The following is a 56607-nucleotide window of genomic DNA, read 5'->3' as shown; positions in this document are numbered from 1 at the left end:
TGGGCCGGCACCAGCACTGGGTGTGAATGGCGGCTGCTGTGCCAATCGGCCCTCAGGAGCAGGGGGAGGTGGAGAAGCCCTCAGGGGCAATCAGACTGGTAGCTGCTGCTTGCACCTGCTGATGGCACTGAGCGATCAGGACTGGCACCAGGCACCAGCAGCGGGTGTGAGCAGCAGTTCTGGTGCTAGCAGCAGGTGTGAATGCTGGGTGGGACCGCGGCACACAGGAGCAAAGAATTTTCAGTAACCACCAGAGGCTCACCCTGATAACAGCAACCACTGCCCCAGCCTTGGTCTGGCACATCTGCTTACCTGCTCCACCATCCCGCTATGCCATGTTCTGTGCGTGCCCCCTAGTGGTCATAGCGACCGGTTGTTCAGTTGTTCCACCATTTGGTCTATTTGCACATTAGCCATTTATTATATAGGATGCTCAAGCCTGGCCAGTGTGGCTCAGCAGCTGAGTGTCAATCCACGCACCAAGAGGTCACAGGTTGATTCCCAGTCAGGGCACATGCCCAGGTTGCTGGCTCAATCCCCAGTGGGGGGCATGCAGGAGGCATCTGATTGATGATTCTCTCTCATCATTGATGTTTCTATCTCTCTCCCTCTCCCTTCCTCTCTCTGAAATCAATAAAAAAATATATATTTTTTTAAAAGACAAGAACCAAGGTCTAAGAATTCAGAGCCAAAGAACTCAAATTATAAGGGAAAATTTACTTAGAAAGTCACAGAAGAAGTGAGCCTAGAAGAAATGGGCTCTGGAAACAAGTTACAGAAGCAAAAGAAGGGTCCTTGGAGCTTAGAAGAAAGAGAAAGGCAAGGAAAACGCACCCAGGGGGAGGGAGCGGGGAAAAGGGGGGAACTGCTCCACAGACTGAGCTGAGCTGGGTCCTTCATCCCCAGGGCTTTTATCTGAGGTCTCAGGGGAGGATCTAAATAGAATATTCATCAGCTTTCCCAGGGTTCTCCAGTCATTGAGGCGGGTCCTGATGTCAGCCATGGCATAGTTCTGCCTGGTTTTGCTGCTTTTCTGGGCCTGGAGCTGAAATACAGTTGAGGCCTACACATATCTCCAGTGATTAACACTTAAGGGAGTGGCTGCTCAAGGGCTTTGTAGTTTTACCAATTGCTAGGCAGCTGGGCTCTTTGCCCAGATGACCCTCAGCACCTGGCCCACCCTCCTGATCTGCTCAGGCCTATCCCCTCAATCAACACTCATTTTATTCTTTACTGTTTCTAAGAATTAGTCCATGGTTGCACATCTCAGTTAAACATTTGTTGAATATGAGAAAGAAAGAAAATAATTTCCAAATTTTTACTTTGATTTTTCAAAAGAAAATCCCATTTAAGTTTGTTTGTTTTTCTCTCAAACTGCCTACTACAGAACCACAGCTGGCAGAACATGTTTTAGAAGATGCTTTAGCAAAGAAACTTCAAAAAGAAAACAGAAAAAGAAAGTGGGAGAGAAACCAAGATAGCGGCATAGGTAAACACCTAAACCACTGCCTCGCACAACAATTTCAAAACTACAACTAAAAGACAAAACAGACATCATCCAGAACCACAGGAAGGCTGGCTGAGTGGAAATTCTACAACTAGAAGGAAAGAGAAAAGCACACTGAGACTTACAGGAGTTGTGGAAGGCAGAGGTACGAAGGCGCTCGCAGAGAGGGCGGGCAACTGAGTACACAGCTGGCTTTTTCAAGCTAGAGGGAGACAAAAGTTCCCGACTGCTCTGAACTCCAGTTCTATGCGAAACTCTGGGTACCCAGACTCATACGGGGAGAAACTGGACTGTCTGGCAGCTGGTGAAACTCGAGGGCGGCTTTCTCTCAGAGGTGCTTGCAGCGATTACCGCGGGACACTGAGAACCAGGGGCCTCTTAGAGCAGGGCTGATGGGAAGCCATTGCTATTTGCCCCGCCCTGTGATCCTGCCCCATGAAGCCATAGCTGTTTGCTCTGCCATGAGACTCCACCCCATCCAAGCTGAGCACAGAGGCTTTTGCATATGAATGGCCTGGTCCTTTGAATTTTAAACTTACCTATAGATGAGTCAGTGAGACCCAGAACATCCAAAAGAAGGCCCAAGGCCCCACAGCAGCTTGCATTGCTTCACAGCTGGGCTTCATCTGGGCACTTCCAAAACCCAAACAAAGAAGAGGAATCTGCAGATCTCTCCATAGCTCCTGCTGGGTGGCCTCAGGCAGAGGCTAAATTAGCACCTCCTTGGAAATCCAAGAGCCAGTGTTCCCAGGGGTCAGAGTGGGACCATCCAGATTACAACTTCTCAGATCCATAAGGGACACACTCAGGGGGCAGACTCAGTGTGCACCAAACAAAGCCCCACTGAAGCAAGTCTTGTCTCATAAGGGTATCTCCAGCACAGAAGTTCTCCCAGCATAGACACAGTTGATCCTTACAGCCAATTAGCCTGGAGATCAATTCCCCTCAGTGATACCAACAACAATCAAGGCTTAACTACAACAAGACTGTGCACACAGCCCAAGAGTGTCCACCTCAGGTAACTGGGGAAGCTGAGCCACTGGGCCCTATAGGACACCTAGCACACAAAGCCACTCTATCAACTCAGGGAAGCAGCCAAAATTCGGAGACAAAGAAACAGGTCACAAATGAAAGAAATGGAGGAAAACAAACGACTGGATATAGAGTTCAAAACCACGGTTATAAAGCTTTTCAAGAATTTTCTAAAAAAGGCCAATAAATTTAGTGAGACCCTCAAGGATATGAAAAAGGACCAACTAGAAATTAAGCATACACTGACTGAAATAAAAAATATTATACAGAGATCTAACAGCAGACTAGAGGATCGCAAGAATCAAGTCAAAGATTTGAAATACAAAGAACCAAAAAACACTCAACCAGAAAAGAAAAAAGAATCCAAAAATATGAAGATAGTGTAAAGAGCCTCTGGGACAACTTCAAGTGTACCAACATCAGAATTATGGGGGTGCCAGAAGAAGAGAGAGAGCAAGATACTGAAAACCTATTGGAAGAAATAATGACCAAAAACTTCCCCCACCTGGTGAATGAAATAGACTTGCAAGTCCAGGAAGCACAGAGAACCCCAAACAAAAGATATCCAAAGAGGACCACACCAAGACACATCATAATTAAAATGCCAAGAGCAAAAGACAAAGAGAGACTATTAAAAGCATCAAGAGAAAAACAGTTACCTACAGGGGAGTACCCATACGACTGTCAGCTGATTTCTCAACAGAAACTATGCAGGCCAGACAGGAGTGGCAAGAAATATTCAAAGTAATGAATAGCAAGAACCTACAACCAAGATTACTCTACCCAGCAAAGCTATCATTCAGAATTCAATGTCAGATAAAGAGCTTCACAGATAAGAAAAAGCTAAAGGAGTTCATCACTGCCAAACCAGTATTATATGAAATGCTGAAAGGTATCCTTTAAGAAGAGGAAGAATGCCCTGGCTGGTTTGGCTCAGTGGATAGAGCTTCGATCTGTGGACTGAAGGGTCCCGGGTTCCATTCCAGTCAAGGGCACATGCCCAGGTTGCAAGCTCAATCCCCAGTAGGGGGTGTGCAGGAGGCAGCCAATCAATGATTCTCTCATCATTAATGTATCTCTCTCTCTTCCTCTCCTTTCCTCTCTGAAATCAATAAAAATATATTTTTAAAAAAAAGAAGAGGAAGAAGAAAAAGGTAAAGATAAAAATTATGAACAATAAATACATATCTGTCAACAAGTGAATCTAAAAGTCTAGTGAATAAAATATCTGATGAACAGAATAAACTGGTGAATATAATAGAATCAGGGGCATAGAAAGGGAGTGGACTGACAATACTCAGGGGGAAAGGAATGTGGGGGGTGCGGGAAGAGACTGGACAAAACTTGTACACCTATGGATGAGGACAGTGGGGCGGGGGTAAGGGCTGAGGGTGGGGTGGGAACCGGATGAAGGGGAGCTATAGGGGGGGCGGGGGGAAGAACAATTGTAATAATCTGAACAATAAAGATTTTTTTTGAAAAAGAAAGTGGGGAACTAAAATGTCCAAAGGAAACAGCAAAATTGCAGTTGAAACCACAATTTCCTTTGGGTTGAGCAAGTGGAAAAGAATTTTCTTCTTCAAGACCCAAACTGTAAGACATTAACTATGCTAAAAATGTGTAGCCAATTGAACAGTGTAAACACTGATTGGGTAAGTCTCAATGCTGTAAGATTATATTGGTTACATCATTTCTTTGCCCATTTAAATCTTGTGTTTCTACCTATAAACATTTGAGTTATGTTCAGATGCCTAACAAGTTTTACTTATGAATGATTAACTAGCAGCATTATTCAATATGATGTAAACACTTCATAAACATAAGCACTAACCTATTAATATTTATTCATTTTTGAATATTTATTTACTTAGAAAGTACATTTATCGTGTTTAAATATATAATGATGTTTAAAATTTATCTATCACAATTATCTTAGGATAATTGGTATCAGAAGAGGACTGTTTCAAGAAAATATATTTTAAATGAGGACCAAAAATTAAAATTAAATGTAAAGAAAAAAAAAAAAAACTCAATAGAAAAAATATCTTCCGGTGAGGATTAACCTAAAAAAATTTTTAATCAATTTAATTCTAGTCAACATTTTACTTGTCAACAGCTTTTTTGCTTTTTAAAATCCTCACCCAATATTTTTTCCACTGACTTTTAGAGAGAGTGGAAAGGAGGGAGGGAATGGCAGGGGAAGAGAAAAACATTGATGTGAGAGTGACACATCTGATTGGTTACCTCCTGCATGTGCCGGTGCTCTAACCACTGAAAACACCAGCCAGGGATGTCAACAGATTTTTAATAAATTTCTAAAATCTTAAATCTTTTATAAGAATTGCAATTTCAGCCGAAACCGGTTTGGCTCAGTGGATAGAGCGTCGGCCTGCGGACTAAAGGGTCCCGGGTTCGATTCCGGTCAAGGGCATGTACCTTGGTTGCGGGCACATCCCCAGTGGGAGGTGTGCAGGAGGCAGCTGATCGATGTTTCTCTCTCATCGATGTTTCTAGCTCTCTATCTCTCTTCCTTCCTCTCTGTGAAATATCAATAAAATATATTAAAAAAAAAAAAGAATTGCAATTTCACTCATGTTGCAATTGATTTATTCTATTGCATTTACCTTGTATTGTAAGATGACAGTATGTGAAATTAACAAGAAAGCTACAAAGATGTTGAGTCTTCCTGTTAGGATTAAGTGTTAGTGATATGGGAATAGGAATGTTTGAATTGGAAATTACTCCATATACATTTATTAGCAAATGTTTCTGTGTTTGTGTTATGACTGCTTTAGCTGCCCTATGCCAGCTTATAATGTGGTGAATTGGATATGAATACTTGGATAATGAAGAGGCCTATATTTTAATTGTTACACAAGAATATGTTAGGCCTGGCCAGTGTGAGCCAGTGGTTGAGCATCGACCTATGAACTAGGAGATCATGGTTCAATTCCTGGTCAGAGCACATGCCCGGTTTGCTGACTGGATCCATAGTGAGGGGCATGCAGGAGGCAGCCCATCAGTGATTCTCTCTCATCGTTGATGTTACTATCTCTCTCTCCCTTTCCCTTCCTCTCTGAAATCAATAAAATTATATTAAATAAAATGTTAGTACAGAATCTATAGAATCTTCTAATAATGGGGATAGCATTGTCAATAAGTTCTTTCTAATTCTAATCTTATGTAAATGAGAAACTTAAATTTACTATAGTTTGGAGAATTACAAAAAACAAAATATTATTTTAAGTATATGTCTACACACAAAGTTCCTAGTTGAAAATATTCCTAAATTCTATCAGTCCATAATTTTGTTAGTCACTATATTCATACTAACATTAATTATTTATTTAAAACAACCCTGTCTAATAGAAATATATGAAAACCACACAGGTTATTTTAAATGTTGTTGTAGCTACATTACAAAAGTAAAAAGAAGCAGGTGAAGTGAATTTTTATAATAGATCTTATTTAATCCAACAGATCACAAATATTATCATTTCAACATGTAATCAATATTAAAAGTATTGAGGAGGTATTTTGCATCCTTTGTTTCATATCAAGTCTAAAATCCAGTGTATGTTTTACACTTAGAACACATTCCCATTTAGACCAGCTACATTTCAAGTGCTCAGTAGCCCTGTTGTAGGCTGCGGGAACAGCACCAGGTGAGAGGCTTGTGAGTCACCAGGAATAAGGAGAGCAGATGTGGAAGCAGCGGCAGGGCCAGTGCTTGAGAGATGGAATGGAGAACACTGTAGCCAGAGTAAGAATTTGGAAGTAGAGCACTTCCAGGTGGAGTTTGGAAGTAGCCAGACTCTGTTGTGGGCTTTAGGAACAGCACCAGGTGTCTGACCAAGCGGGTCAGACCAAACCTGGGTTCAGCAACCTCAGTTCTTGGGTTCTGGCCAGGAAAGAATTCAGAGCAAGACCCAAACTGTAAGAGAACATTTATTGGGTGAATTATGCAGGTAGAGAAAGTAATTGCTGGAAGAAATGGGCTTAGGACACAGGTTACAGAGGTAAAGGAAGGGCCCTTGCAGCTTGGGGGCGAGGAAGCTGATGATAATGTGACTAGAAGGGAGCGGGGGAGGGAGAAGAGGAAGGGACAGGCAAGAGTGTGCTCCAAGGAGGGAGAGCAAGCTGGGTCCTAGGTCCTAAGGGTTTTAAGGGCAGAGACTTTATGGGAGGTCCCAGTAGATCTCAGTAGAGCATTCAGCAGTTTTCCAGGTGTGTCCTTTCAGGGTTGTGGTCTCCACTGATTGGTTCACACTAAGAGGGGGTCTTTATTCAATGCAGTTGGTCCTGAGGCTGGTTTTGTTGCTTATTTGGGCCTGGAGCTGAAATACAATTGAGGCTTACATGTCATCTCTAGGGAGAAAAGTCAGGGGGTCCAAACCTCATTACCAGTGATATGCTAGGGGAAGAAAAGTCACTCTGGAGGCGGGAAGGGGGAGAGGTCCCACCCTACAATTGTCCTTTGCTAGGCACCGGGGCTTTCCATCCTGATGACCTTCTGTACCTGGCCCACCTTCCTTGCTCTACTCATGTCTGTCTAACTGCCTACAACTCCAGCTGGTAAGGCCCAGGATATGTCTATGTGAATTATTTATTCAAATCAATGAAGTCGAGTTGTGGGCAGAGTGTTAGATAATTCAAATGGTGACAAAGACGGTTGCAGGGGAGTTCTGAGGATGATGATGGCAAAAGTAGAATTCAGTATAAATGAATATCATACCCCTCAAAGAAACACAGAGGAAAGGCTGTGTAGCAATGGCCTGGAAGCAGCAGTACAAAGCTGGGAGGATTTGGGTCCCAACATCCTAAGACACAGTGAATGAGAGTGATTGATTGCCTTCAGCCTAAGCAGTTAGCCACGGAGCAGATGTCATCTGGGCAAAGACAATCATCATGATGTAAAATCGGTCCTCCAACTTTGGCCATATCTGAGAAACACTGTGGAGGGCTGCTTAAAGGCACTGATGGGTTGATACAGGATGGATATTCTAATGCACAAGATGTGTGAGTCATTGGTATAAAGAAGAAAGATAACCCTGAGTTTAATTCACTTCTTTACTAACTGTGTGAACTTGAACAAATTAGTTAATGCTGGCCCTCAATTTCCTCATCAAAAATGCAGCATTATAATACAGACTCTCTATGATTACAATGAAGTAAATAGTAACTGAGAACATGCTGGGCCATGCTATACCATGAGATGAAAAGTGTAAGGCCATGGATCGCTGTCATAGGAATTGGCAGAAAATAGCTGCCCTCAGTAGGTGGAATAGTCCAACATACCACTATTAGACTTCCTCAGTCTTGAACAGAGTAGAAGCTAACCAGCAGAAGGTGAAGGCATGTTGCTATTGGTAACGGCACACCAGCTCTCTCTGTCTACAAAAGAGCTGATTTTCCGGCACACAATTTGTGGTTTGTACAAAGATCTTTGTACAGCTTATGAGTAGCTGCCAGTGTGACTGCTGAAGCCTGTGAGTCACCCTCTGAATCACCCCAGCAGAGAGGCCCTGCAGGAACTGAGAGAGTGCATAGCAAGAACTTATCAAATCAGAACAGCATGACTCCATGGAGAAACAGAAAAGGGAACACCAGGCAGATTTTATGCTGAATTGAGCTAACTCACATTTGGACCATTACAAATTAAGAAATTCAGCAAAGAGCATGTGAACCTTCAGTAGATATTTCTCTCTGAGACATGTCTATGCTAAAGAAAGTTTTGAGAATTATTTGTAGAAGTATAGCAATGTTTAAGAGTTTAGAAATGTCTGGTACTCAGTTCTCATGGTAACATTACCTTTGAATTCATATTTTAATAAGTGACTACTCTGTTTAAGAATAAAGCTGAATTGATCCCAGTGTTTGTAAATTTGGTTTGGATGCTCTCTCTCCTGTTAAACCACACAGCAAATCAAGGACAACATTTAGGAATTCCACTGTGACTGCTTCTTTGTTCCAACAATTTATTTTGTTCTCTAGATTCCACAGATGAGTGAGATCATGTGATACTTGTCTTTCTATGATTGGCTTATTTCACATACATAATACTCTCCAGGTCCCTCCATGCTGTCCCAAAGGGTAAGAGGTCCTTCTTTTTTATAGCTGCATAGTATTCCATGGTGTAAATGTACCACAGCTTTTTTATCCACTCATCTACTGATGGGCACTTGGGCTATTTCCAGATCTTAACTATTGTAAATTGCACTGCTATGAACATAGAGGTGTTTCGGGTTTCTTATAATATATTCCTAGAAGTGGGATCACTGGGTCCAATGGCAGTTCCATATTTAATTTTTTTAGGAAAATCCATACTGTTTTCCATAAGGGCTGCAACAGTCTGCATTCCCACCAGCAGTGACTGCTTCTTTGGAGAAACTATGCCTTGAGGTCAGCTAAAGTTAAGATGCTATAAGCTAATCCTAGAATGCAAAGAGAGAAAAAGGAGGAAGTACTTAATTATGTATATGGACAAAACACTCTCTTTAACCAAACTTTAGTCAGATTTCTCTTAGCCCTGTTCTGGAGGAGGCCTCAGTCTTGCTCCCTCCCCCATCCTTGCCAGACCTGCATAGACCAGTGTCAGCAAGAATCCTGCCATGTCAGCTTAGAGAAAATATCTCTCATCCTTGATATCTGATCACTCTCAATATGTAATCAAATTCTCAGTCCCCACCCTTGATATCTGATCACTCTGGACTGCTCTTAGTAATTTTCCATCCACTCATTTTTCCCCCAACTCCAACTCTACCCTTTGGCTGTAAATCTCCAGCTGTCTTTATTGTATTAGGGATTGAGTAAAATTTATGCTGAGATCTCTTTTTCCTATTGCAGTAGTTTTTGAATAAAATCTATCTTTGTTGCTTTAACTAGTATCTGGCTCTGGTTCTCTGATAATATGCACAACCTGATACATATATACACAGAGTTCTGATGTTTAAAATAATATATAGTCTTAATGCCCATATGATGATGATAGCAATAGAAATTAGTTCAAGTTCTAAGAGGGTAATTGGGTACTCTATATTTGAAATATTTAAAACACAGCTTATTATCTAGTAATTCTCTTTCTAGGAGTCAATCCTACTAAGTATGGAATATCCCTTATGTATAAAGATATCCACAATAGCATTATTTATAATAAAGAAAAATGGAAAGAAATCGGAATATCCAACACTAACTTGTTATGTAAATTATAATGTATGCCTTTGAGTAAGCATGGTGCAACCCTCAAAATGTTTATTAAGTGTCATAGTAACCAAAAACATACTTACGAAATGATGGTAAGTAGAAAAAAGCAGGATTATATAAAATTGTGGCCTGTTTAGCAAATGAATCTTTGCATGTGTGATATAATTTGCATCAAAGTCCATTGTGAATCTAGAGTAATAATTTTTATGGTGTCAAGATCTATTTTTCTAACAATGAGCTTATGTTCCATGTTAAACATACTCTCAGTATACCTATGAACTGTGCCTACTTATAACTGGGATAATTAAAGGGAAGCAATGATAATAATAGTTCATCTGTACAATACTTACTGTGTGTCAGGGCACTTTCTAAGATTTTTTTTACAAATAATTTCTTATCTGTCCAATAAGAAGGTACTTTTATTATCCCAATTTTACAGTAAGGAAGCTGAGGCCCAGAGAAGTAAGAAGCCCAGAGTCATACTGCCAGTACACAGGACTTGATTTGAACGCAGACAACTTAAAGAACTTGCGCTCTTACCAACGAGAAACGGGATTTGCAATGAGACAGACCCTGTGTCAGCCTCTTACTAGTGTCATGCTGTTGGTCCAATTATTTAACCTCCCTTTGTCTCAGTATTGCCATCTGTGGAAATAATAATGTATATCTCACATAGTTACTGTGAGAGATAGTGAGATAATGAATATGACAACAAAAAACCCCAACTCGATGCTTGTCATCGCTGTTGCCAACTGACCTGAGCTGACACGGCCTCCAGAATCAGGCTCCTTTCATGAAAGGGGGAGCATCATGCAGTGGAGCTGGTCTATCAAAGGCTGTTTCCCCTCCCCCAGAACCTCAATATTTGGTGGTATACTAGCATGAAAGCAAGTCTTGGACAAGTGCTGCTAAATATATAAACATTTGTTAGCAAACAGAACACAGTGCTGCTCTGTCCTTGGACACTCCAATCATACAGTTCTATGAGAGGCTCACTTGAAATCCATTCCGAAGCCAGGACTGGCCAGGTCTGAAGTCAGGTCTGAGTCAAGGCCGGAGACAGGGGCCTCTGAGACAGGTCTCTGGAGTGCTATGCTTGGCTTTTTCTTTACCTCCTTTACGCAATGGCAGGAGGGCATTTTCCATCTTCCTACAAACCATCATTGAGTACTACTCATTTCGCCAAAGGAAATCACTCTTGAACATTCCCTAATCTACCGAACAAACTCTGGTGTCTATTTCTATAACCTTCCTGCCTTTGGAGCATGGGTTTCTGATTGTTCAGAGGATGTGAATTAGATAGAGTTAACACTGGTATGTGTATATATATATATATATATATATATATATATATATATATATATATGCAACACTGGCATATATAAAACTGGCTTATCTCAAGTCATTATGGTATGAAGTATTATCACACAGACACAACGGCAGTCATGTGTTTGTACTTGATTGGTAAATATCATAGTCTTTCTCCCTTTCTGGATTCTTTGTCTTTGTCCATTCCCACCCAGGCATCCTCATCCTCAATGTAATGGGTGACTAGAGCCTTTTGGAACCTAAATATTTTACTAGTAAAATATAATCAGAGAGAGATATATAGGGGTATAAAGAATTATACATCATTTCTCCCCAAGAAATAAGAGAGCTCATCATGTATTTAAAAGGACAAATCTAGGTCAAGTTATGATGTTAACCAGATACTCTAAAAAAAGTTGTTTTTTTGCCAGAGCCGGTTTGGCTCAGTGGATGGAGCGTCGGCCTGCGGACTGAAGGGTCCCGGGTTCGATTCCGGTCAGGGGCATGTACCTTGGTTGCGGGCACATCCCCAGTGGGAGGTGTGCAGGAGGCAGCTGATCGATGTTTCTCTCTCATCGATGTTTCTGGCTCTCTATCCCTCTCCCTTCCTCTCTGTGAGATGTCAATAAAATATATTTTTTTTAAAAAGTTGTTTTTTAAAAAATATGTTTTTAGAGAGAGAGGAAGGGAGAGGGAGAAACATCCACCAGCCACCTCCTGCACGCCCCCTACTGGGGATCGAACCTGAAACCTTGGCATGTGCTCCCACGGGGAATTGAACTGGGGACCTCTTTCTGGGTGCAAGGGATGATGTTCAACCTACTAAGCCACACTGGCCAGGGCCCCCCAGAAAAGTTTTTAAAAAGCATTCCTACAAGTAAGAGATATGTTTTTATTTAACCAGCAGAACCTCTGTAAAAACTGAAACTGTTATTTCTGGAGATTCCAGAGTTTCCTTTGGAAATATCCCCCAACTCAGACAAAAGTCTGACTCAGCCTCATAAAAATCTGTGTTGTAATAGGTGCACTGAGAACCACTGAAAACAGGGTTAAAAGCAGCAAACCATATATGGAGAAACCCATATCTTCAAACTTGTCACTCGTGTTCTACTTTCCTATTTCTCAAAGCCGAAGTGGGCTGTGCTTTGCAAAACCGAGACGCGCACAGACAGAACCTGCGGTGGCTCCGCGCCAGATGCCCGAGCATGCGAGTCACCCTTGCTCTGACAGCCTGGACGGTTTCTGTGGTCTCCAGATACTCATATGCAGCAAGTGGTTTACCAGATATCGACAATGAAACGTTTATCAAAGACTGTGTTCACTTTCATAACAAGCTGCGATCAGAGGTGAAGCCGGCAGCCAGTGATATGCTGTACATGGTAAGGAAAATGTCAGTGTTTGTGGCATAGGTCAGTCAAAAACAACTAATGTGTGCTGATTTTTGGAGGTGAATCCTTGGTAACCCTGGATGTTGTTGTTTGTGTTGTGTGTGTTTTTGTGATTAATGTGCTCAGTAAATTTACAATCTGTGATCAAAACAAACCCGGTGCAGCTGTCTGTCAACAACTGGGCAGATACATTTTACTTCTCTTTGTGGTCACTTCCTTTCCTCTGGGCTTAGACCGATTGCACTTCTCTTTTTGTCTTTTGTTCCCTTTTCATTTTTGTGCGGGTTTTGTGTTTGTTTGGTCTCTAAGTGTAATTGTTTGTGGCCAGCAGAGTACCGACTTTCTCAAGAAGACAGCAAATGGAGATGGGGACACATCAGATTTTGATTCACTCGGGTTTGGGTTTGAATCCCAGTTCTGTGGCTTTGAGCTGTTTTTAGCCTTCCTGAGCTCCTTAAGGTGTCAAGTATTGTGGTTATTAAATTTTCTAACAGATGTAAAACAGCACACAATATTTTGCACATACAGATAGCTCTTGCTTTTAGAAAGTTCTCTTTATGCCACTTTGCTGTACAAAAAGGCCTACATCCCTACCTGTTTTGTCCAATTGAAAGACACCTGAAGAGGGTCTTCCCTTCTCTGAAAAACAAGTGAAAGCAAAAGGAGTGTTCAGTGCTGGTTTCACAGCTGTACGTGCAGAGGCAGCTTGCACCCTGGCAAGCTCCTCCCAGGAACTACTCTCAGTGTCACAGCGTCAAGGTGTGACCTGTGTCTGTGGGCATTTGTGCTTTATTTCCATTTATTTTGTGCATCAGTAGCAAGACGTGACCTAAGGTAATTGCTTTTTCGCTTTATCCCGATTTTGGCTAACCAAAGTGTTCATAGGTCTGCTCTACTTTCAGATAGCCAGGGAAACCTGTAACAGATCTTCAGTGAAATGTTGGTCTGTGTCAATCACCCAGATTCTAAATCCCACGAAATTAGATGCTCACGCTTTCTAGTAGTCCTAGTTATTACTTGAAGACCATGCTAATATAGAGGACCACGTGCAGTGGTTCCTTCTCTATTCTTGTCATCACACCTCATTCCCCACTTAAATTCCCACTTTGCTCACTCCAGTTACATTGTTGCATATATAGATTCCATTCTTGACCCTCTTGTTGTTTAATATTTATTTTTGCAGACCTGGGACCCAGTACTAGCCCAAATTGCAAAAGCATGGGCAAGAAAATGTCAGTTTTCACATAATGTACAGCTGAAGACACCCCACTTGCTGCACCCAAATTTCACTTCACTGGGAGAAAACATCTGGAGTGGGACTCAGTCCATCTTTTCTGTGTCTTCAGCCATCACAAGCTGGTACAATGAAGTTGAATACTATGACTTCAAGACTCGGAAATGCAGCAAGGTCTGTGGCCATTACACTCAGGTAAGGATCTGCGCTGTATTCTCTTGAGACCATCTTCTCATTGGTGAGGACAAAACTGGAACCTAGTGTTAAGAAAATATACAAGAAGCTAGTATAGCTGTCAATATGACAGAGTCGGGATTACAGGCTTACTCTTAAAAATAAATAAATTGAAGAGTCCAATAGCAGAGTTGGTGGTTGAACAGTTTAGTTAAATGGACATAGGTGACATATGAAGGCCCACCATGGCTTGGAATAATTTTGATAACAGCTCTCTTCCCATGGGGCTTTATTCCATTTGTAAGCAATTACAGGGCCTTCAGAGCAGATGGTCAAGTACGAGTACTCTATGAAAGGTGAGGCCATTGTTTTGGAACTACAAAATTGGGAGAAATGAGCCTCTCAGACAGAAGTATCAATAAGAATTGATGCTTTCGTATCCTCCAATTCTTTCAAATGTGGATCAAGAGCTTATCAAGTGTCACAAAAGGAGAAAAAAAAAAGTTACACCCCCTAGAGAGAGACCAACATGTAAACCAAAAGCCACAGTATAAACAATGCTGTGGCTTTTCTGCCCCCAAATCGATATTAGTCCCAAAGCAACATTCAGAGCCTCCCATTGAGATTTTGTTGTTGTTTTGTTTTTCACTCAAGCTGGTTTTAGCTCCCTAACCCTAACTCAGGTTGGCAACTTTATGGGAAGAAGTTCCTAGGTAGCATCTTCCGAAGTCTTCTCCATAGGCTACTTTCTGGACTGGACATGGGTGTGTGTGTGTGTGTGTGTTTCTTTATTTTATTTTTCCATCACCATTTATCTCCTCTATGCCCTCTTCTACACCCCTCCCCCTGCCACAATCACCACACTGTTGTCCATGTTTGTGAGTTCTCTCTCTTTCTTTTATGCTCAATCCCTCTATCCCCACCACGCCCCACCTCACCCCTCCCCACCCCATCCTACTCCACTTGAGCTGTCTGCCTGCTGGACATGTTTTGTTTACTTATGTTTATTTCCTGGCAGTCCTTGTTAAACCAAGAACTAAAGGGACTTAATCTATGTTGGACAGGTTTGAATGAGCAAGAATGTGTTGAAATGAGGTATGATGGCAAAAACATTCCTAACAAGAGTTTTTAAAGAGCAAATGTTATTAGAAAAACTCTTAATACAGTTCAGCTCTACAAAGCCTTTGACTTCACTGGTATTGGTATAGGTAAAACAAGTTAAGCACAGTTACAAAGAGGCTATGATTGTATGATGAGGACAGGACAGATTTCAGTGAAATTTTCATACTGTAAGCAAGGAGGGGCTATGAAGTCATCAGTAGCATTATGTCCATTTCTTGGAAAATAAGTAAGGTTCCCCTAAATTTATTCTATAAGCCATCAATTTTGGTTTATATTTACAAATAAAATTAACCAGGGAATAAATTTTGTTGGGTTCCCATAAGTCCTAGAGGAAAAGAAAGCTAAATCCAGATTGCCTACCAGTGGTACTTAGTAACATTATGCATTATGGTGTTTGTATTTGTTTGCTTGTTTGGTTGGTTGGTTACTCCTCACCTGAAGATATTTTTGCCATTGGCTTTTAGAGGAAGGGAGGGAGAGAGAGACAGACTTCGATGTGAGAGAGATACATCAATTGGTTGCCTCCCACACGCTCCCTGACCAGGGACAGGGATCAAGCCTACAACCCAGGTAAAGCCTTAGATAGGGAATCTAACCACTGAACAACACCAGCCAGGGTGCATGATGATGTTTAAATCACCAGAAATAATTGCCAGTTTGAGGATGCCAACTCTCCTTCAAGCAGCGTTTAAGTTTCTACCCTACACCAGGCACTTTGTAAGGCACTGGTCATATGCCTTAGTCCACGTTCCTAAAAACAGAACCTGAGACAACAGCTTATGTGCTAACACTTTACTGGGGAGAAGTAGGAAAGAGAAGAGCTGGGAAGTGAGCCAAGGAATGAAGGACTCAAAATGGACATATAACAAACAGTGTGCAGCTAGTGCTATTTGGAGAAACTGACAGAGTGCCCTTGAGCAAAGAGGACAGAGCAACTTATCTGGCCAAAGGGAGGTGTGGAGACCCAGGAGTTGTTCACACAGCAGGAAACTTATGAGTTGATTACTGAAAACTAAGTTAGAGGAAAGGGAAGAGAACACCAGGCAATATTAAGAAAGTATGGAAGTTGTACAATCTGTACAAATGAGCCTGGTACTTCAAAAGAATGGCCAGTAGCTTAGCACACCAAATATGTAGAGATCAAAAGGCTGATACATTGGCAAAAGACTGTTAAACAATGCAAGGTAAGACACTCCATGTCTATCATCCCAGAAAGCCAAAACTTGGTTTTATATCATACAGATCTGAGATTTTAGAGATGGCCCTCCCCAAACTAACTGAGCTTACTTGTAAATGTCCCCTTTACATCCAGGGGGGAAAGAATGGCTAATATTTTGGACACACTAAAACCCACTCCATTGCATACAGGTATCAGATCCCAAGCTGAGTGATCCTAACCTGTTCTCTGTAAAAGACATCCTACCCCCTCTTCAGAAGAGGGACCTTCATTCTGGGGAGCATGTCCAGGAACCCCCTGGGTCTGGGAAGATGCACCACCAGCAATTACTCTTTTTAAAAATATATTTTTATTGATTTCAGAGAGAAAGGGATGGGGGAGAGAGAGAGAGAGAGAGAGAGAGAGAGAGAGAGAGAGAGAGAGAGAGAGAAACATCAATGATGAGAGAATCATTGTTTGGCTGCCTCTTGCACGCCCCGCACTGGGGATCAAACCCACAACCTGGGCATGTGCCCTGACCAGGAATCGAACCATCACCTCCTGGTTCATTAGTCAACACTCAACCACTGAGTCATGTCATCGGGCAGCAATTACTTTTTAAGTGAGTGTGGTGCTTAGTTCTCTGTGTCTAAGATCTCATTCATTCAATTCTCACTACAAACCTATGAGAGAAACACTAATCTCTATATATGAATACACAGCCTCAGAAAGGTTAAGAAATTGTTTTCCCAATGTCATTTAGTCAGAAGAAGAGCTGGGATTCAGATGCCAGGTTGTAAAGATTAAATAATACAATGTCTGTAAATTATCTAGTAAGGCACTAGTATTTAGTATGCATTGAACAAAGAGCGCATTTCTCCCAGGATCCGGTTTTCCACCAGTTATATTGGAAGAAGGCTCAGCTTGCACAAAACCTCGCTGGGAGAGTCAAGACTACTCAGTTGCCATTTTAAATTCCTGCTTGGAACGACTTCAAGTGGGTATTATAACCTCCCACTTATTGTCATCTCCTATTAATAAAAAGCAAGCTATTTTCAGATTTGGGCTTGTGGAGGGTGGTTGATACATACAAAGGTATAATACTTCTTAAAATGCTAACATGATAGCTGTCTTCATGAAAGATGATTTGTCTTGTGGAATAATTTTGGTATAATAATATGGCAGAGTATTTACATTATGTATTTTGTTGCTGGCAGTTGAGCTTTGTAAAATCTGAAAATAGTTTTACTTCCATATCTGGGCGGGGCAGCAGCTTAGGTTTGACAGTGTTAAGGATGCCCTCTATTGGTCTCATTTTTGTGTTTATATCCTTCTCCACCCCACCTCAACCCTCTAGAAATGTTTGTTATTTTTTACTCTCACAGAAACAAAGGAACTGTGACATGTTTCCCAGTTTTTCTAGCTGGCTTTTTATATGTTACAAGGTTACCATACCCCTGGTAATGAGCCAGATGGACTCATACTGAGAATTGAAAAGGGAAGATGGTGGGAAGGGGTTGTCAGCCAGAAGGGAGAGACATGCCTGCCCCCACTTAGGTCCCCAAATGCAGTGTTTTTGTGAGAAAGGTAAGAAAGTCCTTCCTGGTTCTGCTAAAAGGGAAAGCACACTGAGGGCATTTTGCTTAGGGCATGGACTATCCTCACAGAACTTCCAGGTCAAGCAAATTAGGTTCCAATGCTCATCTATAGAAATCAGGGCAATACCTATTTATTGACTTGTTATGAGGTTAAACATGATGTTGCATGTAAAGTGCTTAACATTACCCTAGCACTGGCTAAATTCTCAATGAGTAGCTCTTATTTTTTTTATAGTTATGTTTTTTGTCTACCATATTAAAAGACAAAAAAAAAAGCATGCGATAGGAATCTGACAATAAAAAAGTTTCAAAAGTTTTAAAGCAGAAAAAATTAGTTATAAGAGAATTAAAAATGAACATTTGCTGAGTGCTTGCTATGTACCAGAAGCTGTTCTAAGCATTTTCTTATTAGCCCATTTAAAATGTCAAAACAAGCCTGTGGAGTTGGTGCTATCCTCATTTAAATGATGAGGAAGCTAAGCACACAGTGAGTGTATGAGCTGGAATATAAACTCAGACTTTGTCGCTCCAGAAATTAAACCCAGAATCAGAATGCCCATGAAGCTTTTATTAAAAGACCAACTTGAATGGACACACTAACTGTAGTACGTCCATGAAACAAATATTACTCAGCAATGAAAGGGAGTGGCTACTAATGGACTCAGCAACATGAATGAATCTGGACATTTAGCTTATGCTAAATGAAAGAAGCCTGATTCAATAGCTACATTTAAAATGATCCAATTTGTGTAACATTCTGGAAAAAGCCAAACCACATAGGCAAAAAAACAAATTAGTGATTGCCAGGGATGGAGGGTGGGATAGTGCCTGACTATAAAGGGCACAGGGAAACTTTTTGGGGTGATGAAAATGTTCTAGATCTTCTATATGAATATATGCTTTTGACAAAATTCTTGGAACTGTACACATAAAAAGGATGGCTTTTACTATATGCTCATTACAACCTGACTTTTTAAAAAAAGAGACCATCTAAAACACAAAATGAATACTAACTGACATTTGCATACTCTTAGAAAAAATATGCCAGAAATATAAAAGAAAGTAGAATAAAGAAGAATAGCTTTAAAGATACTGGGGGGAGGGAGAGAAGGAGGGGAAGACCCAAAGATTAGGAATACTTGACCTACAAAAACACTGGAAGAGGGAGAACACTGGCGGCACAGAGACTGCGCCATCTTGAAAACCAGAACTGCTTGAGACTAGGATCGGAGCCTCACCACCACCCAGTCTGGTCTCAGTAGCAAACTGGGATCCTACAGCCGCTCTGGTAGAAGACTTACGACCACAGCTGCAGACACCAAGACTCCAGGCACCCCGGCTGCAGATTTCTGTGAGTCACAAAGCCAATCCCCCTCCCCCACCACCCCACCGCAGATAGGAACTGCCAGACCCCAGCTGCACAATAGGGCTTTCTGCACACCCCCAGCAGTGGCAGCTCTACCTGACTTTAAGCCTTGGTGTCCCACAGGGAAAGTTTGTTTCCCACGAGCAGGCTCGCGCCAAGGCAGGGAGACTGCTGGATTTGACCCTAAGTGTGCATCTTTGGGGCGACTGTTTGCTGTGACCAGATCCCGTGCCCACACAGGGCAGGGAAACAACGCAGAATTTGAGCCTGGACGTGCAAACTAGGGGAAGTTTGTTTCCTGCGAGCAGGCTCCGCACCAAGGCAGGGAGACTGCTGGATTTGACCCTAGGTGCGCATCCTTGGGGAGACTGTCTTCTGTGATAAGATCCTGCAACCACGCAGGGAGACAGCGCTGAATTTGAGCCTAGGGGTGCAAACCCAGGGAATTTGTTTCCCATGACCAGACCCTGCACCCTAGCAGAGAGGCTGCACTGAATTTGAACCTGGACATGCGAACCCAGAGTTTGTTTCCCTCACCCAGGCTCCACGCCCAGGCAGGGAGGATGTGCTGAATTTGAGCCGATGTACGCAACCTTGGGGAGATTGTTTTCCGCGACCAAATCCCGCACCCACGCGGGGAGACAGCGCTGAATTTGAGCCTGGGGGTGTGAACCCGGGGAGTTTGTTTCCCAAGACCAGACCCTGCACCCAAGCAGGGAGGCTGCGCTGAATTTGAACCTGAACATGAGAACTTGGGGAGTTTGTTCCCCAAGACCAGACCCCATGCACACACAAGGGGGCAGCGCTGAATTTGAGCCTGGGTATATGCACACAGGGAGTTTGTTTTCCACAGTGCACACCCGCGGGACCAGATCCCACACCCACACTGAGCGGCAGTGCCACCTGACTTTGATTCAGGGCAAGCACACACAGAGGCTGTTTTCCGCAGGGCAAGAGCGGACCTCCTGCCAACACAGTGCGACTGTGCAACCCGGTCTCCCAACCAGATCGGGGATCCTGAATCTCCATGCAAGAGGCAGCAATGAGCACCAGTGACTAGACTCTGTTTCTCATTGCATGTGCCTGGGATCCCTGATTCCCAGTACATTCACACTAAGAGCAAGCAACTCCAATTCTTGGTGCATGCGCACGAAGGGACCCTGATTCTCGATGCAAGGTAGCAGCAAGCAACAGAGACTCTGATACTTGATTCTCGATGCGGACACAGGGAGCATCTGACGCCTGACACGCACTAGGGGACTTTGATTTTTGTCACACCTCAGCAGATTCTCTGTTTCAACATGACTCAGGCAGGGCTCCAGATCCTAGTGCACATACAAGGCCACACTAAGTGCCTGTGACTCTAACCGGGGCAAGCAAGGCTCCCATCACCCCATAGCAGCCATACTTTGTGGTGTCAGAGCTCTTCAGTGACAATTGGGGGGTGCAAAACTCCCACTGCACATGGCCCAGGCCCCCGCAACTCAACATTTGAACCCTCTGGTGATAGAATGGGGAGACAACAAAACAATCCCCAGAGGAAAGAAAATGAGGAATCACCAAGAAAGGAAATAAATGAAACGGAAGCATGCAACATAACAGAAAAAGAATTCAGAGTAATGGTCATACAGTTCATACACTGGATGGACGAGAAAATCAACAACCTATGCAAAAATCAAGAAGAAATGAAAAATTATATAGCTACAATCAAAAACACCATGGAAGACTTCAACAGTAGACTGGAAGAAGCAGAAGACCGAATTAGTGAATTAAAAGATAAAGTACAAAAACAAGCCAAATCTGAACAGCAACTAGAGAAAAAAATTAAAAAGCAGGAGGAGAGCCTAAGGGAGCTTTGGGACATTGCAAAACGAAATAACATACATATAATAGGGCTGCCAGAAGGACAAGATGAGCAGCAAGGATTAGAAAATTTATTTGAAGAAATAATGACAGAAAACTTCCCTGATATGGGGAAGAAAAAAGTTACACAAGTACAGAGAGTCCCAAGCAAGATGAATCCCAAAAGACCCACACCAAGACACGCCATAATTACAATGGCAAATGTTAATGACAAAGAGAGAATCTTAAAGGCCGCAAAAGAGAGACAGAGGGTTACCTACAAAGGATCCCCCATCAGATTATCAAATGATTTCTCAACAGAAACACATCAAGCTAGAAGGGAATGGAAGAAGATATACAAAGTGAAACAAAACAAGGGTCTGAATCCAAGAATACTCTATCCAGCAAGACTATCAATCAAAATTGAAGGGGAAATCAGGAGCTTCGCAGACAAAAAAAAAAAAAAGGCTAAAGGAGTTTATCACTACCAAGCCAGCAATGCAAGAAATGCTAAAGGAAATGCTGTAAAAAGAAGAAATAAAAAAGTAAGAAGGAACACAGCCTCAAAAATATAAAAATGGCTACAAACAAGTACCTTTCAATAATAACTTTAAATGTAGAAGGACTAAATGCTCCAATCAAAAGACATCGAGTGGCTGAATGGATAAAAAAAACATGAACCATACATATGCTGTCTACAAGAGACCCACCTCAAAACAAGGGACTCACACAGACTGAAAGTGAAGGGATGGAAAAATATCTTCCAGACAAATGGATATGAAAAAAAAGCTGGGGTAGCAATACTTATTTCAGACAAAATAGACCTCAAAGTGAAGGCCATAAGAAGAGACAAGGAAGGCCACTTCATAATACTAAAGGGAACAATACAACAAGAGGATATAACCCTGGTAAACATATATGCACCCAATGCAGAAGCACCCAAATACATAAAAAATATCCTGGAATATCAAGGGAGAGATAGATAACAATACAATCATAGTAGGGGACTTTAATACACCACTGACTTCACTGGATAAATCCTCTAGACAAAAAAAATCAGCAAAGAAACAGCAATCCTAAATGACTCACTAGATCAGATGGACTTAATTGACATCTTCTGAACATTTCACCCCAAAGCCACAGAATATACGTTCTTCTCAAGTACAAATGGGAAATTTTCAAAAATAGAAATATTTTGGGTCACAAGCAAAGTCTCCCCAAATTCAAGAAGATTGAAATCATACCAAGCTTCTTCTCAGACCACAATGGCATAATATTAGAAATAAACTACAATAAAAATAATTTAAAACACTCAAACACTTGGAAGTTGAATAGCATGTTATTAAATATTGATTGGGTCACCAATGAGATCAAAGAAGAAATTAAAAACATCCAGAAAACTAATGACAATAAAAACACAACAATTCAAAACCTATGGGACACAATTAAAGCAGTCCTGAGAGGGAAGTTTATAGCTCTACAGACCTACCTCCAAAAACAAGAAAAAATGGTAGAGGAGAAACCAAGATGGCAGCATAGGTAAACACCTAAACAGCTGCCTCGCACAACAATTTCAAAACTACAACTAAAAGACAAAACGGACATCATCCAGAACCACAGGAAGGCTGGATGAGTGGAAATTCTACAACTAGAAGGAAAGAGGAAAGCACACTGAGACCCAGAGGAGCTGCAGGAGGCAGAGGTACTGAGATGGGCACGCGGAGAGGACTGACAACTGAGTGCACTGCTGGTTTTCTCAAGTGGGAGGGAGACAAAAGCTCTCGACTGCGCTGAACTCTAGTTCTGGGCGAGACTCTGGGGACCCAGACTCAGGTAGAAACTGGACTGTCTGGCAGTGGGTGGAACTCAAGGGCAGCTTTCTCTCAGAGGTGCTTGCAGTGATTACCAAGGGACACTGAGACACAGGGGCTTATTAGGGCAGGGCTGACGGGAAACCAATGCTGTCTGCTCCACCCTGAGACTCTGCCCCATCCAAGCTGAGACAGAGGCTTTTGCAATCTGGCAAGGCTAATCCTATAAGGCTGTCTCCATCACCGAAAATCTCTCAGTGTAGACACAGCTGATCCTCACAGCCAACTGGCCTGCAGGTCAATTCCTCCCAGTGATACCAACAACAATCAAGACTTAACTACAACAAGGCTGTACACATAGTCCACAAAGGGGTGCACCAAGAGTGTCCACCTCAGGTTAACTGGGGAGGCCGACCCACTGGGCTATATAGGAAACCTAGCACACAAAGCTACTCTACCAACTCAGCAAAGCAGTGAAAAATGGGGAGACGAAAAAACAGATCACAAACGAAAGAAATGGAGGAAAACAACCGACTGGATATAGAATTCAAAACCACGGTTATAAGGCTCTTCAAGAATATCCTAGAAAAGGCTGATAAATATAACGAGACCCTCGAAGATATGAAAAAGGACCAACTAGAAATTAAACATACACTGACTGACATAAAAAATATTATACAGAGACCCAACAGCAGACTAGAGGAACGCAAGAATCAAGTCAAAGATTTGAAATACAAAGAAGCAAAAAACACTAAACTAGAAAAGCAAAAAAAAGAAAAAAGAATCCAAAAAGTTGAAGATACTGTAAGAAGCCTCTGGGACAACTTCAAGCGTACCAACATCAGAATTATGGGGGTGCCAGAGAAGAGAGAGAGCAAGATACTGAAAACCTATTGGAAGAAATAATGACAGAAAACTTCCCCCACCTGGTGAAAGAAATAGACTTACAAGTCCAGGAAGTGCAGAGAACCCCAAACAAAAGGAATCCAAAGAGGACCACACCAAGACACATCATAATTAAAATGCCAAGAGCAAAAGACAAAGAGAGAATATTAAAATCAGCAAGAGAAAAACAGATAATTACCTACAAGGGAGCACCCATACGATTGTCAGCTGATTTCTCAACAGAAACTATGCAGGCCAGACGGGAGTGGCAAGAAATATTCAAAGTGATGAACAGCAAGAACCTACAACCAAGACTACTCTACTCAGCAAAGCTATTATTCAGAATGGGAGGTCAGATAAAGAGCTTCACAGATAAGGAAAAGCTAAAGGAGTTCATCACCACCAAACCAGTATTATATGAAATGCTGAAAGGTATTCTTTAAGAAGAGGAAGAAGAAAAAAGTAAAGAGAAAAATTATGAACAACAAATACATATCTATCAACAAGTGAACCTAAAAATCAAGTGAATTAAAAATCTGAGGAACAGAATAAACTGGTGAATATAATAGAATCAGGGGCATAGAAAGGGAGTGGACTGATAATTCTCAGGGGGAAATGGGAATGGGGGGTGCAAGAAGAGACTGGACAAAAATCGTACACCTGTGGATGAGGACAGTGTGGGGGGAGATAAGGGCAAAGGGTGGGGTGGGAACTGGGTGAAGGGGAGCTATGGGGCGAAAATGGAGAAACAATTCTAATAATCTGAACAATGAAGATTTATTTAAAAAAAAAAAAAAAAAAAAAAAAAGCTTCCAGCAAACAAAAGCCCGGGACCAGACGGCTTCTTAGGGGAGTTTTACCAAACATTCAAGGAAGAACTAAAACCTAACCTCCTCAGACTATTCCAAAAAATCCAAAAGGAAGGAACACTTCCAAGCTCATTCTATGAATTCAGCATCACCCTAATACCAAAACCAGATAAAGACAACACAATGAAAGAGAATTACAGGCCAATATCCCTCATGAACATAGATGCCAAAATCCTCAACAAAATTCTAGAAAATCAGATAAAGCAGTACATCAGAAAGATCATACACCATGACCAAGCGGGATTTATTCCAGGGGTGCAAGGATGGTACAATATCCTCAAATCAATAAATGTGATACATCACATAAACAAACTAAGAAAGAAAAATCACATAGTCATATCAATTGATGCAGAAAAAGCATTTGACAAAATCCAACAACCATTTTTGATAAAAACTCTCAGCAAGTTGGGAATAGAAGGATTATACCTCAATATCATAAAAGTCATATATGACAAACCCACAGCCAACATCATACTCAATGGGCAAAAACTAAAACCATTTCCCCTAAAATCAGGAACAAGACAGGGATGCCCACTTTCACCACTCCTGTTCAACATAGTACTGGAAGTACTAGCCATTGCAGTCAGACAAGAAGAAGAAATAAAAGGCATCCAAATTGGAAAAGAAGAAGTAAAACTGTCCTTACTTGCAGATGACATGATACTGTACATAGAAAACCCTAAAGACTCCATCAAAAAATTATTAGACTTAATAAATGAATTCAGTAAAGTAGCAGGATACAAAATTAACACCAAAAAATCTATGACATTTTTATACACCAATAGTGAACTTACAGAAAGAGAGACTAAAAAAGCAATCCCATTTACCAATGCACCAAAAAAATTAAGATATCTAGGAATAAACTTAACTAAGGAGGTAAAAGACCTATATGCAAAAAACTACAGGACACTGAAAAAAGAGATAGAGGTACACGTAACCAGATGGAAGAACATAGCGTGTTCATGGATTGGTAGAATCAACCTCATCAAAATGTCCATAATACCCAAAGCAATCTATAGGTTCAATGCAATCCCCATTAAAATACCAATGACATATTTCACAGACCTAGAACGAACTCGCCAAAAATTCATCTGGAATAAAAAAAAAAAAAAAAAAAAAAAAAAAAAAAAAAAAAACCCGAATAGCTGCAGCAATCCTGAAAAAGAAGAACACAGTAGGTGGGAACTCAATACCAGATATCAAGCTGTATTACAAAGCCACTGTTCTCAAAACAGCCTGGCACTGGCACAAGAACAGACATATAGATCAATGGAATAGAATAGAGAACCCAGAAATCAACCCAAACCACTATGCCCAATTAATATTCAACAAAGGAGGCATGAACATACAATGGAGTCAAAACAGTCTCCTCAATAAATGGTGTTGGGAAAATTGGACAGATACATGCAAAAAAATGAAACTAGACCACCAACTTACACCATACACAAAAATTAACTCAAAATGGATACAGGACTTAAACATAAGATGGGAAACCATAAAAATACTAGAGGAATCCACAGGCAGCAATATCTCAGACATATGCCGAAGGAACTTCTTCACTAATACTGTTCCTAAGGCAATGGAAAATAAAGAGAAAATAAACAAATGGGACCACATCAAAATAAAAAGCTTTTGCACAGCAGAAGAAACCATCAACAAAACAACAAGAAAGCCCACTACATGGGAGAACATATTTGCCAATATTATCACCAATAAGGGTTTAATCTCCAACATTTATAGGGAACTCATACAGCTTAACAAAAGGAAGATAAACAACCCAATCAAAAAATGGGCAATGAACCTAAATAGAAACTTTTCGAAAGAAGACAGAAGGATGGCCAAGAAACATATGAAAACATGCTCAAAGTCACTAATCATCCGAGAGATGCAAATCAAAACGACAATGCAGTACCATCTCACACCTATCAGAATGGCTATCATCAACAAATCAACAGACAAGTGCTGGCGAAGATGCAGAGAAAAAGGAACCCTCTTGCACTGCTGGTGGGAATGCAGATTGGTGCAGCCACTGTGGAGAACAGTATGGCGTTTCCTCAAAAAACTAAAAATGGAACTCCCATTTGACCCAGCGATCCCACTTCTAGGAGTATATCCCAAGAAGCTAGAAACATCAATCAGAAAGGATATATGCACCCCTATGTTTATAGCAGCACAATTTACCATAGCTAAGATCTGGAAACAGCCTAAGTGCCCATCAGCAGATGAGTGGATTAAAAAACTGTGGTACATCTACAAAATGGAACACTATGCTGCGCCAAAAAAGAAGGAATTCCTACAATTTGCAACAACATGGATGGAACTGGAGAGCATTATGCTAAGTAAAATAAGTCAGAGAAAGATAAATATCACATTATCTCACTCATCTATGAGAAATAATGAACAACATAAACTGATGAACAAAAACAGATCTGGAGACAGGGAATCATCGATCAGAATGTAAAACCTTAGAGGGAAGGTAGGGGAAGGTGGGGGTAAAGGGGAGAGATCATCCAAAGGACTTGTATGCATGCATATAAGCCTAATCAGTGGCAACAGACAACAGGGAGGTGGGGGCATGAATGGGGGGTGGGTTGGGAAGGTAATGGGGGGATGAGGACAAATATGTAATACCTTAATCAATAAAGAAATTAAAAAAAGAAAACACTGGAAGTAATTTCTCAAAGACCAAAGGGTAAAAATTACAAGAATCAATGAAACCAAGAGGTGGTTCTTTGAAAAAAATAAACAAGATTGATAAACCTTTAATTAACCAGATTCATCAAGAAAATAAAAATAAGTTAGAGAGAGACAGAACCCAAATAAATAAGATCATAAATGAACAAGAGGTAACAACTGATACCAAAGACATACAAGGGACTGTAAGAAAATATTATGAACAACTATATGCCAACAAACTGGACAACCTAGGTAGAATGGATAAATTCCTAGAAACATATATTCAGGAAGAATCCAAAAGTCTGAATAGACAGACAGAATACAACCAGTGAAATTGAAGCAGTAATCAAAAAACTTCCAACAAATAAAAGTCCTGGACCAGATGGCTTCACAGGTTAATTTCACCAAACATTCAAAGAAGAGTTAACAACTATCCTTTTCAAACTATTCCAAAAAATTCAAGAAAAGGAGAAACTCCCATGCTCATTCTACAAGGCCAGCATTATCCTAATTTCAAAACCACATAAAGACACAACAAAGAAAGAAAATTATAGGCCAATATATCTGATGAACATAGATGCTAAAATCCTCAAGATAATATTAGCAAACCAGATCCAGCAACATATTAAAAAGATCATAAACCACAGTCAAGTGGGATTTATTCTGGGGATGCAAGGTTGGTACACTATTCACAAATCAATAAATATGATATCACATAAAGAAATCCTAATATATAAAAAGCGAGGGGCCGTCACGACCGAAACACTGGACAGACGACCGAACAGCAGGCTGTGTGGGGCGATCAGGCCAGCAGGGGGGTTAGTGAGGGACGACCAAATGACTGAACAGCAGGCTGTGTGGGGAGACCAGGCCAGCAGGGGGGTTAGTGAGGGACAACCAAATGACTGAACAGCAGGCTGCGTGGGGCGACCAGGCCAGCAGGGGTGCAGTTGGGGGCAACCAGGCTGGCGGGGGGGGGGGGGGGGCAGTAATGGGCAACCAGGCCAGTGGAGGTGCAGTAAGGGGTGACCAGGCTGGTAGGGGGGGGGCAGTTGGGGGTTACCAGGCTGACAGGGGGGGCAGTTAGGGGTGATCAGGCTGGCAGGCAGAGGCAGTTAGGGGTGATCAGGCTGGCAGGCAGAGGCAGTTAGGGGTGATCAGGCTGGCAGGGGGGGCAGTTAGTGGCAATCAGGCAGGCAGGCAGGTGAACAGTTAGGAGCCAGCAGTCCCTGGATTGTGAGAGGGATGTCCGACTGCCAGTTTAGGCCCAATCCCAAGGATCGGGCCTAAACCGGCAGTCGGACATCCCCCAAGGGGTTCCAGATTGCAGAGGGTGCAGGCTGGACTGAGGGGACACCTTCCCCATGCATGAATTTTGTGCACTGGGCCTCTAGTTGAAGTATAAAACACACAGGATCATATCAATAGATGCAGAAAAAGCATTTGATAAAATCCAGCACCCCTTTTTCTTTTCAAACTATAAGAGAACATTTATTTGGAAAATCACAAAGGTAGAAGTTATTTGTAGAAGAAATGGGCTTAAGAAACAAGTTATAGAGGTAAAGGAAGGCCTTATGAGCCTCCTACCCCACCATTGAGCCTTGGAGAAGCTCAGACTCCATTATCAGCTCCCCTCTTACCTCACCCTATACTCGCTCCCCAGGAAGTGGTTTTTATTATTGATTTTTTCACCTAAACTTGATCTTTCTCTGCAGCCTCAATGGCCTTGTCTTTCTCACCTTGGTTTCACAGGGATGCTGCCCTCTGCTGGAAGATTTCTCCGGGCTCTCTCAGACCCACTCCTTCCAGCTTCAGCTTCAGCTCCACCTCACTAATGGTGGAGGGAAGGGGGGGTGGGAGGGCAGGGGGGAGGGAGGGCAGGGCCCCATGCTATGTATCCCCTGAGCACCCTCTGCTTCCCCTGCAGAGTGTGAAACCCTATGTGATGACGGCTTTCCTTGGCATTTTGTGAAGGCACCCACTGGCTCCAGCCCATTAACCTTTGCATCCCCCATAATTTAAAATGCAATATTGCCCTAACCGGTTTGGCTCAGTGGATAGAGCGTCGGCCTGCGGACTGAAGGGTCCCAGGTTGGATTCTGGTCAAGGGCAGATGACATGATACTGTACATAGAAAACCCAATCCAAGTGTGACCTTCTCTTTTCTGTACCACCGAGATAGCCTCCCACATGTCCGCCCTCTTACTTCCCTCTTTCTTCTCAGTCCATTTACTTCAGAACAACCAAAGGGATCTTTCCAGGACATGAAAAAGGCATGACTCACATACATACAAGACCCCCGTGACCTGCTCTTCTGCCTCTGCCCTCATTGCCTCTGAATCTCCTCCCTCCTCCCCCCACCATTAGATCCCAGCTGTTCTCCTCTCCCAGCCACTCTCCTCTCAGGGCCCTCGCCCTGCGTGTTACTCCTGCACAGGGCCTCTTCCCCCTCACACAACTGGCCTGCATGGTCTTCCTCAATGCTGCCTCCTCCACCTCGGGTCTCAGCTGGAATGCCACCTCCCAGAGACCTTGCCCTGAACACCCAAGTTAAAGCAGCCTCCTCCTCCCCTCAGTCACTCCCTATCCTGTGACCCTGCTTTATTTCTTCATTACACCAACTGTCAAAAATGATCTTTGTTATTCTTTATATATTTCACACAGAGACACCCCCCTCCCAAATAATAATAATAATTTGCAATTCTTGTTTCTACCTGAGTTCTGAGCACCTAAAACTTCCCTGATGGTATAAGTGTTCTACCTCACTAGAGTGACTATACCTCACCATGTTTATGAAGGCCTAATCACAATCAAATGTTCACTTTATATCTCTCTCTCACTCTCTTTCAGGTTGTTTGGGCAGATAGTTACAAAGTTGGCTGTGCAGTACAATTCTGTCCTACAGTTACTGGCTTAATGTTTCCCAATGCTGCACATTTTATATGCAACTATGGACCAGCGTAAGTGCTCAAATCAACCTCTTTCTAAAAAAAAAAAAAAAAAAAAAAAAAAAAAAAAAAAAAAAAAATTAATTCTATTTTACAAGTATTTATTTTCACTTTTAAAAAATCAAAATAAAGTGTATAGAAGAATAGTAATATTAGCCTTAATTCCTCTGCCTAGAAATCTACTCCATAACATTCTGGTACATTTTTCTGTGTGTTTGTGGGGTATGTATACACCCTTTATAAATACTACATAAATACATATGTACATTTTTAACAGTAGCAAGACTAAAATGTTTTCAGGGAGTCAGGTTGTATATGGTAATAACACCACAAAATAAGAGGATTGGTGTTACTTTATATTAATTGGTTTATTTAAAACTTTGAAATTTTGCACAATTGTCAAAATAAAAATAACTCTGATTTGAATTTCTCAATGTACATAACTTATTTCATTTACTTTTGACAATTCTTCTTTTAAACAATTACAATTTGTCTCCTTTTAGAAAATGGGAAGACACATGACCTCTCCCCCGACTTCCTTTAAAATTTAAGTATGCCTGCTTATGCGTCATACTGAGATTTAGAAAACTGAGATCGTGGAAATACATGTTTTCTATTTTTTTACTTAAAGTTGTACCATGAGCGTGTCCCAGGTCATTACGCTTGTACTCTGCTCCTCATGCTCTGAGCACTGCTCTAAGTAACAATGTAATCTTCACAGACGGAGACAGCTTGTTACTACCCCCTTTGCAGATAAGAAAACTGAGGCACCGAAGGGTGAACCATCTGCCGAGGTCCCTCAGTTAGGGAGTGTGGGAGCCAGGCTCTGCCCTGGCTGTCTGGCTCCGGAGTCCCTGCTCTGCATGGCACACCTGTCCTCCAGCTCCGAGTCACACCCTCACCTCCTTCCGATTGCTCAGGACAGTTTTGACCTCTCTCCTCCTGGAAGTTTCATGTCTCTCTCCTCTGTGTTTAAACACAGACACAACACTCTCCTTCATTCCCCTGGGCCGCACTGAGCAAGGCTATGCTGGGTCACCGGAGAGATTATAATACAGTAGAGGATATGACAATGTTGACTATCAAACAGTACAGTACCCAGTATACTTGAGCCACCACTGCCTTGGGGCCCCTTATCATGTTAATCTTGTTCTTTTGCAGAGCCCCAGGGCCCTAATCCTTTATCTCTCAGGCTACCAAGGGAAACATTAAATCTTCCTAATTCTTCATTGGGCAGAGTACTTTAGGTCGCTTTGTCTTAATCTCTCCCCAGCTAGACAAATCCAGGCCTTGCCAGCAGCCTTTCTCCCAAGATGAATTCTGCCATTTCCCTAGAACAGTAACTGCCTCGTTTTTAGCTTATTTTTGAAGCAGCTATTTCCCCCTCTTCTTTATTATGTGTAATGCACAATTAGACAAAAAATGAAGAAGCATAAATAATTTTATTAAGAACGTAACCACTCAATGAGTATTGTGTTAACAATGAAAGATATTCCAATGATTAATGTTCATTTTGGACATCTTTTATAATTGTTATCAGAATCTCTACTACATTCCTTTGATTAATTTCCATGGCATAGAGTAAGCATGAGGGTAAATTTAATTTCCAAAACAACCTAAATTAATGTGGAGCCAAACAAAGTTAGAACATATATTTTTGGGTGGGAAATGAGATGTTAATATGTTTCTAAAGGAGAGATTAATTTCAGAGGTAAAAGTATAGTATTAGGGGAGGGGAGTCCTTGAGCTTGGATTAGAAAAAGTAACATCTTTATTTTCACTAACCTCTACTGAAAGTAACATTTCATTATGAATGAAGAGAACACTTCATCAGCAATACCTGTGCGTTCGTATTGGCACTATTATACCTTTGTAAATATCACAGTTATTTTCATATCACATTCTGGGTGCTGTAGATCATCTCAAAATAGTTTTTATCCATCACTGCTTTGAAATTAATATAACTATTAAACCCCCTGCTTGATTGTATCTAATATTTAATAGAGAAGTACATATTACTATATCACAAATATTTTTACCATTTTAACAACTTTCAATTTAATTGGTTTCCTTTATACTAGTAGTCCTATAACATTTATTTGATACATTAAAAAAAACACCCAACTATTTTCAGAGAGTCCACAGATCCCACCAGGCAACCAAAGGGTCCCAGGCATGAAAAGTTAAGAACTTCTTTCTAAAAGCAGAGTTCCAAAAAGGTCTAGTGTACCTGCAAGTTCACTGAAATAAATGCACAGCTCCCCACTGCTACTCTGCAGCTCTTCACGGGGATAGAAAATGTCTGGATAGTCTCTCACTTTCTAGTCTATGACCTTGATCAATTACTTGCACTCTGTGCCTCAGCCTCTAGCTATATAATGGGGATAAATAAATAATTGTATCTTCCTCATGGGGCTGAGGTTAATTCATTAGGACTTAGAACAGTGCCTAGCACATAAGGAAGACTCAGTAATTATTATCTATTATTCCTATCACAACTTTTATGTAAAAACAAACTGCACTTTAGAAATTCCCCCATGTCTTGTTTTCTTTTGTTAGGTGCTTATCCAGACAAATGGCTCCCATCCAATAAACGCCAGGGCGGCTTGTGGATGGAGGAGTCAATGTGGGACACACGACCCTTTCTAAGATGGACAGTTGCTTGGATGACAATGATCACATGGGCCAGGCAGTCAGAGGGAGCACTGCCCTGGAGCCAGAGCGATCTGGGTTTCATTCTGACTCTGACACATCTTGTGATATATGTGTGTGTGTGTGTGTGTGTATATATAGTGATTTTTTGCAAACTACTTAATCCTTAGAGCTTTAATTTCCTTAGCTATAACATAGAAATAAAAATACCTTCCTCCCTGAGTTGTCTTAAGAATTAAATGATGTAGACCAAGACATAGGTTCACAGACACAGGCACACAGAACAAACTCTAAATATGAACAGGCTTCCATTTCTGCTTTCCTCTCTCCACTTCTCTTACAGCCCTCTGAATCTGGACTTCCATCCTATGGGTTTAGTCAAGGATTCATAGTAAATTGTAATTGTAATACAACAACAACAACAAACCTCTCCTAATGGACAGTTTTCTTCTACTTTATAGAGGAAATTACCCCACTTGGCCATATAAAAAAGGATCCACTTGCAGTGCTTGCCCCCAAAATGACAATTGTTTGGACAATCTGTGCGGTGAGTAAAAGAAACAATCTACCCATAATACAATGTGTTTAAATCATTGTAACTTTCTACAGTTAAGAATGCAAACCTTTGTTTTATCCTAATAGCTATTTTCAGGAATAGCTATTAGGTTGCAATCAAATCAATGGCTTATTATTGTCCTAGGAGTGTATGTTTAATATAAATTTAAAGAAGCAATTAGTATCCTTTTTATTTAGCTCTAATCAGTACAACACAAAAATGACTATGGTGTTGGAAACTATAGACCCAAAATTTGCCAATTTCAGCAAGATCAAAAATTTGTATAATGAAGCTATCCAAATGAACATTATTCTGAATTTTGTGATACTGTTACAGAAAACCAGAGAAGAACCAAGCAATACTTAGAGAGATGGAGTTACATTTATTACGTGCGGGTCCAGAGGAAAATGTCTCTCAAATTCTGGGCCCCAACATGGAGGAATTTTCCCTATTTATATGTTTTTACCTTCTTTGTCTCCCAAATATGGGGTGTTTCTGACCCCCTTTTCAAGTTCTTAAAGAGCCCCTATGTGCTGGGGTCTAGAGACCTCAACCAAAGGCCTGGCCTGGTGCCAGCACTGATAATTTTGTCCCGGGAAGGTTTAATGGCCTCTCTGAAGTGGGAGTAGTCTTATTTTCCTTATTATTTAAGCAAGCAAGCATTTACAGAAGCCAAATAGCAGGGTTAAAATTTCAAACAGCAAGTTTTTATATAAGATGGATGCTTCATTCCCCACTGGTTTTATGTACATGAGTCAAATCATTGACTCTTAGTCATTGTCAGGGAGGGCGTTATATTTACCCCTGAGAACTATAATCTTAATTTTCTGCATAATAAAGTTAGTGGGCCTGCTTATAAGATAAGGGCCTGGAATGAGGGCCAGGAATAATCTCTAGAGAGTCTGGAGAGTCCTGGACTCTCTATTTTGCCTGGCTGTGTTAAGCCAGGTGTGATGAAGCCACGTTGGGGTTCCTTTGACCTTGACTGCCGTGGAGGTGGTCCTTTCCAGGTAGGAGTCAGTCCTTGGGTGGCAAATTTCTTTACTCAAACAGAGTCACCAGGGTTGGAAAGGATGAACTGGATCAGAAGTTGGTACAGGCAGAGCGTCTCGGACATGCTTCTGGATTGCTTCCTGGGTAGACTGTAAAGCCTGTAAGAACTTGAGTAAAGACTGGTTATGGATTTCAGCTTTTCTACATTGGGTAGGTCAGAGTCTGGAAGAGTTACGAGAATCTGTAGAGGCCCCACTGGTTTTAGGGCAGCCTCCTGGGCTGCTTCCTCTGTGGCCCGGTTCCCTCTTGCTTCTGTGGAGTCCCTTTACCTTGTAAATAGCACTATGTACGTGAGCCATTGTAAATGCGTATCTGCTATCAGTATAAATTGTTACTGATTTTTCTTTTGTCCACCGGAGAGCCTGAAACTGGGTGACTCGAGTGTTTGACATCCAGCACTCCAGTGTTTTCCAGAGTAAAGCCTCAACCTCATGTGGGGCAGTTAGGATTAGTTCCTGCCCTAGGGTTAACTTATTTGCTTTTTTGATAAGCATAGTGGCTGCTACCACCTGGAGGCAAGTATGTCACCCAAATGTAAAGGGGTCAAGTCTTTTGGACAAATAGGCTACCACCCTATTCTAGGGGCTGAGACTTTGGGTGAGTAACTCTTTGCCTATGCCCCTTGTCTCACATACGTAGAGGTGGAAAGACTTAGTTACATCTGGTAGCACTAGTTGGCCCATCGTCCCTTCTGTGCTCATGTCTGTCTAACTGCCTAATATATTACCTCAAGGATCCTGGCTCTGAATTCTTTTAGGGAAAATGGACATTGAATTTCTTCTGTAGCTGCTTCATGCTGAGGAAGGACAGAGTTTTCTCTCAGAGCCAAGAGATCCTTGCTCTCTGTCAGAGGGACGATGAGGCCTGGCAGAGACAAACTGTAACAAATGGTCCGGTGGAAGGGAAAGAAAACATTTCATTTTTAATGACCTCTATTGAAATAGAATTTTTCTCCTCAAAATTACCTCTATGTTTATCAAAAGAGCCAGATCAAGACCAATTTATCTATTGTATTCAATTTGGCCTAATTGTTTGCATAAACACAACAAGAATGGTAACTGACTACCTTTGCTGGAATTTCGTGATTGAATCTTAGTGTGTCCTGTAGGGCCAGGAAGCCAAGCCATCCAGCTGCCGTCCGGCCTGCCTGCAGTATCTGCTGAGTTAGGTGAATCCCTCACCTGCAGTGACTCCACCTGGGCCCATGCCCTCGGTTTTAAGGCCCATCTCAGTAGCCCTCCCACTTGTCGCGGCCCAGAGTGTGTGGGGTTCCACAGGGATGCAGAGGCATCCTTATTGCTCCCCTTGTACTCTGACCAACCGCCAGTGATTGTAGGGCATGGGCCTGACGCTCCAGCGCCAGCCATTTTCAGGTCTCCCAAGCAGGATACCAGGCTTTTCCTTGGCACTCTTATTGGCTTCAAGTCTTCAGAGTTCAGACAGGGCTCTTTAAAACATGGTCCTCCAGTCAAAGTTTTCAGTTATTAAAACCACTATTAGAAACCGGTCTTATTGAATTTATGCAAAGAAATATATTGCCATGATTTATTAAGCTTGCCAAATTTCTGAGGAATTGTATAAGGAGAAAAATATACTGACCTGCTTTAAGATCTTCTGATTTTCCTTGTCAGTCCTTTCTATGAATTCTTCAAAGTAATATAACTGTCTTCAAAGGGCAAAAAGAAATTCAAAATGTGTCTATATTCAAGTAGACAGTTACAGCTGTCCCTGTAGTAGGGTTCCCCCTACTTGACTTGTCCTTAAAATTTCATATGGTCTCTGGGAGGGGTGACATGCCCTCTCAGAAAGGACTAAGGGAGCTTTATTCCTTTACAGGGTCTCACATGTCACAGGACCTCACAGGGTCTGTAATTCCTGTAACAAAGGGCTGGTACTCACCACTTCCCTCTGTTCCACACAGGCCTTCCCCAGTTTCCTAAAGTTGAGGTTTGTGCCACACCTGACATGGGCATGGTCACACAGGCCTGCAAGACAGTAATATTGGCACTGCGGCCACTTCTGACAGCTAAATCTTTTGCTACTAAACATGACACATGGTAGGGCTATACAAACATCTTAGGGAGGTGACTAAAGTCCATTCTTGACCTTCCTACACAAAGCAAAATTGTCCTTGTCTTTCTGGAGTCATGTCCATGAAGACGCAGGCATCATCTAAGTCTATTATACAGTTTTCTGCATGCCACTGTCAGGGCTGTGCATGGTGGCCAGTTCTTCTTTCTAGCCACAAACACAGCCTGTCTAATTTCCCTAAAATATATTCTGGCATGGGAGAAAGTTGTTTTGCTGTAAACAGGCAGCTTAACCCCTACATAACTGGGCTTGGACATCTGCCTAGAAAGCCATAATCTATAAGTTTAACATGTGGCCTTAGGTCCTTCCAAACCAATGGGGTCTCTGCCATCCCTCAATCAGACTCCTCCTCTCTTGGAGAATCTCAAAGTCCTGAAGGCTCCCTGGTCCAGGGAGAGTGCCTTCCCTTTGCTCTTTGACTTTAAGCTGCCAGTCCAAAACAGCCAGAGTTGCAGTTAGAAACAGCTTTGCATATTGCAAAGCGCTTCTGTGGCAGTGGCTTGGGTATTAGGCCCCTTGTCTTCCCGCCAGTCCCCTTTGTGGCAGAGCAGCGACCAGGCCTCTCCCAAGGGAGTGCACTGGAAAGGGATCTCAGCCCCTCCTCTTCCAGCAGCAACAGGTACTGAACACTTTCAGTACATTTGCAAACAGGGAGCTTTCACTAGCTCTATCTGCTGCTTTCACAGATCCCGGGCTCGCTGCTCTATTTCTGGGGCTGCCAGAAGGCCAGTAGCAGTCACTGGCTTCTGGTTTAACTGTTGTAGCCAGTAAGCCAAAGGCCTAAGTCTTGTATTGCTTGTTGTAAAATGCTCATTACTCACTGGGCAGCAGCGGGGCAGCTCTAGTGTCAGGTAAATGTCTGCTGTCCCCCGCTATTCTCGCTGCTGAGGCTTCTTCCAGGGCCACGGCAGGCAGCTCAGGCATCCAGCCCCCCTCACCCCCTTCTTTCACCTGGCTCTTTGGGGGCTGAGTCTGCCTAGCAACCAGTTTTAAATCACCAGGGCAGTTGCGGACTTCAGCTCCGTTTCTCCTCCGCTTGGCTCCTGGGAGTTTAGTTTTTTTTTAATGTATTAGAATTCTTTATTCTTAGAAACCTCAGTCCTTTAATGATTATCAAAAGTGTGAACAGTCAGCTTTTTTAGATTAATATTTATGAATTCCAAGTATACTGTATCTGTCTAATTTAGTATTGGAAGGGTTAAAAAGAATAAAACGGGGCATCTAGATTAATTATGCTTGCAGAAAACTTGTGACCTTGAATCTAGTGAAGTTCTGATAAGACACCTGGTAGGCTAAGGACCAGACCCCTACGCCAGCAGAGCGGTCTGCAGCCTGTAAAAATCAACAAAAACCTATCTCTCCCTGCTTCATAATTAACTGCCGACACCACCCCCCTCCTTTACCACTCTTGATTTCTCCGACCCCCCTCCCCCGCCCCGTTCCCCAGTCCAGTTGCTTGTCTTCCTTTCTGATTGTGAGTCAGAGGAAGACAATTACTACAGAAGGGAGAAATAGAAACAAGTGGGAGTTTCGGAGAAAACTACAGACTACCACTGTAGTAGTCCTCCCTTTCGAAGGCCGAGGTCCGACCTGTGGAGAAAAATGACTTAGTCGGCCTGGAAAGATAGCGGATGAGGATGAGTGTGTGTAGGGAGATTTCTTTCAGACTGAAAGCCTGGAGGGCCTCCTGAAAGAAAAGATCTTTAATCCAGTTACAGATGATGTCAGAATCAGGATGAGGGAGGAAGGGAAAGACCAGGTTATGTCCTCTATGAGGATCCTAATAAATAACTGAAAACAGCAAGTCAAACAAAACATACAACCACGAAGACAACAGACCACACAAGACACACAACCAGGGTTAATGGGGTCCACAGACAGTTTATAATAACTTCAGCCTTAGTTCCGCCTCAGGTGGCTCACGTTGGACTATGATGGCACAGGCAGGGACAGGGCCTGTAAATCTCTCTGCCCTGCAGAGCTATAAGCCCTGCCCCTGGAAGTCTCCGACCACCAAAAGAGATAAGAAAGCCATAGATAAAAGTTCTTTGTTCTTTGAAATGTCACAAATTTATACCTTTAAATTAACCCTAGGACTACAAAATTTCAATTTAATATAGCAAATTCACAAATCAGAGCAAACTGAAACCCTTACTTATACAAACATAGAGAGAAATCTTTATTAGCTAAGTGGGCTGATACCCTCTGTCGGAGAACAAAAGACTGAGAAAAAGAAATCTTGCAGCTGCTAAAGACTTTTGCATTCTGGAGCAGCTCTAGTGTCAGGTAAATGTCTGCTGTGCCCCACTTTTCTCGCTGCTGTGGCTTCTTCCAGGGCCACTGCAGGCAGCTGCATTTTCATCTGTAGAATAAATGAAAGCAGCTGTAATGGGGCACTTCTGAAACTAGAAAAACAATATTTTAATAAGGATGGTGCAGAAAACCACTGAAGGTAACTTCAAGGATGTTTTACTAAACATCCTAGCAAAATTCTGCTTTGTTATTTTGAAATAATAATCCATAACTGGTCAAGAGTTTATTTATAAGTTCTTTTCCAGACACATTTCTTTTCATCCCAGTATGTTTTTAATTTTTTTCCTATGATATGAAGAAAACTCAGTTAAGCTGTTGAAGTTGTGCAAATCCTTTTGTATAGTACTTTAGTGTCCACATCTGTAACCCACTGAACTCCCAGAGCTCCAGGGTCAGGGTGGGGTTCTTATAATAGAGGCAGGACAGAGTGGACCGAGTTTAACTGCATAAATTTTGTTTGGCAAAAGCGTTCCGCTGCTTATGTGTTTTCTAAGGTCCCTTCCAGGTCTAAAATTACAAAATTATTTTAAATGCCCATTCCCTTTCTCCTGATGTAAACAGTTAACTCTCATCTTCCCTCCAAAAACAATAACACTTTATTGACCAGGTTTCTGAGCCAGTTCTTTCTCCCCAGTTCAAGCATTCATTATTTTACTCATATCAGTTTTGTTAGCAGAACTTGGTAAGGTGTAATCCAAGTGCAACAAACCTCTTCTCAGAGTATCAGTATATTTACTGAATCTTCCCTTTCATGTTGCTACAACACTACAAAGCAAATTACTATGTTTTACAAGTTAGGTTTTATAGCATAGGAGTTAAAACCATAGTTTTTAGAAACAATATGCCCAGGCTTCCAACCAAGATGGCGGCATAGGTAAATGCTGTATTCACTTCCTCCCACAACATCAAAATTACAACTAAACTACAGAACCACCAATGTTGAAAACTGTGTGAAGAGTAGCTGGACAGACTTATATATATAATTGAAACTTATTCAGTACTAGAGGCCTGGTGCACGAAATTAGTGCACTGGAGGGGGTGTCCCTCAGCCCAGCCTGCACCCTCTCCAATCTGGGACCCCTCGGGGGATGTCCAACTGCCGGTTTAGGCCCAATCTCTGCGGGATCGGGCCTAAACCAGCAGTCGGACATCTCTCTCACCTGGGATCACTGGCTCCTAACCACTTGCCTGTCTGCCTGCCTGATTGCCCCTAACTGCTTCTGCCTGCCAGCCTGATCACCCCCATAACTGCTCCCCTGCTCACCTGATTGACACCTAACTGCTCCCCTGATGGCCTGATTGCCCCCAACTGCCCTCCTGTGCTGGCCCAATCACCCACAACTGCCCTCCCCTGCCAGCCATCTTGTGAAGACTTGGGGCAGCCATCTTGTAAGGACGTGGGGGCGGCCATTTTGTGATGACATGGGGCAGCCATCTTGTGAGGGTGTGAGGGTCAATTTGTATATTACCTCTTTATTATCTACACTAATAAAAGAGAAACATGCAAATTAACCATCACTCCTCTATGCCCACAGCCAATCAGGAGCGAGTATGCAAATTAACCCAACAAAGATGGTGGCGGCCAGAGCTGGAGCGAGCAGGAGGCTTAGGTTGCTCCAGTGATGGAGGAAGCCAAGCTTCCCACCCACCCTGGCCGGCCCTGGCCTCCACTCAAGGCTACAAAGTTTCAATTATAGAAGATAAATAAATCCCAGATACCTGCTTCCAGCTGGCCCTGGCCTCTGCTCAAGGAGGCGCTGAAAAAAATAAAAAAGAAAGAAAAAAAGCCCCTCACCCAGGCTGGCCACACCCCCATGGAGTAAGAGTCCCTGCTGGGGGGCGTGGCCAGCCTACAAACAGCAATCAGCCCCTCACCCAGGCTGGCTAGGCACCCCAGCAGGGACCCTCACCCTGAAGGGGGTGTGGCCAGCCTAAAAACGGCCCTCAGCCCCTCACCCAGACTGGCCACGCCCCCCCAGCGGGGACCCTCACCCCATGGGGGCATGGCCAGCCTGCAAACCACCACAGGCCCCTTGCCCAGGCTGCCCCATGCCCCAAGGGAACCCTCACCCTGATCTGGGAGACCCTTCAGGGCAAACCAGCAGGCCCCCACCCATGCACCAGGCCTCTATCTATACTAATAAAAGGGTAATATACTAATTAGACTGGGAGACCTTCCAGGAGATCTTCCGGATGTTCTTCTGGACAAAGCCATGGTGGCAGGGCCGAGGTAGAGGTGGTTAGAGGCCAAGAGGGGAGGGCAGTTGTGGGTGATCAGGCCAGGATGGGACAGCAGTTGTGGGTGATCAGGCTGGTGGGAGGGCCGTTGGGGGTGATCAGGCTGGCAGGGGGGGCAGTTGGGGGCGAGCAGACCAGCAGGGGGGCCAGTTGAGGGTGAGCAGGCCATCAGTGGGGGTCAGTTGGGGGTGATCAGGACAGCAGGGGGAGGGGCAGTTTGGACTGAGCAGGCCAGCAGGGGGGCAGTTGGGGGCGAGCAGGCCAGTGGGGAGGAAAGGTAGAGGCGAGCACGCCAGCAGGGGGGGCAGTTGGGGGCGAGCAGGCCGGCAGGCAGAGTGGTTAGGGGCAATCAGGCAGGCAGGCAGGCAGGTGAGCGGTTAGGAGGCCAGCAGTCCCGGATTGTGAGAGGGATGTCCAACTGCCGGTTTAGGCCCGATCCCTGTAAACTGGCAGTAGGACATCCTTCGAGGGGTCCCAGATTGGAGAGGGTGCAGGCCGGGCTGAGGGACACCCCTCTCCCCTGTGCACGAATTTCGTGCACCGGGCCTCTAGTATAGGATAACTAAGAATTTACAGAGCCACATTGAGACTAGAAGGGGAGGAGATGGGAAACTAACTGCCTGGTCCCCCACCCATGTGTGGGGGTTAAAAATCGGGAGGGATATTTTGGCTGCAGAGGTCCCCCTGAGGAGCCTGTGTCCCAGCCCCACACCTGGCTCCCCAGCACTGGAACCCTGGGGTAACCGTAACTTCTGGCTGTGAGCCAGTGGGGATTGTGAATGAATGAGATGAGAGCTGCTGGAATCCCAGGTGTTCCTCTTAAAGGGACTGTATGGACTTACTTGGACTCATTCCCTCTAACATCCAGCCCTGGAGAGCAGCTCAAAAGGTGCCAGAAACATATAGGGAGGAAATGAATTATCTGGCTTCAGGGGAAGGGCTGGAGGGCAGCTTGCTCCCAGAGAGAAGGGCTGGCAGAAGCCATTGCTCCCTTATTGAGCCCTCCCCCTGCAGGCACAGGCAGGTTTGGGCAGGCACCCTATCTGAGTTTCCATCAGCCTGGCTCACACAACTCTCCCTGCCCTGGTGGTTCCCTCAGATCCTGACCCACCCAACTTTTGGACCCACCCAAGCTGCTTCCAGTGGCTTTTCCACACAAATGGCTTCTCTTGGCTCATGCTTTGGACTTTCCTAAAATCTCTCAAAAGCTCACAAACCCAAACAAGCAACATCTGGCCTCAGGTCCCCCGTACCTCTTGCTAAGTGGCCTCAGGCCCGACACTAGCGGCAGCTAGACTTGGTCAGAAGTTTAGCCTCTCCCAGGCACCTCCAAGCCCAGCATGCGTGGCAAACAACTTTGTACCTCATCCCAGGTGGCCCTGAGCAGGGTACAGGCAGCAGTTAATCTTGGCCTGCACTGCCCACAAGGCCCCCAAATCAACATACCTGGAGGCCAGCTTCAGACCCCACCAGAGCACCACTCCACAAACAACACAAAGGACAGACTCACCGGACAAAGGACAAAGCACCAGAGCTCTGCTAAAGCAAATCCTGCTCTGTAGGGTCAGCCCCTACACAAAAGCTCAACTATAGTCATGGACAGTTCTCCTAACTAATCAGCATGAGGGTCAATCTTTCCCACGGATGTGCCATCAGCAATCAAGGCTCAACTGCAACAGGAGGGCACACACAACCCACACAAGGGACAGACCCAGAGCACCCAAATCAGATGACCAGGGAGAGTGCAACACTGGACTCCACAGGACACCTACATACATAGGCCATTATACCAAGACTGAGAGAAGTAGCAGCTCTACCTAATATAGAGAAGCAAACACAGGGAGGCAGCCAAAATAAGGAGACAGACACAAAATGAACGTTATCTGAACCTATTTCCTCAATAACGTGTTGATGGTATTATAATTCAAAGAAAAAAAAACAACACACACACACATTGTATATAATTAGAACATGGACTTGTCATGCAGTAGCACTCAATAAATATTTTCTATTATCCCCAAATTTCTCTTCTAATTCCAAATCTTGAATTTACTCTTGGTGTTTTGATGTTTACTCTTGTTGTTTTATGTCCAAATTTTTAGGTGATATTTTTATTCCCATGATCAATTCTCTTAAAATCAGTGATTCAAACTGAGACAATTATTTAGAGTAATTTCATTGTTGCCATTGGTTAGTTTTGTCTTTCCCACTTTAAATTCCAAACAGGTAGGAATTATGCACATTTAATTCACCTTTGTAGCCAAGGTACCTACTCTGGCTGGCAAATAAGCATTAATAGAGTCATGTTTCTTAAAAAAACAAAATACTTCCTTTAAAAAATCTAGCTAATTATTAACAACACAATTATAACAAGAAAAAAAAATTGCGAGTTTTAGCTTTTGATATTGGAGATCCAGCTTGAAATGGTCTCTCATCTTGTGGAATGAAATTCAGAAAACTGAGGCTGTAGTCCAATAATAAAACGACCCTGGGCTCTTAAGAGAGATGAAGGGAAAATACATACTAACTTGCATGGGAGGTAAGAGTTTGAATAAAATATTTTATTCAACAGATTCCTTCTCTGATAAATTATGGGAAATACTGGAGGAAAATCCTTTGTGGTCTTCTAGATACTGTTGGTAGGCTCAATAAATACCCATAAAGGCCAAATCAGGATGGTTTTGCAAAATGTGCTGGGCATACTGGATGGAACACAAGGTGACTTTAGCTAGCACGTGGTTACATTTGTCTTAATATTCAAGTTGAATAGTTAACATTTAAAAAATACATATGCAGAAAAAACGTAAGTAGCACATCACATTATTGATTTCATGGATATAACTGCCAAGAAAAGCTAGAGCAGCAGCTTCAGTAACTGGACATAGAAAAAGCCCAGGTGTGATGATCAGGGATGCTCACAGGTGCCCAGAGGGCCTGCTCCTTTTTGGTTCCACCACAGGAATCCAATAGTAGCTAGAGTAGGACTGGTGTCAAAAAGTGTCTTGACTATAAAAGGCTAAGGCAAATGCAAAGTTTCCTTCCTAGTGCTCCAATGTAAAATTCTGAATAAAAGCTCAGTGAAGGGAGAGGAGTAATTATGACTATGATTGCCAAATGCCCCTATTTGTAATTTACCGATATACTGAAATGGATGAGAGAGGCCACTCTCTTTTACTGACTGATCATAAACAGCATCATTCTTCTAAGGAAGAAACTTATTTCCAGGAAAATATTTTAATGAATTGCTCACACTCAATATTACTAATAGGTTTTATTTTAAATATTTAATGTTTTAATTTTTATTTTTACTGGATTATGTTAGATATGGTATGTAAAATGATTTTCCATTTACAGTAGTGGTACATAAAAAGTTTAGTTTATATAAAAGTTGCTTTAAAAATATCAAGTGAGTAGTTAGTACAATAAAATCTTTAAAAAGTAACCTTTGAAATTCACTGCAATAAAGCCAAAGCAACAGTTAATGGTTATAATTAGAAACTTGGCTTTTAAAAATAAAACAAAAGCCTCCCCAGTACCTCTTTTAATTTTTTTTCTTCTCTCTGATTTTACAGCTAGCCCACAGCGAGACAAACTCATACGTAAGTATATAAATCTTAGTTTCATTAAGGTCTTTGTAAATTATGTTACTGCATTATCAAAAACAATGTTTAAGAGGATATTTTATGTTTGTTTTACAGGTTACTACTCTATTGTGTATCCAGACTGGCCGTTATATTTACGTAATAGATACCTATCTCTCTTTTTTATTGTTAGTCCACTAATACTAATCCTGGCTGCTATTATTACCATCTTGGTCAAGTACAAACATTTAGTTCTTTTGGACTAATACAATCCAGAAAAAAAAAAAAAGAAGTTTACAGACTTGCCCAGCAGTGTTTTTCAGTGGTGAGCATCAACCTATGAACCAGGAGGTCAGTTTGATTTCTGGTCAGGGTCCATGCCTGGGGTTGCAGGCTCGATCCCCAGTAGGGGGTGTGCAGAAGGCAGCCGATCAATGATTCTCCTTCATCATTGATGTCTCTATCCCTCCTTCCCTCTCACTTCCTCTTTGAAATAAATATTTTTTTTAAAAAAAGTTTACAACTCATCTGTATATGACATTTAAAAAATAACAATTGGGTGTAATTCTAACTTTAAAACATTCCAGAAAAAAATTACATTGCTTCAGTAAAGCCATAACCAAAACTGTTCAAATTCCTCACTCTACGGGATAAACTCACCTTTACTTCCCATGTTTCTATGAATAAGCACCGTTTTCAGGCTGCCACACACTGTGACTTTTAGTAAGTAACCTAAAATGAGGGAGCTAGATTTCAGTGGTTCTAAATAAGTCAACAGGTCTTCATGAGTATAAACATTTCTACATAACTTGTTGCATGCTGATTAAACTCTAAATAATCTGGTTTACCCAGTTGCAATTTGATGTATTTCTGGTTTATCACTTTTCTGGATTCAGAATAGAATAGCAATTAAGGAATTTGACTTAAAGAGGCCTTGCTTTTTTTGCTTATGAGTTGTTTAATCTTGGGACACAACATAAAATGAGATTACAGAAAGGAATAAGCCTAAATGTTTGTTATCTGTAGAGAAAGCACTGAAAAATCTGCATTTGTTTTCCTCAAAACCAAATGCTGGGACAGTTGTATTTAACCAAATCAGATATTTGATTTGTTGGATAATTTCAACAGTCACATTTCAAAAATCTTTACATCAAATGAAAGAATTATTCCTAGCCCTGGCCGGTTTGGCTTAGTGGATAGAGCGTCGGCCTACAGACCAAAGGGTCCTGGGTTTGATTCCAGTCAAGGGCACATACCTCCATTGCAGGCTCCTCGTCAGCGAGGGCCCTGGTCAGGCTCCTGCAGGAGGCAACCAATTGATGTGTTTCTCTTACATCGATGTTTCTCTCTGTCTTTCCCTCTCTCCTCCACTCTCCCTAAAAATCAATGGAAAAATATCCTCAGGTGAGGATTAAAAAAAAAAAAGAAAAGAAGAATTACTCCTAAAATCATTCTAGACAAAGCCTGCCTGGAACAGATTAGGTGCAATGTATACAAAGACATATATACCGCTCTCTAGAACAACATAGTTCAAAAAACACATGAAGAATACAATAATTTATATTTATAAAGAATAGCCGTACATATAAATACTCTTACAAAGAAAAATACATTCAGAAAAAAATAATCCGAGTATTACTTCTTACAGATAAGGCAACTAATGCCCTAGTATCTCAAAGTCCTTTATTAAAAGAGATAGCTTAGTAGGTTCTAGTTCAGGTTGTGTGTGTATGGGTGTGTGTGTGTGTGTACTATTTTTTCTTCTTCTTTTCTTTTCATCTGCTTCCATCTTAAGCTTAACTTCTTCAGCTGTGAGAACTCCCAGTTTCTTAATCTTTGCTTTCTTAACCTTTTCCTTGATGGCAGCCACGTCAATTTTAGTTTCAATAGAAGCTAGACAAATAAAAGACACAATATGTGTAATTCTTTATATTTTACCAAATAAAACATAAAGAATATATATTTAGTACAATAATTTCAGAATACTGTTATAATTGGAAGGTAATGTTATAAAATATAAAGCACCTGCCATCAGCCTAAAGGAAAGTTAGAAATGTCTTTAAGAGAAAATAATAATAATAAAAATACTTTAAAAATACATTAGTGAATATATACATAAAAATAGCATTATAGTTTAGCTAGCTGAACCAATGACTGGATTTAACTGGATTCAACTACATTTTTCCCCTTAAATCACACTTGAAGTCGTATTATTTTTACTTATATTCTTTTATAAATTTTAGTACCTTAGAGTACTCATTAATATGCCAATTTTCCATCTTGCATGCTAAAATAATTAAAAATTACATTTAAAAATATTTATTTATTGATGAGAGAGAGAGAGAGAGAGAGAGAGAGAGAGAGAGAGAGAGAAACATCTATTTGGTGTTCCACTTATTTATGCATTCATTGGTTGATTCTTGTATGTATGTACCCTGACTGGGATTGAACCCACAACTTTGGTGTTATCAGGATGCTCTAAAAACTGAGCTACCTGGACAGGGCAAAATTACATTTCATGAAGAATATTACATGTAATCCTTCCAGCTTCATTAATTTAATTAACTAATTAGAAAATTATAGGTCAAAATATACTTCATTTAATAACCCATAAAAACTTAAAAAGTTTCCCAAGTATTAGTTCAATGAATGACCAGTAGAATTTTTTAAACAAGATTTTGGTAATAAAAATAATAATCTGATAGTATTTAGAGGTCTTTTTAACAGAACTCAACCACCTAATCAATGCCATTTGAAATTTATAGACATTGGTACACACGAGGATGCAAACCAGGAATCAGATGCACTACTAGCTCTCTTTATCTTTAATATACCCATGTAATTCAAAATTGTTCTTTCACATCAATCTAATAGAGACTTTCAAACTTAATATCACCAAATTTAAGTAGACTGTTCAACAAATACCCATCATAAATACTAGTAAAACAGCTCCTTATACCATAGTTACATTTCCAAGAATAGTCATGAACTTTGCACACAGGGATATAACATTTCTCTCAAAAGGCTAACATAAATAATCTGTGTTAAGTTTTTTAAAAAAAGGTTTCAATACAATCTGAAATAATTCAGGCTTTATTTAATAGAAAAAGGCAGAATTCTGAAAGATCACTTCTCTAAATATAATAGACTAGTGGCCCAGTGCACGAAATTCATGCACATTAAAAGGGAATTAATTAGAGGAAATATTTTAGTACTAGTGGCCCAAAGCATGAAATTCGTGCAGAGGGGGTTTCCATCAGCCCAGCCTGTACCTTCTCCAACCGGGGACCCCTTGGGGGATGACCGGCAGTCGGACATCCCTCTTGCAATCTGGGACTACTGGCTCCTAACTGCTCACCTGCCTGCCTGATTATCCCTAACCCCTCTGCCTGCCTGCCTGCCTGATCGCCCCTAACTGCCCTCCCTTGCTGGCCTGATCTCACCCCTAACTGCTCTCCCCTGCCGGCCTGATCTCACCCCTAACTGCCTCTGCCTGCCTGATCACCCCTAACTGCCCTCCCCTGCCAACCTGATCTCGCCCCCAAATGCCCTCCCCTGCCGGCCTGATCTTGCCCCTAACTGCTCTCCCCTGGTGACCTGATCGCCCCTAACTGCCTCTGCCTCGACCCCCACCACCATGGCTTTGTCTATAAAGAAGTCGGACATCCAGAAGATGGCCGGTCGACCCAGTCTAATTAGTATATTACCTTTTTTACCCTTTTAGTAGTATAGATAGATTATATAGGATAGGATTGCTTAAATAGGGGGAGGGGTGGGAGCCTTTTTTTAAAAATATATATTTTATTGATTTTTTTACAGAGAGGAAGGGAGAGGGAGAGTCAGAAACATCAATGAGAGAGAAACATCAATCAGCTGCCTCCTGCATGCCCCCTACTAGGGATGTGCCCACAACCAAGGTACATGCCCTTGACCAAAATCAAACCTGGGACCCTTCAGTCCGCAGGCCGATGCTCTATCCACTGAGCCAAACCGGTTAGGGCTGGGAGCCTTTTTCAACAGGAGGAGATACTCTTGACAGACAAAAATACATAATCCCTATATCTGGACTGATAACCAGCCATATGCACTATATTGCCAAATTGGTCATTAAAAAATTGAACTGCTTTCTTATACCTTACACCAAACAGCTGTTGCCCTTAAAACTCCTCCTCAGCCCCCACCTTAGGTTCTGCCTCTGCAGTTCACCAAGATTAGGTTCTGATTGGTCGGTTTCTCTGCCAGTCAGCATCAAAAGCTCTGCCTCCTAGGCAGCCATTGGCTCCTCCAGTTCACCCTGATTTGGTTCTGATTGATCAGTTTCTATGGCGACCCAGCACTGACTGCAGGACTGACTTTTGCAGTGCTGACCCAGCACTGACTGCCACGGGGGCTGCGGATCAGACCCTGCTTCTCTCTCCGGGCCTCTCTCCGGACCTGATCCGTAGCCCCCTTGGCAGTCAGTGGTTGCTAGATCTTTCATAATAGTCAACCTTGAGTACAATGATGTTATTCAATTGCACTGCGAAAATGTGACATATAGAACGAGTGTTACACTCTGCAACTGCAATTTAGGGAGAAGAGAGCAGGATTCAGAGTCAGAATATGCGGGCTTGCCCTAATCGATTTGGCTCAGTGGATAGAGCAGGGGTCCTCAAATTTTTTAAACAGGGGGCCAGTTCACTGTCCGTCAGACCGTTGGAGGGCAGGATTATAGTTTAAAAAAAAAACTATGAACAAATTCCTATGTGCACTGCGGGCCCGGGACGAGTCGGCTGCTAAGCAGGACAGGCAGCGGCACCCGGCGGGCCGGATAAATGTCCTCGGCGGGCTGCATGTGGCCCGCAGGCCTTAGTTTGAGGACGCCTGGGATAGAGCGTCGGCCTGCGGACTCGAGGGTCCCAGGTTTGATTCCGGTCAAGGGCATGTACCTTGGTTGTGGGCACATCGCCAGTAGGGGGTGTGCAGGAGGCAGCTGATTGATGTTTCTCATTGATGTTTCTAACTCTCTCTCCCTCTCCCTTTCTCTCTGTAAAAAATCAATAAAATATATTTTAAAAAATATATGTGGGCTTGAATAATGGGACTGCTACTTTATATGGGAAAGACACTTAATTTTCCTCTTCCAGCTTTCTCAATTGCAATGTGGAAATGAAGATACCTCAAGGGTCTGTTGTAAGAACTGAATAACATATTTACACTTTATAGAATTACAAAGTATTCAATGTATTTAAGTTATTATTGCCCCACGAGAAAAAAGCAGACAATTTCTAAGAATGAGGTCCAAGAGAGTTCTATGAAAGGCCCTAGAGAGGAAGAAGCAAGACCTCACAGCCAGATCCAGACAAAAGCATCAAAGGGAGCCAATTAGAACAGTATCTCCTTGGCAGATTTCCTCATAACAAGTTAAAATAAATGTTCATGAAAACATAATAAACTCAAACAAAAGAAAATTTGAGTTTGACCTCAACGGGCTGTATACATTCCTGCAAATAACAACATCTGTTCATTCCCTAATATTTGAGCACATGTAACTAAAATGTGTAGTGGAAGGAGTGATGGTGTGCAGACCTTCTAATTGAAAAATGGATGTCTGTAATTGTCAAAGGTTGGCCATAATATGTTAAGGTCCAGGAGCAATGGCTCCCTCAAATTCCATGAAGTACAGAGCACTTACTAATGGGAAATCAAACAAAGCACATTCTAAACAATACAATCATAAAAAAACAATAACTAAGGTATTTAATTTGTTCTCTGCTGAAAATTAACTAAACATAGTAAGTCATTCTCACCTCTTTTAAGCTACTAAAAGGTCCAATGGCTGAAACCGTGTTTCCCTGAACCATAATGTAAGTTTGTTAAGAATTCCAATGCCTATATCAAAAGAACAATAAGTTGAAATTCAGTTGAAATACACTGAAAAACTAATGACAAAAAAGATACTCAAGTTTTCTACTGATAAAAAGTACCTTCAATGTAGATCCTTTGGGACCAATAAGCCGTGATCCTCTTTTTTCAAATCTTTTTTTTATTTCTTACTAAACAACTTATTTTAATGATGTTACATGCAACCCCATCCTGAAGAATTCGTATTGCCTTTTGAAAAAAACAAAGAAACTATTAGACCGATAGTCTTTACAAATACCTTTTTTTCAAAGCCCACATCTAAGCAGAATAATGAAATCTTTACGGAGGAAGAAAAGGGATGGATAGAGGCAGTGCTATATTTATCATCTCTAATGGCACAAATAAAGCAAAATCTCTGTAACTATAAATTTACCTGTTCAAATGAAACACTCCTTGCTAATAGTTTTATTAGGTCTCTGGCCCTAATGATGAAGTATGGATCAAAAGTCTTCTTTGTTGTACAAACAGTCATGCTGCCCTCAATCAGGTCCAGGGCTGCATTAACATGCTACAGAAAGGAAAAAGCAAACAAGCAGCTGTCTAAAAATGAATTCAGCTTTAGATACTTATATAACCTATCCTAATCTAACTAGTAATTACTAGGAATTAATCTCTCTCTAAAATTCTATCAACTCCCTCCTTGAAGAAGCTGGGTAATTAATAAAAAGAATGCTTGGTTATCTTCATATAAGAATATAGAAAGTCAGGTAATTGAAACCATTATACTTACTTGATTTTAGAATACTTTGTACTTAATGTAATAAATATTATCTCTAGTTTAAAAAAATATATATACATATATATCAATCCATATGAAGCCATACTTAACATCTAAGGTAAAAATGCAAAGCTATATGGCTTCCCTATCCTGGACCTAACTCAAATCCACTATCTTATCCTTAGGGTGAGAATAGACTTCCCTTTCCAACTTTTTTCCAAGCTGGTTTCTGTTAGCTAAATACAAACAAAGTAAAAACAAATTATCATAAGTTAGAAAAGAAGCAATAATTGGAAAATTATGCATCAACTCTCAGTACAAAGAACCAGATTGCAGCAAAGCAAATAAAAATGCTATTTTTTGACATGTGAACATATTCTGAAGAATATTTCAATACAGTGAGTGATAGGAGGAGAGATCAACCAAAGGACTATTTGCATGCATATAAGCCTAATCAATGGACACAGACAACAGGGGAGTAAGGGCATGAATGGGGGAGGGGGGTTGGGGGGTAATGAGAGAATAAGGACACATATGTAATACCATCCTATCTAATAAAAGAGTAATATGCAAAAAAAAAGTGTGTATATATATATATATATATATATATATATATATATATATATATATAGTGAGTGATAAACTATTTAACATAAGGCCAGATCTCTGAGTTTACCAAAAAGAGAGAGAGAGAGAGCCCAGCTGGCATGGCTCAGTGGTTAAGCATCAACCTATGAACCAAGTAATCATGGTTCAATTCTAGTCAGGGCACATGCCCAGGTTGCAGGCTCTATCCCCTATAGCGGGCGTGCAGGAGGCAACTGATTCTCTCTCATCATTGATGTTTCTCTCTCTCCCTCTCCCTTCCTCTCTGAAATCAATAAAAAATATATTTTAAAAAATCCCCAGCATACAATACTTACTTAAAAGTAAAGGTATCAGCAGAGCAAAATCTCAAAGAAATATATAAAATATGCATACATGTTCATTCAAGGCTTTCTGTACAAACGGCCAGCACTCTTTCAAGTAAGCCTCTCTATACAGGGGTAAGTTTACAGTTGCATTGTGACATTCTTTTGAGTTAATAAAGCTATTGTAATAATCATAACCTGCATGTCTTTTTCCATATGAACAACTGTGAGCCTACTTTCGCCAATCTCTGTATTTGGGAACAGACTTGCAAAACTGCTTCCCTCCAAGAGTCCTCTGGGTTTGTCCTCTGGAAAAAACTGGTTCCTCCCAACCATCAGGTACAGTGAAGAGTTCTGATTCATCTACAGGAAAAAATTACACAACAGATTTTAACCTACTTTTGGACATTTATATGCATACATTTACAAGCTTCCAGTACTCCCTCTGCATTTCATTTTCCTATGCTTTTTAGATTACTCAGCAGTCAAAGAGCAGGCCTCTATCATTACCAACACACTATTGAAACTACTTGTAGACATTTCCGTGGCTTCGTAAAGCAAAGTTCCTTAAGGGCAAGGACCCAACTTGGATCCACACTAATTAGTACACACCTGACAGATAGTGAGTACTCAAGTAACTTCCACTGCACCACCATGTGTTAGAGCTGAAGACTCAGATACCACTTTGTTTACAAGGCTATTATAAATATAAGTAACCTTTCAAATTTTACTGAAGTGAAGCCTGAGTATGTGTGTGTGTATACTATGTTTGCATGTTGATGCATGTGCATAAAACTTTTAAAAGCTGATTCTCTGGCCTGGCGGGCTTGGTTCAGTGGTTGAGCATCAACCCATGAACCAGGAGGTCACAGTTCGATTCCGGTCAGGGCACATGCCCAGTTGCGGGCTTGATCCCTGTGTGGGGTGTGCAGGAAGCAGCTGATCAATGATTGTTTCTCATCATTGATGTTTCTTTCTTTCTCTCTCTCCCCTTTCCTCTCTGACATCAATTTAAAAAATATTTTTTTTAAAAAAAGCTGATACTCTGGTGTACACTTTCAGTTAATAATCACTGGTATAGGGTTTTAGGTTTCCTATAGCGTTTTCATGATCCTTATTTCTGTATACTCTTCATGACAACTATGAAAGGTAAAAAGAACCACTATTATTTTTCCCATTTTATAGAAGACATTCAGTCTAAAAAGATTAGTGACTTGCCTAAGGGGACATAAAGGTCTCCTTTCATTAAAACAAAATGCTTCTGAAAGGCCATAAATTATCTTTCATATCCTTTATTAAAACTCCTGGATTTTAGGAACCTCTTAAATCCAATAGCTGTAACTTATATCAGTACTACTCAAAGGTATGATTCATAGGCCTGCAGCATGAGCATAAACTGCAAGTGTTAGAAATGCAATTTTTGGCCTCCACCCTAGACCTACTGAATCTGAATCTCCTCATCAATATGTCTGTGTCCGTTATTATCAGCCCTTAACTCAAATACAGAACCATCTCCTTCCCCCCACGGCACCCCTCCTTTTGCCAATGACTTCCGGCCATCGCCGCGGGTCTAAGGTGTGCCCTCCGCAATTTCTTAATCATCATTTTACAAAACACAAATTCCGCAACACCATCAGTTTAGCAAAAGCGATTAGTTAGGAACACCTGACCGACACCATATCCGCCAGACGGTTTCGCAGGCCCGGCCAATACCCCTAAAAAGCAGCTCTTACAGGTACTCAATTTCAGAGAACAGACTCGAGGCGGCGTTACATGATCGCAACTAAACCTCCAACCCAGGCTTCGGTGCTCACACCACCTTACCTCGGTTCTCCTGCTTCAGCTTCTGGTTACGAAATTCACTTTTCCCAGCCGCTAGCGCTGGCTCGTTCACTTCGGAGGTCGCCATCTTCGGACCGCTTCCGGTATTACCGGAAGTGGAACGGTTCTTAAATCCTTCCGGCTACAGTCCCTGTACCAAAATGAGTGCGGTAGAGCTCAGACGAGGAGATCTGAGCAGCCTCTGTGCGTGCCTACGCTAGAACCCGCGGATCTGTGTAAACTACAGGGCTTCTCATGCTGCTAATGGAGAGTCAGGGACTTCTTTTTTAGGATGCACTGAAACCACGGAGTTTGCTGCATGCTGGGAATTGTAGTTTAGCATTGTAAGTTGGAGATGGGTTTCGTCTGTACTTTTCCCATGGCCTCAGAGTCCAACCCCGGAGGACGGACTCCAGGGTTTGGCCGCATAGTGCTAAGTGACAATCACTGATGCCACTCCTTTGTTAAATACTTATATGATAGTCAAATATGCGGTTGGCGAGGAGAAGGTACTAATATGAGAATATATGGTTCTCAATGGCAGGAAGTGACACTAATAACTCCCATTTATTATGAGATTACTTTGTACAAGGTACGTTATGTGCATTATATATCTAGACCTTAAAACCAAAGTTATAAAGTGAGAAACGAAAGTTAAAACAAAACAAGATAGATACTCTTTATGAAATGTAAGTTTTCAAAGTCCTTGTTTCTGATGGTGATTTTCCTAGGGTCTTGATATTGTAAATCACTTTTTTTTTTTTTTTTTTTTTTTTTTTTTTTTTTTTTTTTTTTTTTTAGCAATTTACATGTATAAAGTCACTGAGTTAAAGTTATTCTCTCCATTGTAGGAAACTGAATAGGGGTGGGTAAAAATTTGCCCAAGCCTACATAGCCAGTAGGCACTAAACTATCAGTGTAGCTCCAAAGTACCTTTCACTCAACTACTTTTTTTGTTGTTAATCTTCAACCGAGGATATTTTTCCATCTACAGAGAGAGAGAGAAACATAGATGTGAAAGAGACACGTTGATTAGTTGCCCCCTACATGAGCCCCCACCAGAGCCAGGGATTGAGCCTGAAACTGAGGTACATGCCCTTGACCAGAATGGAACCTGGCACCCTTCAGTCTGCGGCTGATGCTCTATCCCCTGAACCAAACTAAGCAGCACTTCTGAAGTATTTCACTTCACCTAACTAAGACTTCCCAAAATGACTCCACGCTGCCCCTACACTGCATATTAGCTGACTTCAAGATGTGAGGTTCATCACTACTACAAATCTTTACACTTCTAGGAATCTCAAAGTTTTTAGACTCACTAAAGATAACACTTTTTTTTTTGATGATTGGTCTTATTGCTTGCTATTTAAAATATTTTCTGCAGCACAAATAGAAGAAGTCTTTGATAGGTTGAATTCCTCTCATAAGTGAAATGGGAAAACAATGATCTGAAATCCACCCTTGTGGATTTTATCATCTATAAAAGATTATAAGGTAAGTGTAGAAAACAAATTGTTACTTAGGGACAGAAGATTTCAAGACATGATTATGTTAAGATTTTTGCTTTTATCCTGTGTCTTATAGGCAGTGATTTTATCTCAATATTCTTACAATTTGCTAAAAAAAAAAAATAAATTACAAATCCCTATAATAGAACAAATAGCAGATAAAAGTTATAAAGTGAGAAGCAATTCCTTCAGTGTTCCCAGCAAAACCTAGTAATGAGTTAGACTTCAAATCCAGGCAGTCTGACCATTAGTAGCTCTGGTACAAGGAGGGCTGGGTTTTTAGCCTTATACCTTTTGGACTTTAGCTGCAACAACAACAGTTCTCTGGGTCTCCAGCCTGCTGGACCACCCTGAAGATTTTGGACTTTCCAGGCCCACATAATCACGTGAATATACTCTCTCTATATTGTTTCTCTGGAGAACCCTGACCAATCAAGAGCAAATCCAAATGGTTGATAAACATATTACACTATCAGAAAAACATATAGATATAACAATACCCCTTTTCACCCACCAGATTGGCAAAAAAGAAACAATAAAAATATTTTTTAATGATAATCTGCTGGAGGAAAGAGCAGCCTTAGACAGTATGGTATAAATATAAACTGTTACTGTCCTTTTTTTTTAATTTAATAAATCTTTATTTTTCAGATTATTACAACTGTTCCTCTTTTTTCACCCCATAGCTCCCCTCCACCTGGTTCCCACCCCACCATCTGCCCTTACCTCCCCCCACTGTCCTCATCCATAGGTGTACGATTTTTGTCCAGTCTCTTCCTGCACCCCCCACACCCCTTTCCCCCCGAGAATTGTCAGTCCTCTCCCTTTCTATGCCCCTGATTCTATTATATTCACCAGTTTATTCTGTTCATCAGATTTTTTATTCACTTGATTTTTAGATTCACTTGTTGATAGACATGTATTTGTTGTTCATAATTTCTATTTTTACCTTTTTCTTCTTCCTCTTAAAGAATACCTTTCAGCATTTCATATAATACTGGTTTGGTGATGATGAACTCCTTTATCTTTTTCTTATCTGTGAAGCTCTTTATCTGACCTTCAATTCTGAATGATAGCTTTGCCTGGGTAGTGTAATCTTGGTTGTAGGTTCTTGCTATTCATCACTTTGAATATTTCTTGCC

At 41.7% G+C, this 56607-nt stretch overlaps 2 protein-coding genes across 11 annotated transcripts; one reads left to right on the top strand and one right to left on the bottom strand.

The window, feature by feature from the left end:
• Nucleotides 1-12165: 12165 nt before the first annotated feature.
• GLIPR1 (GLI pathogenesis related 1) lies at nt 12166-45101 on the top strand. 2 transcript variants are annotated; one of them, XM_080661795.1, is made up of 6 exons: nt 12166-12429; nt 13622-13867; nt 30022-30131; nt 33233-33318; nt 44595-44621; nt 44721-45101. In XM_080661795.1, exons 1-6 carry the CDS (start codon nt 12256-12258, stop codon nt 44867-44869), a joined length of 792 nt encoding a protein of 263 aa, XP_080517921.1. In that variant the 5' UTR covers nt 12166-12255; the 3' UTR covers nt 44870-45101. The 2 variants fall into 2 exon arrangements, with proteins under 2 accessions (XP_080517921.1, XP_080517920.1); XM_080661794.1 differs by having other exon boundaries at nt 12204-12429; nt 44595-45101.
• Nucleotides 44591-54080, bottom strand: KRR1 (KRR1 small subunit processome component homolog). Of its 9 annotated transcripts, none has more exons than XR_013960203.1 (8): nt 53961-54063; nt 52335-52499; nt 51387-51461; nt 50881-51015; nt 50570-50696; nt 50393-50474; nt 46998-47097; nt 46148-46496 (listed from the first exon to the last, which is right to left on the bottom strand). XR_013960203.1 is itself a non-coding variant. In XM_080661804.1 (6 exons), the coding sequence occupies exons 1-3, from the start codon at nt 54043-54045 to the stop codon at nt 50991-50993; spliced, it is 237 nt and encodes a 78-aa protein (XP_080517930.1). In that variant the 5' UTR covers nt 54046-54064; the 3' UTR covers nt 45106-46496; nt 50393-50474; nt 50570-50696; nt 50881-50990. The 9 variants fall into 9 exon arrangements, 2 of the variants coding, with proteins under 2 accessions (XP_080517930.1, XP_080517931.1); XR_013960204.1 differs by having other exon boundaries at nt 52373-52499; XR_013960201.1 differs by lacking the exon at nt 46998-47097 and having other exon boundaries at nt 44629-46496; nt 52373-52499; nt 53961-54069.
• Nucleotides 54081-56607: the final 2527 nt, after the last annotated feature.

Source organism: Plecotus auritus (assembly GCF_963455305.1).
Source record: "Plecotus auritus genome assembly, chromosome: 3".
Classification (NCBI taxonomy): domain Eukaryota; kingdom Metazoa; phylum Chordata; class Mammalia; order Chiroptera; family Vespertilionidae; genus Plecotus; species Plecotus auritus.
This window is presented reverse-complemented; position numbering and strand designations above follow the sequence as displayed.

Coding starts and splice junctions, on each gene's coding strand:
- GLIPR1 (XM_080661794.1), top strand. CDS start 12,256: ATGCGAGTCACCCTTGCTCTGACAGCCTGGACGGTTTCTGTGGTCTCC. Junction 12,430..13,621: donor CCAGTGATATGCTGTACATG/GTAAGGAAAATG, acceptor TTATTTTTGCAG/ACCTGGGACCCAGTACTAGC. Junction 30,132..33,232: donor ATATGCAACTATGGACCAGC/GTAAGTGCTCAA, acceptor TCTACTTTATAG/AGGAAATTACCCCACTTGGC.
- KRR1 (XM_080661804.1), bottom strand. CDS start 54,045: ATGGCGACCTCCGAAGTGAACGAGCCAGCGCTAGCGGCTGGGAAAAGT. Junction 52,500..53,960: donor GCTGAAGCAGGAGAACCGAG/GTAAGGTGGTGT, acceptor TTTTTCCTGTAG/ATGAATCAGAACTCTTCACT. Junction 51,016..52,372: donor AAATACAGAGATTGGCGAAA/GTAGGCTCACAG, acceptor TCCTTTCTGTAG/CATGTTAATGCAGCCCTGGA.